This window comes from Stomoxys calcitrans, chromosome 2 (genome assembly GCF_963082655.1).
Source record: "Stomoxys calcitrans chromosome 2, idStoCalc2.1, whole genome shotgun sequence".
NCBI lineage: Eukaryota > Metazoa > Arthropoda > Insecta > Diptera > Muscidae > Stomoxys > Stomoxys calcitrans.
In genome coordinates, this window is record NC_081553.1 from 233,899,945 (window position 1) to 233,967,425 (window position 67,481).

The following is a 67,481-nucleotide window of genomic DNA, read 5'->3' on the forward strand; positions in this document are numbered from 1 at the left end:
TCGTCCGATTTTGAAAAATAGTGCAATAAAGTGCTCATTTCTTATTTGATTCTTTCGATATTTGGCAGGAGGGGTTTTCTTATGATCTTCGATATTTCTAGTGAATTTCATAGAAATCGGTTCAGATTTAGATATAGCTGTCATATATGTATATGGCCCAATTTTCACTCCAAGAGCCACTGTAAGCGCATTTATTAACCAATCTTGCCTAAATTTTGCACATCGATTACCACAATATCTGCAAAGTTTTCTCGAAATCGGTTTAGATCTAGATATAGCTCCCATATATATGTTCGTCAGATATTGGGTAATTGCAATAATATTGTCATTTGTCAATCGTAGTTATTACAGTTGAAGCATATTTGCTCAAAATTTGATACGGAATGTTTACAAACCCATCTGAAAACATTCGCCGAGGTCCATCAAAATTGGTTCAAAATTGGTTATAGCTCCCACATTGTGCTTATAGGATAGGTGTAGGGTATAATACAGTCGGCACAGCCCGACCTTTGCCCTTCCTTACTGGTTTTAAAGAATCTCAAATAATTTTCTATTCTGTAAGACCTTTTTATTTAAAATTGGTTCAGCCGCTCCGCGTTTCTTTTTCCAACAGGGCCATTTAGAGGCCCTAATAATAAACACACTTACGCTCTCTTGTTCGGCGGTTTCAACTCTCTTTCTTTCTTTCTCTCCCAATCTCTCTCTCTCTTACTCTCTCCCTCGTTGACTTTCTTCGGCTCGCTTTATTTTTATCGAACAACCTGTCGATTGTTTGTTTGTGTGTAGCATTTAGACAATTTCTAGGGCTGTTTGTAGCGACCGGCACAGTCTGACAGAATTGGTAGCATCTTCCACAACGCCGCAGAGAGTCACGGAAGTCATAAAATTTTCAACCCAAGTCCCTAATACCATAACTCAAAGGTCATGCCGTCGACCTGCAAATTTCGCTTGAACAACAAGAATGGGGTCTACTACAGTGGCCAATGGGTGAAGGGTGTCATAGTGCTGCAAACCACCAAGGAGAAGACCATAAGGAGTAGGTTTGTTTCCCAAGGAAAATACCGAAAAAAAAAAAACGTTTGTAAAAATAATTCTCTGATGAATCAATTATTTACTCTTTGACTAAGACATTTGCCTAAGGATTTTGGGGGAAGCCAAGGTACACTGGAGCGAAAAGAATAGCAGGGAAAAGTCCACTGGCATGCATGAGCAAATAGCCAATTATAAAGGAAACAAAACATATGTTGACCAACACGTTGTGGTCTACGAAGAGGAGGTCTTGCCTGCAGGCACCTATGTCTTTCCCTGCAGGTTTCGCCTGCCCAAGTCCTGCCCCACATCCTGCAGAGGCAAATATGGTCATGTGCGTTACTTATTGCAGTTAACAGTGGATAGGCCCTTCCGTTATGACAATGTATTCAACAGGCCACTGACCGTACTGAAACGGGTCGATCTAAATTTGAATCCAGAGTTCAAGGTATTCGTATGAGATCAAAAAAAAAGCCAACATAATTATCAAATGCTGACAAATGTCCTTTTCGCTTTTACCAGGTCCCTTTACAATGTGAGGAGATCTGCTCCGTGGGTTGCTGGCCTTGTGCCACTGGCGATATCATATTTACCCTGTGGATTCCCTTTGGAGCCTATGCCTCTGGCCAAATTTTACACTACTCTCTGAAAATACAAAACCACTCGATGACGGACATAACCGGCTATAAAGTGGAATTCATAGAATGCATGACATTTGTTGCCCAAAGACCGGAATACAACGAAATTGAAACACGAACAACGGTGGCCAGTCAAAATAGCGACGATGTTTGTCTACGTCTTTCGAATCGTCAATTCGAAGGAGAGATGGAATTACCCTCACTGCCAGCGGATACCGAAGACCAGGGCCTAATACGCGTGGAACATTATCTACAAATCGAGATGATACTGAGGGGATGTCATAGCAATAAGACCATAGCGGTGCCAATATTCATAGGAAATGTGCCCATAAGAGAGAGTTTGGACAGGGCTGCCGAAGCGGAGACTACACCTGTCCAGAATCCGCCGCCAGCATACCATCAATCAGACTCATCGGATGAGGAGAGTACGGCCGATAGACCACCTCCATATGGAGATCTAAGTGAGTGCGTGTGTGTGAGAGAGAGAGAGACAGGGGGAATTCCTTTAATTTTCGCTAATTTATGCTAATCATATGTTTAATTTTTGTCACACCCACAGAGCCCCCCTCATTCGAAGAAGCCATCAGCCGATCAACGTTTTTCTTGGACGTGGAAGCCAACGAATTTTCTCCCGATGACAATTTTCAACCACTGTATCCCATGTATCGCCATGTTAATGACAAAAACTAATATTTGAAAAGTTAAGCGCAAAATTAAACAGCCACTACCTCAGGAACGGGCAAAATAAATTTGAATATGACATTTTGGGGCCCAATCAAAAATGAAAAATCTTAAGCATTTGCGTCATCAAAAAAACACCGTTTTCGATAGAGCGTAAAAGCCATCATTAAATTTGTATAAAAAATTTAGTTTGTTTTTTCTACAATTAACAAATGGGGACTTTGAGTTTTCATTAATTTCGCAGGAAGCTACAACTACTGCAACGAGACTCCTATGAACCCCATCTGCTACACTCTGAAAATAAAATGATGCTTAAAAACTAAATACATTAATCAATTATAAAAGCAATGAACAAATGCTAAGATTGAGATCTTACAGACTCAATCTAAAGAAATTTGTGCAAAAGAAAATTCTCTCTTAAAACTCATTTACTCTTTTAATTTTATTAAGAATATGTTTTGATGTCATGTTAGCTTGAACTTTCTGATATCCTTAATGGTTTATTTTTGTAAAATTTTTGTTAATTTTTTTGTTTTTAAATTTAAGACAAATAAACTTTTAATTGTATTCCAATTATGTTTGTGTTTGAAAATGTTGCACCATAGCCCAAATGGCGAAAAATTGGAAATGAGTACACAAACTTTCATTTGTTGAGCTGATCAGTATGAAGTATGGTAGATATTTGTGGATCAGTACATAGGCTTTCAGGTTAATGGCGTTTTTGGTCTATATCTCTAATACAGGGTGTCAAAGATAAAAATGGCAACGTTTTTAATACAAAAAAAAAGTTTTTTTTACAAAAATTTTCAAAATTTTTAAAAAAAGATACTCTAATTCCATTAAAATCTTCGTAAACTTTTGCCATCAAAACTTATTAATTTCTTTGTTTTTTTCATAAAGCGCAGGTATCAAAAAAAGTTTTAAGTCCAAATTTCAAAATACTGATGTGGGACCCTATAAAGTAAGTTGATCTAGCCATGATCGATCGCTGGGGATTGCAAATGGTCCATATAGGGTTCAAATTTGGATATAGCTCCCAAATAAACTGATCACCCCTTATGACTTTTTGAGTCCTTAGAATCTTAAAATTTGTCTGATTTGGCCGAACTTAACGCCACCACCTCGGGTATATATGCAAACCATCTTTCGCCATAATTCGGGGAAAAAAACTTCATCGAAATATGATACGATTTGGGCCAAATTAGGCACGGATATTGATTGGTCCAATAAGTACAAGTCACATTGTTAAATTTTGTAGCGCAAAATATTGGTCTTTTTGGTAGCCATATACTGATCTGAACCATATACAACACGGTTGTCGAAAAGCCTAACATAAGACACTGTGTCAAATTCGAGCGAAATCGGATTATAAATGTGCCTTTTACGGGGCCAAGACTTTAAATCGGTCTATATGGCAGCTATATACAATTCGGAACCGATTTAGGCCAAATTGAAGAGGGCTGTCGAAGGACCTAAGACAACACACTGTCCCAAATTCCGGCGAAATCGGATATTAAGTGCTGACTTTAATGGGTCCACAACCTTAAATCGAGTGATCAGTCTATATGGCAGCTATATTCAAATCTGAACCGATCAGAGCCAAATTGAAGAAGGATGTCGAAGAGCATAACTCAACTCATTGTCCGAAATTTCGGGGAAATCGGACAATAAATAGGCCTTTTATGGGCGCAAAACTATATATCGAGAGATCGGTCTATATGGCAGCTATATCCAAATCTGGACCGATCTAAGCCAAAATTATGAAGGATGTCGAAGGGCCTAATACAGCTCATTGTCTCAAATTTCAACGAAATATGATAATAAATGTTGCTTTTATGTGGGTCTATATGACAGCTATATCCAAATCTGGACCGATCTAAGCCAAATTAATGATGAATGTCGAAGGGCCTAACACAACTCATTGTACCCAATTTCAGCAAAATATGATAATAAATGTTGCTTTTATGGGCCTAAGATCCTAAATTGGCAGATGGGTCTGTATGACAGCTATATCCAAATCTGGACCGAAGCGGGCCAAATTGATGAAGGATGTCGAAGGGCCTAACACAACTCACTGTCCCAAATTTCAGCAAAATCTGATAATGAATGTGGCTTTTATGGGCCTAAGACCCTAAATCGGTGTATCGGTCTATATGACAGCTATATCCAAATCTAGACCGATCTATGCCGAATTGTTGAAGGATATCGGAGGGTCTAACACAACTCACTGTCTTAAATTTCAGCAAAATCGTATAATAAATGTGGCTTTTATGGGCCTAAACCTCTCAATCGGTGGATCGGTCTATATGGCAGCTATATCCAAATCTAGACCGAACCGGGCCAAATTGATGATGTATGTCAAAGGGCCTAACACAACTCATTGTCCCCAATTTCAACGAAATTTGATAATAAATGTGGCCTTTATGGGCCTAAGATCCTAAATCATCATATGGGTCTATATGACAGCTATATCCAAATCCAGACCGTTCTAAGCCAAATTGAAGAAAAATGTTGAGGGGCCTAACTGAACTCACTGTCCTAAATGTCGGCGACTTCGGACAATAAATGTGCCCTTTATGAGACCAAAATCTTAAATCGATAGATCGGTCTTTATGGCAGCTATATCCCAATCTGTACCGATTTGTGCCATATTGTAGAAAGATATCGATTCGATACCAATTTTTCGTTTTTTGGATACTAAAAGAGAGCACACAAAATTGCGCTTAAATCACACCACTAATCTCCGAGATCTGGAGTTTGTGAAAATTTGGTAAGGGGGAAGGTCGCCCCCTTCAGATATCAAAAAACTGAGTATCATAATTTCACAACGGGACCATTCAGCAAAATATGGGAAAATTTCAAGAAAATCGGTTTAGCCATTTTTGGGTCTATACCGAACATACATACAAGCAAACAAATGCAAATTGATTTTTACATAAAAGGTGGTTTTTAAGAGCTATAGGAAACTTTCTCAATAAAAAAAAACACAAACAAATCCATGAGATCTGTATTTGAATCGATAGTACGGTCCATATAATTTAACGTTTGAAGATTATTTCATGCAAATGTTGACCGTGATTGCGCCTCCAATGGTCCATAGCATTAGTCAAATTTTGGCATACTCTCTCCAACATTTCGGGCGGTATCTCACGAATAAATGCTTCCATATTATTTTCCAATGCGTAAATTGAAGCGGGCTTGTCTGTACCTGAAATGAGCTTTAACAATTGACCGGTCCCGAACGTGAAATAAAATGTTCACCGATTTCCCCTCTCAATAAGTCCATTGTTATGCGTGATTTGTGGCACGTGGCACCGTCTTGTTGAAAAGCAAAAAAAAGTTGTATATATCATCATACGATAGTGTAGGGTACAACTCTCATAATCTTTGAACATGTACGGTCCAATGAGGCGACCAGCCCATAAAACGCATCAAACTGTGACTTTTTCTGGATTCATTGATAGCTCTTTAATGCTTCTGGCTGATCTTCGAGAATTCTGCTTATTTACTAACCCATTGAGCAAAAAATGAGAAAAATGAACGCGCGATGAACTTTCTTAACAGAGCACGCATTTTAATAATAAAATTCAATAATTTGCAAGCATTGTACTTTTGTAAGACGATTCCTTTTTAAATAATAGACCAAACTGAAAATGTTTGACAGTGAAACAAAACATGATATCCTACAGTAACATAAAATGGTCACCTTGCCAAAAAAAAAAATGTAATTAAATCGTGAAGATTTTCTTGTGATTATTTTTATACCCTACACCACCACTGTGGTACAGGGTATTATAGATTTGTGCATTTGTTTGCAACGCTGAGAAGGAGAAGAGCTAGACCCATCGATAAGTTTACGGATCGTCTTAGAATCACTTCCTGATTCGATTTAGCTATGTCCGCCTGTCTGTCTGTCCATGCATTCTTGTAATCAAGTTACAGGTCGCATTTGTTGTCCAATTTTTACAAAATTTTGCAAAAGTCTCTTTTTTGGTGCAAGGACAAACGCTATTGATTTTCAAAAAAAAAATCGGTCCAGATTTAGTTATAGCTTCCATATATTGGGTTGCCCAAAAAGTAATTGCGGATTTTTTAAAAGAGAGTAAATGCATTTTTAAAAAACTTAGAATAACCTTTAATCAAATATACTTTTTATACACTTTTTTTTTAAAGCAAGCTAAAAGTAACAGCTGATAACTGACAGAAGAAAGAATGCAATTACAGAGTCACAAGCTGTGAAAAAATTTGTCAACGCCAACTATATGAAAAATCCGCAATTACTTTTTGGGCAATCCAATATATCTCTCATCTAATATGCCTTTCAAACCGTTGTTGCAATCTAGGGATTTATGGTCCAGATTATACTTCATGATCCTCTGGAGGGCGCTGTTCTTATCAGATTTGAAATTGGCTTCTTTTATAGCTTTCAACAAACTTGCCAGGTATGGTCTGAATTGTTCTATTGCCTGATATAGCTCATCTATGACCCGATCTCCCGATTGTACATTTTGAGCCCTATAGGGCGCAGTTCTTATTTAGTTTAGCGAAATTTTGCACAACGACCTTTTCTACTACCTTCAACATACGTGGCAAGTATAGTCTGAATCGGTCTATAACCTAATATTACTTCCTTAAAAATTGATCCACCGATTTTACTTCCTAAAAAGGGCGAAATTCTTATGCCATTTGGCTGAAATTTTGCACAACATCCAAACCAAGTATGGTGTGGATCGGTCTATAACCTGATATATTGTAGCTCCAAAAGCGTAAAAATTCTTGTCCATTATCCTCCATATCCATTGTTTGCCCGGTGTATGATAGCCTATCAACAATGCGATCCATGGTGTTTGTTCGGCCAGATCGAACAAACACAAAAACGAGTAAAAGCGTGTTAAGCTTTTACTTATACTTTACCGGTTTCCATTACATGTCATTGTTCGATTTATTTTTACTTCTAATTGTGGATTTAAAAACGTGGGCTGCTAAATTGTTTATATAACCTGTTAACTAAATAGGTATTATCAATTTGTTTTTTAATTTTTCCTTTCAAAAAAAAAAATGGTTGGAAATTTTAAAACATTTCCACTTTGTGTATTAACAACGTCAATCGGTAACGCTATGCCTTTAAATGCTGGCGGTTAGGAAAATGAGAGAAATTCATTTCCCGCTCGCTCTCATTTTCAATGGAAATGAGAATTTATTTACACAATTTCCCATGTCTCAAAACAACAACTGCGGCTCTTTGATCTCTGATTTTCTCGTCTGCGAGGTAAACATGGGAATTCTCTAAAAAAAAACAAAAGTTCCTTAAGATGCTGGCTCTTGTTGGTGGTATTGCTGTTATGTTTTTGTCTGGCAGTTTCATCTCAATCGGATGTGAGCAAAGACGTTGTGGATGCAGCAGAGCGCGTGGTTGTAAGGCAAGACAAAAACAATTTATCCAGTCGGTGATAAAATGCAAACAAACATTTCTCAAAGGTGGCTAAAAATAGACAGCGACAGAACCATAAACATATGCTGATATGCCATCGACATGTGAATTTAAACTTGACCGCCAAAATGGTGTTTATTTTGCTGGACAATCGGTCAGTGGTTCAATTTTATTGACTACCAGCCATGAGAAACGGATACGAGGTAAGAGCCTTAAGTTAGGTAACAATTATTTCCTCCCAAAAAACAAAAAAAAAACAACAACACAAATTGTCTTCATAACAGACATACGCATTCGTTTTCTTGGCGAGGCCAAGGTTCACTGGACTGAATTTCGTCATGGCCAGAAACTATTTGGCAACCAGGTGTCGGCCAACAGTCTGTATCGGGCCCATGAGATCTATGTGGACCAAGTGGCGGTGGTGCGACGTGAAGGAATTATGCCCGCCGGTGCTTACAATTACAAATTTCAATTCCGTATTCCCAAATCTTGTCCCACCTCGTGTGCCGGCAACCATGGCCACATACGCTACATACTATGGCTGGTGATAGCTAGACCCTATAGGCCCAATAGCACATTTCGCAAACCTATTACTGTGCTAAGGAAGGTCAATTTGAATATAAGTCCCAGGTATAAGGTAAGGCATATCAGATATGTAATTCCTAACAATAGCTCAACAGCAACATTTTGACTCTTCACCCAGATGCCTGTGGAAGCAGAGGAAATGTCCTCAACTGGCTGTTTGCCTTGTTACAGTGGTAGAATTTTCTATAGCCTGAGAGTTCCATTTGGGGCCTATGCTTCTGGCCAGACACTCAAATACTCGTTGAAAATTCGAAATCTTTCGATGACTGAAATCTATGGCTACCAAGTGGAATTTGTCCAATGGATGACCTTCATAGCCAAACTTCCTCGTTATAATGAGCGCAAGATCCGCACCGTAGTAGCCAGCCACAAAAAACGAGACTCTTGTCTACGTCTCTCAAATCGTCAATTTGAGGGGAAACTCATATTACCCTCTCTGACAACGTGCCCATAATACAGAGTCTGCATATATGGCCCAGAGAGTCGTCAACACCAACAACGAATGATAATAGCAACAGAAGTTATACGCCTGCCATAACATCCACACCTGAGCCAGCTGCTGCAAACGAGACGGGCGCAGATGGGCCTCCTGCATATGAGGAAATATGTAAGTTGTAGCACAATACTTTTGCAGGTCTTTTGTTTAAGAAATCCCCATTTTTAGTGCCTCCCTCTTTTGAACAAGCCATGTCTGCGTCACCTCCCTTTATAGATCCAGACGATTGTGGAAATGTTCGTGATAGTTGGTTTCGTCCTCTATATCCCATGTTTCCCGATTGCAATGAAGGCGAAGAATTGTATGGCCTTAAAGAATCACGTGTTTGAGAAAGTCCCAACATTTTGTTACTAGTCACATAAATCTCTCATTAAAAACCATATTTGTACATGTAAAATCTGTCGGTGTGTTTCAATAGAGCACCGCTTTAACTTTAATACAATTTAATAGATTTGCAAGCGCCAGTAGACATTTTTCTGTAGAATTTCCTAAATCTAAATAACTCTCTTATGACTCCCGAAATAATTGGTGAATGTCACATAAATCTGTTCAGATTTAAGATTCGAAAATTATTTTGTTTAAATGTTTCTATCCTGACAGTATGGCAACTCTACATTACACGGACCTAAAATCAAGCTCTCCCGTTTACTCTCCCGTTTGCTCTCATGTACTAAAACATATATGATTGCCAAAAAATGAGCACTTTTTTATTTAAGTGGCTTTTTTCCAAAGATTTCACATATCCGACCATATGAAATATACTAGGAGGTCACCGCAGCGCAGAGGTTAACATGTGCAACTGTGATTCGCCTGGATTCGAATCCAGGTGATAAAATCAGAAGAAATTTTCTGAGGTGGTCATCTCCTCATAGTCCTCACTTTAAGTATTATTGCAAATTGCAAAATTTGCCCATGAACATTCCATTAAGGAACAGGGGGAAACTTCTCACATATCAATGAATGCAGTCCGATTCAAGTTTAAGCTCCATCATAAGGGCCCTCCTTTTTATAGCCGATTACGAACGGCGTGACGCAGTGCGACACATCTTTGGAGAGAGGTTTTTACATGGCATAGTATCTCAAAAATGTTGGCAACCACCGCTAAAATTTTTTCTGATCATCTCGCCAGGATTCGAACTAGAGGTGGAGAACTATCGAACTATCGATAGCGGTCAAGACACTATCGATAGTGACCATCGATACTATCGTTGATAGTTTGGTTTTCACATCACCAAGTTATATATAGGCGTTAATTTGTCGCTCCTGTTTAAAAAATATTTGTGAAAAAGTTGTTTAAAAGAGTTGTACAAAGACAAAAGGCTTGTATACAGAAATGGATCGATTTCTTCAAAAACGAATAATGTTTACTTTTACAGTAGTTATGAAGTATTTTGATTATGTGTTGCATTTAAAGTAAACGTGGGAGCTCCATCACACTCATTTGGTGGAGCGCTGAAAGGCAGGCATGCGATTGCAGCATCACAGGCTCGGAAAAATATTTGGCGACCGTAAAATCGCACAAGTATGGAAATACTTTAAAAGGTTAAATGACAAAAAAACAAGTAAAAGCGTGCTAAGTTTGACCGGGCCGAATCTTATATACCCTCCACCATGGATCGCATTTGTCGAGTTCTTTTCCCGGCATCTCTTCTTAGGCAAAACAAGTAAAAACGTGCTAAGTTCGGCCTGGCCGAATCCTATATACCCTAGACCATGGATCGCATTTGTTGAGTTTTTTTCCCGGCATCTCTTCTTAGGCAAAAAAATAAGGATAAAAGAAAAGATTTGCTCTGCCATTAGAGCGATATCAAGATATGGTCCGGTTTGGACCACAATTATATTATATGCTGAAGACCAGTGTAAAATGTCAGCCAATTCGAATAAGAATTGCGCCCTTTGGGGGCTCAAGAAGTGAAATAGAGAGATCGATTTATATGGGAGCTGTATTAAGCTATAGACCGATTCAGACCATAATAAATCGGAAAATAATTGCGACCTCTAGAGGCTCAAAAAGTCAAGACCCCATATCGGTTTATATGGCAGCTATATCAGGTTATAGACCGATTTGAACCATTCCCAGCACAGTTGTTGGAAGTCATAGCAAAACATGTCGTGCAAAATTTCTTACCAATCGGATAAGAATTGAGGCCTCTAGAGGCTCAAGAAGTCAAGACCCAAGATCGGTTTATATGACAGCTATATCAGGTTATGAACCGATGAACCGATTTGAACCATACCTGGCACAGTTGTTAGATATCATAACAAAACACGTCGTGCAAAATTTCATTCAAATTGGATAAGAATTGCGCCCTCTAGAGGCTCAAGAAGTCAAGACCCAAGATCGGTTTATATGACAGCTATATCAGTTTATTGACCGATTTGAACCTAATTTAGCACAATTGTTGGAAGTCATAGCAAAACACTTCGTGCAAAATTTCAAGCACGCTAACTTTCGAAGAAGTAATGCTAGCCGCTTGAAATTTTGCACAAATACATGTTATTAGTGTAAGCCGGTTGGGATTGTAAATGGGCCATATCGGTCCATGTTTTGATATAGCTGCCATATAAACCGAACTTGAATCTTGACTTCTTGAGCCACTAGAGGACGCAATTCTTATCCGATTTGGCTGAAATTTTGCACGAGATGTTTTGTTATGATTTTTCAACAACTGTGCCAAGTATGGGTGAAATCGGTTCATAACCTGATGCCTTCTTATTATTATTACTCCCTTGTTACTATTACTTGTTATTATTCTTACCCCATTTCACCCCATAAAACCGGGAGTTATATTAGACCTCTCGACAGTCATGTCAATTATGATACGGATCAGATTTTATTTGGATATAGATTACCTATATACTGATCTCCGCTGCAGACCTGCAGTCTTGGGCTTATAAAAAGTTCAGTAATTTCACGCAGTGAGTTGTATTAGGTAACTAGACATCAGTCCCGAGTATGGCCTAGATCGGGTCAAATTTGAGCAAACCATTCATTATAACTGATGTCTTGACTAGGCTTTTTGAGCTCGTAAGATGCATATATTTGATCCGATTTTGCTGAAATTTGGAACGGCTTGATGTATTTGACCCAGCATCCGCGACATACGCGCCAAAGTCCAGTTCCCTCTATATTCAGGTATTGGGTCTATTTTGGATTTATGTACTACCCGATTTCGCTGAAATGTTAAACAGTGATTTCAATTCAATAAAACATATACGCATTTTGTAGTCCAGGAATTCAATATTCTCAAGCGGAATGGCAAATTGAAAGTTTTTTCCCCATGCTATGGACAACACATATCTGATGAACACACACTGGTACATTTACGCTTATATGCTGTTCATAGTTTACTATATAAAACAGTTATTATTGACAAAAGAAAATCTTCAAGAAGAAAAATCGTTCGGCTGGACCGACACTTTTGTAACCTCCGGCATGGATGGTATTTTTCAAGTTCTTTGCCCAGTATCTCTTTATAGGCAAACAAAGGATAATGGATACGAATTGCTAAGCTATAGGAGCAAAAACAGGTTATAGACCGATTTGGATCATACTTGATTTAGATGTTGAAGACCATAACTAAAAACCATTGTGCAAAACTTTAGCCAAATCGGATAAGAATTAAGCTCTCTAGAGACTCAAGAAGTATAGTCGGCAGATCGGTTTATATAGGAGCTATATCCAAACCGATATGGCCCTTTTACAATCCCAACCGACCTACACTAATTGCTAGCTTTACTCCTTAGAAGGTTTGCTTGCTTTTGACAGACAAGCAGACGGACGGATGGACAGATAGACAGACGGACATGGATAGATTGAGTTAAAATATCATGACCATGAAGAATATATAAGCATAAAGGGGACTTACGACCATTAATTCGATGTGTTACAAATGGAATAACGAAGTTAGTATACCCTCATTCCATGGTGGCATCCTATAGATAAGATAAAGTTTATGTTAGATTTAACGATGAGGAAAAGCCTTTGGATGAAATACACGATTGATTTATAAGTTAGTGATTTATTGGGCCACAAAAGTCGTTTAATTAAATTTCAGAAAATAGCTGAGATTACTATTGTCCCTACTTGTGTGATTCCAATGATTCAATTAAATAGGATTTCTGATATATTTTTTGCGTATGTATTATTGAAGTATTGATGGTAACAAATAAATTCAGTTTTCTTTAGAAGAGTTTCATAAAAGTGAAATTCCACAGGCTGATTGTGCAACAAGGTTCTCTTACGTCAAAATGACGCTGAACGCCTGGGTTTTCCTCGTATGAAATATGAAACATTTTCATTGATTATTATCTGCTCCATAAATGCTGGCGGCACACATGGAAATCAAAATTCAATATTAAAATATGAGAAATTCTGTGGAAAAAAGAAACTTAAAATAAGTAAACACGTGCTAAATTTGGCCAGGCCGAATCCTGGGTACCCACCACCGTGGATTACTTTAAAAATTTATCTTTTTTAAGTCTGTTTGTGTTTGAACTTTTTTACAACAATCTAATCGAATTGATTGCGCCTGCTATTGTTTCTAGTAGACATATCGGGGAATCGGTATTTAAGTTCCCCATATATGACCGACTCTAATCGTATTTGGCACGGACGCTGTACTGCGTTGTCAAATGGTAAAATATTGGAAATAATTCTGAAACTTTCGAAAGGATAGAGACACGTATACGAAACTTTACACAATCAAATTTGAGGTGTTTTCTAATAAATATGTAAAATTTTTGTATCCTAGTTCGTCCAGAGGCTGATACATGAGGTTTGAAAAATGGTCACCTCCAGTATGTCAAATTTCTTTCCGATTGCCAAACAAACAATTATGGACCCATCGGCTTGATTTTTTTTAAAGATAGTGCTCGTAAAACCCTACAAAAAACATTCGGAAATGTCCAGAATGCCTCTAACGTGAGTTATTGGACATACAACGATTTTTATTCCCACCACCGAAGGATGGAGATATTTCACTTTGCCATTCCGTTTGCAACACATCGAAATATCCATTTCCGACCCATTTCCGCTATTCTTGATCAGCGTAAAAATCTAAGAAGATCTTGCCATGTCCGTCCGTCTGTATGTTGAAATCACGCCGAAATCATGTCGCCGAAATTTTCGACAGTGAGTTATGTTAGGCCCCTCGACATCTTCTTGGAATATGGCACAGATAGGTCACGATTTGGATATAGCTGCTATATAGACCGATCTATCGATTTAAGGTTTTGGGCCCATAAAAGGCCCATTTATTGTCCGATGTCGCCGAAATTTGAGACAGTTAGTTGAGTTAGGCCCTTCAACATTCTTCTTCAATTTGGCTCAGATCGGTCCAGATTTGTATATAGCTGCCATATAGACCGATCTCCCGATTTAAGGTCTTGGCCCAGTAAGGCGCATTTATTGTCCGATGTCGCCGAAATTTGGTACAGTGAGTTGTGTTAAGTTTTTCGACATCCGTGTCGTATATGGTTCAGATCGGTCTTTATTTGGTTATAGCTATTAAACAGACCAATATTTTGTTCTACACAATCGAACAATGACTTGTACTTATTAGACCTCTCAATATCGGTGTCGAATTTGGTCCGAATCTGACCATATTTCGATAAAATTGCTGTGGGGGCATAAATTATGCATTTTCACCGGATTATGACGAAAGGCCGAACTTAACGCCGCTTTGCTAGTTTTTTTGAAAATTGTTGTCAAGATATAGTCGGTATTTCTGAAATTATGGGACTATTTGGTAACGGATTGAAAAATTTTATACATCGTTAAAAAGATCACAAAATTCTACGAGTATGACCCTAGTGGGTCTAGGGTCCACTATGGTCCCCAAATTGCGCATGCACCTCAACATTGGCAATGTATAGTTTGGTGTACAAATCTTTATCCGTTCAAAAGATCCAGAATTATTTTCAAGATTTCTCGTTTTGGCAACACTGTGCGCTGAAAGTCTTATCAGAAGTCTTGAGTCTTGAAAATTGAGGCCTTTATGAGCTCAAGAAATCAAATCCGGGGATCGGTGTAATGGGGACTATATCAGTATAAAGACTGATTGAGATCAGAAGTCTTTCAGGCAAATTTCAACCATCCTATATGAAAATTGAGGGTTCTAGAGGCTCAAGAAGTCAAACCCAGGAATCGATTTGTATGGGGGTAATACCAGTTTATTGATCGATTCGAATTATACTCAGAAATGATGATGGAAGTCAGAACGGAAGTGCTAGTGCCAAGTTTCAGCCAAATCGGATAAATATTGAGGCTTCTCGGGGCTCAAGATATCAAATCTGGGTATCGGTTTGTGTGGGGTCCATATCAGTTTATTGACCGATTCGGATCGTACTTGGAACTGATATTGGAAATCGGAGACCAAGCCTTTGTGCTAAATCGAATGAAATTTTAGGGTCTCAAGAAATCAAATCGGTTTATGTGGGGGCTATATCAAAATCTGAACCGATATGGCCAATTTACAATCCCTAATGACCTACATCGTTAAGAAGTGTCAGTACAAAAATTCAAGCTGGTATCTTTATTTGTTCGAACAGTATAATGTGTGAAGATTATTACATGCAAATTTTGACCCTGACTACGCCTCAAATGATCCATCTAGTTAGTCCAATTTTGGCATACTCTTTTGGATGGTATCTCCCGAATAAGTGCTTCAATGTTGTCTTCCAAAGCGTCAATTGAAGCGGGCTTGTCTGTATAGACATGAGCTTTAACATAGCCCCAACAAAAATAGTCTAAAGCCTTCAATAAGTCCATTGTTACGCGTGATGTGTGGCATGTGGCAACGTCTTGTTGAAACCACATGTCACGCCAGTCAAGCTTTTTCATTTTGGGCCAAAAAAAGTTTAATGTCATCTCACGGGAGCGCGCACCATTCACAGTTACGTTACGATTGGCATCATCTTTGAAGAAGTACGGTCCAATGATGCCACCAACCCTTAAACCACACCAAACTTTGACTTTTTCTACATGCATTGGTAGTTCTTTAAAACTTCTGACTGATCTTCACTCCAAAATCCTCAATTCTGCTTATTAACGTACCCATTGAGCCAAAAATGACCTTCGTCGATGAATGGAAGAAGCGCGCGATGAACATTCTTAACAGTGCTCGCATTTTGATAATAAAACTCAATAATTTGCGATTCATGGTTAAATTATAGACGAAACTGAAGATGTTTGAAGGTGAAACAAAACACGAAACGTGCGTGGGCTGGTTAAGTCAGTGCTGCTTAAAAGATAATAGCTAAAAAATCATCCTTTATCTAAAAACAAATGTTATCTTCAATATTAACTCCAATATATAGTTTTGCAAATAATATTGCCAATATTTTTTATTCAATGTCATAGGGACATGATTAGAAACATATTTTTATGGTCAATCATAAAAAGACTTTGTCTTAATTTATTAAATCTTGATCTAAAATAAATTTTGTGACACTCAATTTCTTGAGATAGAGGCCAACAGATCAGTTAAGCGATATCGTTGATAAGAATTCTAACTGCAGGTCAGTTTTGTTTACTGACTCACCTCAATATAGGGTTTATGGAACACTTCATAAATTAATTTAAATTTATAACCAAAACAAGTATGACTCATAACATCCCATTTGCCTATAACCGGACCAGACCGGACCGGATCTTGAAATAAGATTATTTATTGGCTCAATTTTTGTAAGCTTTAAAATAAATGCTCCTTAAAGCTTGTACTTTCGCATATCGTTCCGTTTAAGCACATTTAATGCAAATCCATTTTTTGTTGACATTTGAACAGATATAGAGTTTATCTGAATTATTGAAAGGGGTTCATAATCAAATCGAGTGATTATTAAAATAAACAAAGAATGTGAAATGGAGTTATCAACAAATGTGTAGCAGCCTCAAGATTAGATAAACGAAATATTTGGCTTTTAGCGCTACGTAATGGTGAACAAGTAAAACCATGCTAAGATCGGCCGGGCCGAACCTTGGGAACCCACCACCATGGATTCTGCTAAAAATTTAGACAAAATACATTTGGTTGAAGGGCGTTATTTTATTCAACATACCAAACTTCTGTCAAAACAGCAAAAATTAAAGCTTCTAGGAACCGAACAAGGATGATCTGGAGATCGGTTTATATGGGAGCTATATCAGGTTATAGACCGATTTGGACCGTACTTAGCACAGTTGTTGGAAGTCTTAACAGAACATCGCAAATCAGACAAAAATTGCGGCTTGGAAGGGCTCACGAAGTCTAATCGGGATATCGGTTTATATGGGCGCTATATTAGGTTCTTGACCGATTAAGACCGTACTGGGCACAATTGTCGGAGAAAAATTATAGCTTGGAAGGGCTCAAAAAAATCAAATATGGAGATCGGTTTATATCGGAGCAATATCAGTTTCTTCACCAATTAAGACCGTACTGGACAAAGTTGTGTGGAAGTCATTACAGAACACTAAATGCAAATTTCAGCCAAATCAGACAAAAATTGCAGCTTTTAATAGCTCAAGAAGTCTAAAGAGGAGATCGATTTAATGGAAGCTATATCAGTTTCTTCACCGATTAAGACCGTACTGGCCACAGTTTTCGGAAGTCATAACTGAAAACTACATGCAAAATTTCAGCCAAATTGGAAAAAATTGCCGCTTGTAAGGGCTCAAGAAATCTATTCGGGAGGTCGGTTTATATGTGAGTTATATCTAACTCTGAACCGTTATGGCCCATTAGCAATCCCCCAATGACCTACATCAATATTAAGTATCTGTGCAATATTTCAAGCGGCTAGCTTTAAGCGTTCGACCGCTATCAAGATTTCGACAGACGGACGGACAGGCTAGATCGACTAAGAACGTCGTGACGATCTCTTGATATACATATACTTTACTAGCCGCACCGGGCCCGCTCCACTGCGCCTTCTTTAACTCTCTAAGATCTTTTTAGAGTGGAGATACTTCGCCCTGAATGAGGATATCGAATTCGAGCCATTGCGAGATACAATGCCATGCAAATTGCAAATTTTCCCCATGAACATTCCACTTAGGAACAGGGGCCAACTTCTCACATATCAATGAGTGCAGTCCGATTCAAGTTAAAGCTCAATGAAAAGGGGCCTCCTTTTTATAGCCTAGTCCGAACGGCGTATCGCAGTGCGACACTTCTTTGGAGAGAAGTATTACATGGCATAGTACCTCACAAATGTTGCCAGCATTAGGAGGGGAAAACCACCGCTGAACAATTTTTTCTGATGGTCTCGCCAGGATTCGAACCCAGGCGTTCAGCGTCATAGGAGGACATGCTAACCTCTGCGCTACAATAGCCTTCACAATGCCATGCATGGTCATTTAAAAAATGTTCGGCACAGAGGTGTCGCACTGCGGGACGCCGTTCGGACTCGGCTACAAAAAAATGTCCCTTAACATTGAGTTTAAACTTGAATCGTAAAGCACTCATTGATGTGTAAGAATTTTCCCCTTCTCGGCTCCTGGTGGTAATGTTCTTCCTTAGGGTAATGTTGTCATTAGGGGAGGAATGGCACATCAGACATTTCCACTCAAATATGGATATCAAATTCGTGCTGCATTCCAAATCCCTTTAATTTGACCCCACATTGTTATGGCTGGTAAATATGAACCGTTTGGAGGGTGTTTTTGGGGCTGGGCCGACCATCGGCACTTTGCACTGAAAAAAGATATCAAATTTGTTTTTTATTCCCAACGGAAATGAAATTTAGTTTTAGGGGTGCTTTAGGGCGTACCCCAAAACAATTGGCTCCAAAATTGGATTTCAAATTCGTTTTCTACTCTCAAATAACTTCCATTTGAGTCCCATATTGTCATCAATGGTACAAATAACCCATTTGATGTATCTATAGGAGGAAAAGCCCCACCTAGACTTGAATCAAATTTTAATGCCATATTCGTAATCTAATCCCTAAAACCTTTCATTTGAGTCCCATATAGCCATGGTCGGCTAATATGCCCATTTGGGGGTATTTGGGGGCGGGCGACCTCCCATTACTTGGACCCAATGTAGTATGCCATATTTGTAATCTACTGCCTAATACTTTTCATTTGAGTCCCATATTGGCATGAACTTCGAATATTTCTGTTTAGAGAAGTTTTGTGGTTGGGGGGGGGGGGCCCGCTGGGTACTTGGACCCAAATTTTAATACCATATTCGTTTTCTGGTCTCCAATACCTTTCATTTGATACTCTTATTTTGCCCATCGGACCACTTTCGAATATGGGTGGCTTTTTTGGGTTAAGGAAGAGGGTCCGCCTCCACCAGATATCCCAAAAATTATATAGCCTATGTTTCCTTCCGGAAAAACGTACACAATCTATAAAAATTAAAAAAAAATCGGTTCAGCCAATTATTCATAATGGGTCTAATGGCATTGTTGGGGGGCGTGACCCCCTATACTTTGATCTGATTTTGTATGCCAGATTCGAAATCTACTCCCGAAAACTTTTCATTTGAGCCCCATATTGAAATGAACGTCCTATTTGTCTGCTTGGGAGAGTTTTGGGGTTGGGGCGGCCCGATGGGTACTTAGACTCAAATTTTAATACCATATTCGTATTCTACTCTCCAATACCTTTCATTTGATACCTATATTGTTCCGATCGGTCCACTTTTTGGGTTGTGTTTTTGGCATAAGAGGTAGGGTCCGTCCCGCGTCCGATACCGAAAAATGATATAGCCTATGTTTCCTTCTAGACAAACCTACACAATATGCGAAAATTTCGAGAAAATCGATACTTTTCATTTGAGCCCCATTTTGAAATGAACGTCCAATATGTCCGTTTGGGGGTGTTTTGGGGTTAGGGAGGCCCAATGGGTACTTAGACTTAAATTTTAATACCATATTCGTATTCTACTCTTCAATACTTTTCATTTGATACCTATATTGTCTCGATCGGTCCACTTTTTGGGTTGTGTTTTTGGCATAAGGGGGTGGGTCCGTCCCCCTTCCGATACCGAAAAATTATATAGCCTATGTTTCCTTCCAGACCAACCTACACAATATGCGTAAACTTCGAGAAAATCGGTTCTGCCGTTTTTCAGTCTATACGGAACAATCAAACCGAGTCCCATATATCCGTGATTGGCTAATGTGCCCGTTTTGTGCGTTTTTGTGGGGGTGGGGTGACCCCCTATACTTCGACAAGAATTTGTATACCAGGTTCGTTGTCTACTCCCGCATACTTTTCATTTGATACCCATATTGTCTTTATCGGTCCACTTTTGATTTTCGGTGGTATTTTTGCGGTATCGGAGGAGGGTTCGCCCCCTTCTGTTATCAACAAATTATACAGCCTATTCCTACTTTCAGACCATATTCGTAATCTACTCCCGAATACCTTTCATTTGAGTCCCATATTCTCAAGATCGTCAAATATACCTATTTTAAGGGGTTTTGGGGCTGGGGCGGGCCCCCAGGTACTTGGACCCAACTTTTAATATGAAATTCGTACTCTACTCCTGAATACCTTTCATTTGAATCCCATATTGTCCCGATCGGTTCACTTTTATTTAGGGGTAGTACTTTTGTAAAGGGGAGGGTCCGCCCCCCTCCCGATATCAAAAAATTATATAGCCTATGTTTCGTTTCAGACCAACCTACACAATCTGTGAAAAGTTCTAGGTAATCGTTTCAGCCGTTTTTGACTCAAACAAACAAACATAAATTGAATTTTATATATAAAGAATGGGGTCTTAGAGGAATATTCCGAGGTGTTACAAACGGAATGACTAGATTAGTATATCCCCCATCCTATGGTGGTGGGTACAAAAATATCCACTAAAATTGCAGTTTCATTAAAATTTTAGTCTATTGTGAGTGTTTTAGGCACTATGGCGTTAATGTCATTTAACCGAATACCAGAAGGCGATAGCAGTTCCAATGATCCCAATTGTGTCAATTTAATGATTCGTCAGGATCCCAATACAGACAAATGGTATTCGGGGGGCTTTCTAAGGGGGATAGTTGAATTAAGTGCGCTAGAAAGAGTTCTGGTACAAGGTAAAGAAAATATTTTTCTTCGATAATTCAAAGTCATTCTCATTTGTAATATGCCTCTTCGGTTTAGATCTAAGTGTGAATTTAATAGGCATTGCTGAGATCGCTTGGCATGATAATCAAATAAAGAGTGAGAGAAAGGATCTTCGAAAACTGTATTACAATTCAGCACCCCATCGAGATCAACGCCATATATACTTTCGTCAAAAGGTGTTGTTGGCCAATAAGGAAGGTATTTTAAATGCCTGAAATCAACTTGAAGTCAACAACTCATCCACTTTTGTTATTGCAGTCGATCCCACAAATCAGTTGCTGGAAATCCCCTTTGAAATTTTTATAGATGAAGATTGCATCTCAACTTGCAGCTTTGAATTTGGATTTGTTGTATACAAGCTGAGTGCAACATGTAGAACCTACAAGGGCACCAAGGTTCTAAAGCAAAACGTGCAAATAATGCAATTGGCAGATTGTCCCATGGAGGTGAGTAGCAAATGTGTGACGTAAAACAATTCAAATGCTGTATTCTCATTTCTCTTTTCTTCAGCGGCCCTTTCTAGAAATTAGAGCTAAACGAAACATTCAGCTGCAAACTTCTTTGCAAAAGAAATTCTTTCAACCAGGCGAAACTGTAAACATTCAAACTCAAATCCTATTGAATTCCCATAAGACAAGGCCTCATAAAATTATCATACAATTACTGCAGTACATCACCTATATGCATTACTGCATCAGATATCGAAAAAATGGAGAACCCTATGACTCCTATGAATATCTCAACCAGCAAATGATACTCATCAATGACGACTTGGCATCGACAGCCAAGCTTTTGGAGCAGGATACTAGTATTCAGCACAGCATTCTACTACCCAATGATCTTGTCCCCACCACTCATTTAACAAGTTCCATTATAATCAGCATACATTATGACATAAAGGTAATACTTTTGGATGACAAAGATGAGGAGCTACATTCCCAGCACATACCCTTTGATGTTTTTCTACAGCGACACAGGGAACAGCATATCACATTAAGAGAACAAGACTCGTACAAGAAGGAATGTTGCAAGTTTTACAACCAAAAGCGTTTTAACTTTAAAGATGGATTTAGTAGATTATTTAAATAAAACAATTTTATGATGGCTAGGAATGTTGAAACTTCTGAATAATATTGAGTAGACAAACATTCTTATCCCTCTATTATATAACAAGTAAAAAGGCGTTAAGTTCGACCGGGCCGAACTATTGATACCCACCACTTCAGGTATATATGTAAACCACATTTCATAAAAATCCTGTGAAAATTGCATACCTTATGTCCCATAGCGGTTATATCGAAATATGTTCCGATTTGGACCAAATACTAATAAGTACGAGTCATTGTTCAATTGTGTAAAACAAAATATTGGTCTTTTACGTAGCTATATCTAAAAATAAACCGATCTGAACCATATACGACACAGGTGTCGAAGAGCCTAACATAAGTCACTGTGTCAAATTTAAGTGACATCGGCTTATAAAACCGCCCATTATGGGGCCAAGACTTTAAATCGAGATATCGGTCTACATGGCAGATATATCCAAATTTGGACCGATTTGGTCCATAATGCAGAAGAATGTCAAGGGGTTGAACTTAACTCACTGTCCCAAATTTCGGCGACATCGGACAATCAATGCGCCTTTTATAAGCCTAAGATCCTAAATCGAAAGATCGGTCTATATGGCAGCTATATCCAAATCTGAACTGATCAGTGCCAAATTGACGAAGGATATCGAAGGACTTGACACAACTCACTGTCCCAAATTTCAGCAAAATCGGATAATAAGTGTGGCTTTTATTGGCCTAAGACCCTAAATCGGCGGATCGGTCTATATGGGGGCTATATCAAGATATAGTCAGATATAGCCCATTTTCGAACTTAACCTGCTTATGGACAAAAATAGAAACTCTGCAAAGTTTCAGCTCAATATCTCTATTTTAAAAGACTGTAGCGTGATTTCAACAGACAGACGGACGGACATGGCTAGATTGTCTGAGATTTTTACGCCGCTCAAGAATATATATACTTTACAGGGTCGGAAATGGATATTTCGATGTGTTGCAAATGGAATGACAAAATGAATATATCCCCATCCTTCGGTGGTGGGTATAAAAAAATAAAAGTCCAAAATTCCCGAAACAAGACGAAGATTTTTGAGCACCATCGGGGCCTACCGAAAAGTGCACGACTAAGGGCCTTGAAATGTCGCACACGATCTCGCTAACATATCAGCTCTAACCATTCCAAATTCCAAAGAAATATCTCTACCCGTTCTCACACGGTTGTGAAAGCAGATGAGGCAGTGCCTGGAGTATTTGACAGAAAGATTCTTCATAAAATATATGGACCAGTTTGTGTTAACGGAGAATATAGGCGACGTATGACCCACGAGCTGTATGAGCTGTATGACGACGATAGCATAGTTACACGCATCAAAATACAACGGCTGCGTTGGCTAGGTCATGTTCTCAGAATGGATGAAGAAGCTCCAGCTAAGAAAACTTTGGAGGCAAACACGAGCGCAGAATGAGCGCAGAAGATCGAGGCGATTGGAACGCTATTCTACGTTCGGCTAGTGGAACAAATATTCTGTCATTGCCAATTAAAGTAAAGTAAGTTCTCACACGGCATATTTTGTACTAGTTTTTATACCCTCCGCCATAGAATGGGTGGAGGGTATGCATCTGAGACCCCATGAAGTATATATATTTTTGATCTTCATGTCATTTTAAGTCGACCTAGCCAGGTTCGTCCGTCTGTCTGTCTGTCTGAAAGCACGCTAACTTTCGAAGGAGTAAGGCTAGCCGCTTGAAATTTTGTACAAATACTTTTTATTAGTGTAGGTTGTTTGGGATTGTAAATGGGCCAAGTCGGTTCATGTTTTTATATAGCTGCCATGTAAACTGAACTTGGGTATTGACTTCTTGAGCCTCTAGAAGGTGCAATTCTCGTCCGATTTGACTGAAATTTTCCACGTGGTGTTTTGGTATCACTTCCTACAACTGCGCTAAGTATGATTCAAATCGGTTCATAATCTGGTATAGCTGTCATATAAACCGATTTTTGATGTTGACTTCTTGAGCTAAAAGAGCGCGCAATTCTCGTCCGAATTGGCTGAAAATTTGCAAAAGGAGTTTTGTTATAACTTCCAATAACTGTGTTAAGTATGGCGCAAATCGGTCCATAACCTGATATAGCTGCCATATAAACCGATCTTGGATGTTGACTTCTTGAGTCGCTGGAGGGCGCAATTCTCATCCAAGTTGGCTGAAAATTTGCAAAAGATGTTTTGTTATGACATCCAATAACTGTGTTAAGTATGGCGCAAATCGGCCCATAACCTGATATAGCTGCCATATAAACCGATCTTGGGTCTTGATTTTTGAGTCGCTGGAGAGCGCAATTCTCATCCGATTTGGCTGAAAATTTGAACAATGTGTTTTGTTATGTCTTCCATTTACTGTGCTAAGTATGGTGTAAATCGGTTTATAACCTAATATAGCTGCCATATAAACCGGTCTGGTATCTTGACATCTTAAGCCTTTAGAGGGCGCAATTCTCATCCGGTTCTGCAGAAGTATTGTACAACGGCTTCTCTCATGACCTTCAACATATGTGTCCAATACGATCTGAATCGATCTATAGCTTGATACAGCTCCCATATAAACCGATCTTCCGATTTTGGTTCTTGAGCCCCTACAAGGCGCAATTCTTATCCGAATGTACTGAAATATTACACAATGACTTCCACAATGTTCAGAAATCAATTCATTTATGGTCCGAATCGGACTATAGCTTGATATAGCTTCAATAGCATAACAGTTATTATTCATTATTCTTTGTTTGCCTCAAAAGTGATACCGCGCAAAGAACTTGACAAACGCGATCCATTGTGGAGGGTATATAAGATTCGGCCCGGCCGAACTTAACACTCTCTTACTTGTTTATTCTAGAAAACAGATAATAGAACCATTTGATTGTTACAATTGAACGGATACCATTTTTTTTTTAATTTTTCTCTTATAAATATTATCAATAATTTAAAATAATCTCATAACTTAATACACAAAAAATAACAAGAAATGAAAATTCCTAAAGGCAGTCTAGAATTTTTCATCTGTTGTTCTGGTTATAATTTGTGAGCCACTCGTTTCTGCTTGGCTGGTGGAGGCAGACATATCTTGCAGGTTTCCTTGTAGTTCCTCTGGAAGATCATAGTAAAGATATTTGGGCTTAAAATCCGCAGCATCTCCTTCAAGTTGACTTTTGGATTTTTTGTATAATTTAACATTTGGCATATAGTCTGCTTCTCTAAAAGATGATGCTGAAATTGGTAAATGGAAAAGAGAGTAAATTAATGGAACTATAGACAAACATAAATAAAACAATATAAGAAACAAGTAAAAGCGTGGAGACCTGTGTAAAATTTCAGCCAATTCGTATAAGAATTGCGCCCATTGGGGCACACGAAGTAAAATAGAGAGAACGATTTATATGGGATCTGTATCGGGCTATAGACCGATTCAGACCATAATAAACACGTTTGTTGATGGTCATGAGAGAATCCGTCGTACAAAATTTCAGGCATATCGGATAATAATTGCGACCTCTAGGGGTCAAGAAGTCAAGATCCCAGATCGGTTTATATGGCAGCTATATCAGGTTATGAACCGATTTGAACCTTATTTGACACAGTTGTTGAAAGTAAAAATAAAATACGTCATGCAAAATTTCAGCCAAATCGGATAGGAATTGCGCCCTCTAGAAGCTCAAGAAGTCAAATCCCCAGATCTGTTTATATGACAGCTATATCAGGTTATGGACCGATTTCAACCATACTTGGTACATTTGTTGGATATCATAACCAAATACTTTGTGCAAAAATTCATTTAAATTGGATAAGAACTGTGCCCTCTAGAGGCTCAAGAAGTCAAGACCCAAGATCGGTTTATATGGCAGCTATATCAGGTTATGGACCGATTTAAACCATACTTGGCACACTTGTTGGGTATCATAACAAAACACGTCGTGCGAAATTTCATTACGATCGGGTAAGAATTGCGCACTCTAGAGGCTCAAGAGGTCAAGACCCAAGATCGGTTTATATGGCAGCTATATCAGGTTATGAACCGATTTGAACTATACTTGGCACAGTTGTTGGACATCATAGCAAAACACGTCGTGCAAAATTTCATTCCAATCGGATAAGAATTGCGCACTCTAGAGGCTCAAGAAGTCAAGACCCAAGATCGGTTTATATGGCAGCTATATCAAAACATGGACCGATATGGCCCATTTACAATACCAACCGACCTACACTAATAAGAAGTATTTGTGCAAAATTTCAAGCGGCTAGCTTTACTCCTTCGGAAGTTAGCGTGCTTTCGACAGACAGACGGACGGACGGACGGACGGACGGACGGACAGACGGACGGACATGGCTAGATCGACATAAAATGTCGCGACGATCAAGAATATATATACTTTATGGGGTCTCAGACGAATATTTCGAGTAATTACAAACAGAATGACGAAATTAGTATACCCCCCATCTTATGGTGGAGGGTATAAAAAACATGCCAAGATCGGCCGGGCCGAATGTTGGGAAACCGCCATTAGGGATGCATTATGCATTATGGAAAATGTATACAATTGAACTTAATTGAAGGGCATACATGTACCATATGTACCAACACTTTGCCAAACCAGGCTAAAAATTAAGTCTAGGGGCCCTAGGAGGCTTAACGGGAGATCGGTTCCTATGGGGGCTATATCAGGTTATAGGCGGCCTAGATTTACCATTGCGGTTGGAACTCATGGATGGATGTTGGAAACCAAAGCGGATAACAATTTCGGCTTCCAGGAGCTCAAGAAGTAAAATCGGGAGATCGATTTATATGGAAGGTACACCCATTTAAATCGGCCAATAATTGATGTTTCTAGAGGCTCAATATGTCAAATCAGGAGATCTGCTTGCATGGAAGCTATATCAGATTACAAACTGATTTAGAACATACTTTGCCCGATTTCACTGTCCCAAATTTCAGCAAAAACGGTCAATAAATGTGGCTTTTATGGGCCTAAGACCCTAAATCGGCAGATCGGTCTATATGGGGGCTATATCCAAATATGGACCGATCGGGCCCATATTGCAGAAGTATATCCAGGAGTTTAACTTAACTCACTGTCTCAAATTTCGACGACATCGGACAATAAACGCACCTTTTATGGGCCCAAAGCAATAAATCGAGAGATCGGAAAATATGGCAGCTATATCCAAATCTGATCCGATCAGAGCCAAATTCAAGAAAGATTTCGAAGGGCCTAAGACAAGTCACTGTCCCCAATTTCAGCAAAATTGGATAATAAATGAGGCTTTTATGGGCCTACGACCCTAAATCGGAGGATCGGTCTATATGGCAGCTATATCCCAATCTGGACCGATCTGAACCAAATTGATGAAGGTTGTCGAAGGGCCTAAAACAACTCACTGTCCCAAATTTCAGCAAAAGCGGATAATAAATGTGGCTTTTATGGGCCTAAGACCCTAAATCGGAGGATCGGTCTATATGGCAGCTATATCCAAACCTGGATCGATCTGAGCCAAATTGACGAAGGTTGTCGAAGGGCCTAACACCACTTACAGTCCTAAATTTCAGCAAAATCGGATAATAAATGTGGCTTTTATGGACCTAAGACCCTAAATCGGAGGATCGGTCTATATGGGGGCTATATCAAGATATATAGACAAAAAAAGAATCTGTGCAAAGTTTCAGCTCAATATCCCTATTTTTGAAGACTGTATCGTGATTTCAACAGACAGACGGACAGACAGACGGACACGTCTAGATCGCCTTAGAAATTGAGACTTCTAGGGGCTTAAGTTGTCAAAATTGGGGATCGGATTATATAGGGGCTATATATGCAAATCTGTACCGATTTGGCCCATTTGCAATACCCAACAACCTTAATCAATAAAAAGTATCTATGCAAAATTCTTCAAAGCTTCTTTCGGCCGCTATATTAATTTCGACAAACGGTCGGACGGACGGACAGACTGTCAAGAATATATCAACTTTGTGGGGTCGCCGAACAATATTTCAAGCTGTTACAATCGGCAACGGGGGAAAGTAAACCCCCCGTCCTATGTTGGTGAGTATACCAATTAACTAAAAATTATGTCTAATTTCTACTACTAGCTGATACATTTATTAGCTAATCAAATCAGCAATCAATGAAACTGTTTGCAACCACTTGAGTTGATAGCTCGTTTCTCTGACATCAAAATGTATGATTCATTCATTCATTCATTCAATAAACTGCCACTGATTAGATTAACTATCATTTTTTTGGCCTAAGATTTGTTTAGCCCACATGCTACTTACCCAAAGACGAGGTAGACGCACTCAACTGCGCTGCCTGCTGCAATGCAGTCACATTGTCACGACGCATTTCCCACGTCGACGGCAGATTCAGCTCATCCATGGATCTGGCCACAGTAATTGTGGCAGCATGATTTGTCGCTGTATTCAGTACTGGCAGTTTTTCATCACTGCTCAAAGAAACCGTTCCCACCACAATGGGAACAACGGTTTGAACGAACCTTTTGGCATTGCGGGCACACACTGTAACTTCTACTTCGTAGCGCACACTTAGGCATTTGCACTCAGTTGCATCCAAAGAGGGTGAAGTTTTTGGTACAAACAATTGCTGCAAGTGTTGTGTGACATTGGAGTTCTGACCAAAGAGACCGTGAACATTGCACGCGATAGCCGTTGTCTCCGAGGTCTCCATAGGCTTACGCTCCTTGATGGCTCCCTTGTAGGTGACAATGCGATTCAGTTTCGTTGTGATATCCTTGAGCTTCACATTGCCATGATTGGAGACTTTGACATGGACACTTATGCATTCACCTACCACATATCCACTTTGGGGCAAGCTCACATATAACTGGAGGGGTCGCCTCCAAAATTTCAAACAAGGTTTGGCTTCGTATTTTTCATTTTCCGTTGCAGTTTGAATGTCAGCTGCAAGGCGGCGCAGATCTTTTGATTGCTCCACCATTAAAGGAGTTGAGGTCAGGCAGTCGATGCGATCTATGTAGTTGGCATTAACCTGCAGCTCGTAGCGAATAAAGCCCAGGGCTCCATCAAAGGAAGATGGGGCATTTGAGGGCAGTTGAACCATGAAACTGTAAATGTGAGTCCCCGGCGATAAAGCACTGGGGTTGGCTTGCTCCGAGCCAATGATATAGCTTTGAGTGGAAATATAATCCTCGCGACTGACATAGAACTCTTTGGGTTTTGGTTTCTTGCTTTCCTTCTTTGCCGTTTGCGGCTTCTCCCATTGGCAGGAGGCATAGCCCGAACATTTTATAGATAAGGCTTTGTGAAAGAAAAGAAAAACATTGATAACAAAATTCAAACAAATGTGAATCATTCCCCTTAATCAATTCTACCTTTGATTAGAAGCGTACTGCTACCGTGAACATTCAAAGTGACCGTACCCTTAATCACCTCGCCGGGACGGTAGCTCTCTTGGGCTGATTCAAACCGCAGGAAACACGAGAGCAAACTCATTTTCTTTCTTTTCTAGGGTGCGCGCGATTAGTGTTCGATGGCTGAGGTCTCAACGCCAACTGTATTTCGATAGTTTCCACAATGGGGTATTCATTATTTCGTTGGTGGCCAACTTGAAAAAAAGTAAATTCCCTACAAAAAGGCGCTTATCTTATCACTTGCACTTTCTATTGATGTTCGACAACAAATGTTTGCCATGAATTTACCAAATCGCTGATTGATCATATATCTATGGGTTATCGCTATTATGGAAATAAATGAGTCAAAATGTGAATATGAAATTGAACCCAGATATTATGCGTATTGGATCGCTTAATTGCTATAAAGAGATACGGTTAGCCATAACCTCAAACGGATGGGAGTTATTGGAGTGATAACCCTTGTCAAGGTCTTTAACAATTGCAACTAATTTACTATTGCAAGCATAAACAAAAACAAGCAAATGCGTACTAATGTCAGATAACGACAACCCTTCGATTGCCTACCTCAAAGTGAAAATAAGCACAAAGAAGTGTAAACAAAATTCAACCAAATTTTATGCAAAATCGGATAAAAGTTGCTTACGAGCTTAAGAGCTAAAATTGGGAGGTCGGATTATGTGGCAACTATATCCAAAGATGATCTTATCTGGACCATATTCGGCAAGAATGTGTCCTTAGTTTCAGAGTAATCTGGTAAATGCGACTTTTAAGAGCACGTTGCCTTAAAACGAGATATCGATCAATACGGAAGCTATATAGTAATACGATGGAATTAAGACTGTATTGAGGAATTTTAAAAAAACTCACAGTTCTACATTTCATGGATAATAAATGTTTCTTTTCTCGTTCAAATCGTATAAAAACTGGAAATTTATGGTTTCAAATATGGAAGCTATATCAGGTTGGATCATACTTGGCACAGTTGTTAGAAGTCATAACAAGTAAAAGCGTGCTAAGTTGGGCCGGGCCGAATCTTATATACCCTCCACCATGGATCGCATTTGTCGTGTTCTTATCCCGGTGTCCCTTTTTGGTCAAACAAAGGAAAGAATAAAGGATACGATTTGCTATGCTATTGGAGCTATATCAAGTTATGGTCCGATTCGGGCCATAATGGAATGAAAGTTGGGGACCGCAGTAGAAGCCATTGTGTAAAATTTCAGCCAAATCGAATAAGAATTTCGCCCTTTAGGGGTTTGAAAATAAAATAGGGAGATCGTTTTACAGGGAAGCTGTATTAGGTTATAGACCGATTCAGGCCATATTTGACACGTATGTTGAACGCATGACCGTGGATAAGCCGTTGTACAAAATTTCACCCAAATCAGATAATAATTGCTCCCTACAGAGGCTCAAGAAGTCAAAATACCAGATCGGTTTATATGGCAGCTATATCAGGTTACGGACCGATTTGAACCGTACTTTGCACAATTGTTGAAAGTCATAACGAAACAAGTCGTGCAAAATTTTAGCGAAATCGGATAGTATTTGCGCCCTCTAGAGGCTAAAGAAGTCAAGATCCCAGATCAGTTCATATGGTATCTATATCAGGTTATGAACCGATTTAAATCATACTTGGCACAGTTTTTGGAAACCATAGCAAAACATCTCATGCGAAATTTCAGCCAAATTGGATAAGAATTGCGTCCTCTAGTGGCTCAAGAAGTCAAGATTCGAGATTGGTTTATATGGCAGCTATATCAGATTATGAACCGATCTCAACCATATTTAGCACAGTTATTTAAAATCATGGCATAATATCTCATGCAAAATTCCAGCCAAATCGGATAAAAATTGCGCCCTCTAGAATCTCAAGAAGTCAAGATTCAAGATCGGTTTATATGGCAGCTATATCAGGTTATGAACCGATAGGAACCATACCTGGCACAATTGTTGGAAATCGTAAAAAAACACCTCATGTTAAATTTCAGCCAAATCGGATAAAAATTGCGACCTCTAGAGGCTCAAAAAGTCAAGACCCCAGATCGGTTTATGTGACAGCTATATCAGGTTACTAACCGATCTCAACCATACTTAGCCCAGTTGTTAAAGATCATAAAAAAAACACCTCATGCACAATCGCCAAATCGGATAAAAATTGCGTCCTGTAGTGGCTCAAGAAATCAAGACCCAAGATCGGTTTATATGGCAGCTATATCAAAACATGCACCGGTTTCAACCATTTACAATCCCAACCGACCTACACTAATAGAAAGAATCTGTGCAAAATTTTAAGCGGCTAGCTTTAATCCTTCGAAAGTTAGCGTGCTTTCGACAGACAGACGGACGGACGGACATGGCTATATCGACTTAAAATGACATGACTATCAAGAATATATATACTTTATGGGGTCTCAGAGGGATATTTCGAGGTGTTACAAACATAATGACGATATTAGTATATCCCCATCCTATGATGGAGGGTATGAAAATGACTTAACGCCTAACTTTGGATACCCACATCCATGGATATACATATGTATGAATATTTACACTCTCCACCATTGGATGGGGGTACACTACTTTCGTCATTCCGTTTGTAACACATCGAATTATTGATCTAAGACCCACCAAAGTATACATATATTATTGATCATCTTGACATTCTGAGTCGATTTAACCATGTCCGCCCGTCCGTCTGTCGGTGGAAAGGACGCTAACTTCGAAGGATTAAAGCTAGGTGCTTGAAATTTTACATAAATTCCTCTTGTAAGTGTAGGTGGGTTGGGATTGTAAATAGGCCTAATGGGTCCATGTTTTAGTAAAGCTGCCATATAAACCGATATCGGATCTCGACTTCTTGAACTTCTAGAGGGCGCAATTCTTATCCATTTTGGCTTAAACTTTGCAGCTATTGTCATACTCTACACCACTACTGTGGTACAGGGTATTATAACTTAGTGAATTAGTTTGTAACTCCCAAAAGGATGAGAGACAGACCCATTGATAAGTATACCGATCGACTCAAAATCACCTTCTAATTCGATTTAGCTATGTCCGTCTGTCTGTCTGTCCATGTTAATTTGTGTACAAACTACAAATCGCTATTTTCATCCGATCGTCTTCAAATTTTGTATGGGCACGTTTTTCGGCCTAGAGACGAAGCCTATTGAAATTGGAAAAAATCGGTTCAGATTTGGATATAGCTCCCATATATATGTTCGTCGGATTTGCATTAATAATGCAATAAAAAGGTCATTTGTTAACCGATTCTCTCGAAATTTGGTAGGAAGGATTTACTTATTACTCTCGACATTACCGGTGATTTTCAAAGAAATCGGCTCAGATTTATATATAGCTCTCATATATATATATATAGCCCGATTTTTACTCCTAGAGGCATTCCAAGCGCATTTATTGACCAATCTTCCCAAAATTTTGTACCACACCCTCCTCGACGACTTCCACAATATACATAGAGTGTGATCAAATTCGATTCAGATCTGGATATAGCTCCCATATAAAGGGTGATTTTTTTGAGGTTAGGATTTTCATGCATTAGTATTTGACAGATCACGTGGGATTTCAGACATGGTGTCAAAGAGAAAGATGCTCAGTATGCTTTGACATTTCATCATGAATAGACTTACTAACGAGCAACGCTTGCAAATCATTGAATTTTATTACCAAAATCAGTGTTCGTTCGAAATGTGTTCATTCACCGTAACGTTGCGTCCAACAGCATCTTTGAAAAAATACGGTCCAATGATTCCACCAGCGTACAAACCACACCAAACAGTGCATTTTTCGGGATGCATGGGCAGTTCTTGAACGGCTTCTGGTTGCTCTTCACTCCAAATGCGGCAATTTTGCTTATTTACGTAGCCATTCAACCAGAAATGAGCCTCATCGCTGAACAAAATTTGTCAAAATTTGAACACATTTCGAACCGAACACTGATTTTGGTAATAAAATTCAATGATTTGCAAGCGTTGCTCGTTAGTAAGTCTATTCATGATGAAATGTCAAAGCATACTGAGCATCTTTCTCTTTGACACCATGTCTGAAATCCCACGTGATCTGTCAAATACTAATGCATGAAAATCCTAACCTCAAAAAAATCACCCTTTATATGTTCGTCCGATTCTTTGAAAAAATGCAATAAAGTGGTCATTTGTTAACCGATTCTCTCGAAATTTGGCAGGAAGGATTTTTTGGATTTTTTTACGACTCTCGAAATTACTAGTGAATTTCATGGAAATCGGTTCAGATTTAGATATAGCTCTCATATATATATATATATCGCCCGATTTTCACTCCTAGAGCCACAGCAAGCATATTTATAGACCAATTTATACCGCAATATACATAGAGTTTGGTCAAAATCGGTTCAGATTTAGATATAGCTCTCATATATATGTTCGTCCGATTTGCAGAAATAATGCCATCAAATGGTCAATGGTCATTGTTAACCGATTCTCTCGAAATTTGGCAGGAAGGATTTTTTTATGACTCTAGACATTACTGGTGAATTTTATAGAAATTGGTTGAGATTTAGATATAGCTCTTATATATATTAACATTTTAGTCTAAGTACCCATCGGGCCACGCCATCCCCAAAACTCCCCTAAACAGACATATTGGACGTTCGTTTCATTATGGGGCTCAAATGAAATGTATTCGGGACTAGATTTCGAATCTGGCATACAATGTCAGATCGAAGTATAGGGGGTCACGCCACTCCTCAAAAAATGGCATTAGACCCAATATGGCCATATGATATCTGGCAGAGCCGATTTTCTTAAAATTTTCATAGAGTGTGTACGTTTTTTCTGGAAGCAAACATACGCTATATCATTTTTAGATATCGGGTGAAGGAAGACCCTCCTCCTTAACCCCAAAAATGCCACCCATATTCGAAAGTGGTCCGATGGCGACAATAAGGGTATCAAATGCAAAGTATTGGAGATCAGAAAACGAAAATGGTATTAAAATTTGGGTCCAAGTACCCGGCAGGCCTCCTCAACCCTGAAACTCTTATAAACAGATATATTCGAAGTTCATGACAATATGGGACTCAAATGAAAAGTATTAGGCAGAAGATTACAAATATGGCATAAAAAAAGGTTCAATTAATGGGAAGTCGCCCATCCCAAAAAATCCCGAAATGGGAAAATTAGCCGAATATTGGGAGTAGATAACGAATATGACATTAAAATTTTCGTTCAAGTCTAGGTGGCGCTTTCCACTTAAAGATACGTCAAATGGGTTCTTTGACCCATTATGACAATATGGGACTCAAATGAAAGGTATTTGGGAGTAGAAAACGAATTTGTTATCCCATTTTGGAGCCAAGTGTTTCGGGGTAAGCCCTAAAGCACCCCCTAAACTGAACTTCATTTCCTTTGGGAATAAAGATTGATATATTTTTTTCAGTAAAAAGTGCCGGTGGCCCCAGCCCCAAAACACCCTCCAAACGGTTCATATTTACCGACGATGGGTATATGGGGCTCAAATTAAAGGGATTTGGAAGTACAGCAACATTTCGGCTCAGACATTGAGTCGAAATGTTTGAGGAGCCATCCCTCTCACAAAAAGCACTTCTCATTACCCTAATTTTTAAAAATACCAGGAACCGAACTTCTCACACATCAATGAGTGTTTTCCGATTCAAGTTTAAACTCAATGACACCTGCAGTGCGACACCTTTTTGGGGGAAATTTTTGAATGACCATGCATGGCATTGTACTTCGCAAATGTCGCCAAGATTAAGAGGGGATAAACACCGCTTTTCCCGATGTTCTCGCCAGGATTCGAATGTGTTCAGCGTCATAGGCTACAATGGCACGAATTCTATATCCACATTCAGGGCGAAGTGTCATCAACCTAAAAAGATATTAGAGTGTTGAAGAAGAAGACGCAGCGAAGCGGGCGCGGTTTGGCTAGTAGAATATAAATTTTTGGTAGTATAATATATATTACAGAGTCATTGCCAGATTTATTTCGATATCTCTATAGGTTTAATATTTCCAATGTTTTTTTTTCTCTCATCCCACAGTGTGTCGGTTATCTTTAACCTTAATTGGTGAAAATGGTGCTCAAAAGCTAATTTACAAATAATTAATATACTTAAAAGCTGCTGTTAAAAGCACTACCGCAGCAATGAAAGATGCTTTTCCCATCACCACACAGCTGTTGCTCACAAGTTAAAGTTAGTTGACAAACGCAGTTGGTTGTATTTTAATTGTTTATTTGTTTTTATTATTGTTTACCGTTAATTGTTCTTACAACTTTAGTTTAATACGAATTGCTGTAATTACATGGTGTCACAATACAATTATTGTCACTTTAAATTGGCTTTTAATATTAAAACCTTATACGAAGCTTATAGTTAAGGCTGATTTACTATACAATAATAAGAATTACAATACTGTTACTGTTAAGGAGGTATCTCATTGGTTTGTTTGTTAATTTTCCAAAAGGCAAACATGGCTTGGCTGGGTAAACTCATTAAATATTCTCATCAAGTAACTAGAATTAAGCAAATCTAAAAAAACACAAACATTTTGAAGAAACACAAAAGAACTTGAATAAGTTATTGTTTAAAATTTTTTGTTGTTTTGAATTCAAACCATAAATCTTAAATTGGTGTTGTCTCATAATTTTCGTTTTGTTTTTATGTCCCAGTCAATTGTATAGATGTAGAAGATACACATGTAGATAGGTATAATAATTTAATTGCTAATCTATCAAACTTATTTGGAAGCTAATTTTGAGAATAAATTATGAATCTAAACTACAGAAATATGAAATTTGAGTATAAACAATTAGATGAGTTATACGTTTTATAGTAGTCAGTAGTCAAAATGAGTACAATAGGAAGGTTAAATATTCATATTTTATAGGCTCGGAATGCAATTTCCCACTTCACTTAGGTATCACCAATTATTCGCAATGTATTAAAGTGAAACCTTATTTTGACATAAAACGACTGTTATATGAGTGATATCTAAATTTTTTATAAAAAAATATTCCTTTCTCATTACTCTATACTATGAACTAAACTAATGGTAAAGATCTATGTTCCCATATTGAGGCACAACGCTAGAGAAGTCTAATTCTCCTCAGCACATCCAACATCATCATCTTCATTACATTGTTCAATAACCACATCATTTATTACCTCTGTAGATGCAACATCTCCATCCAAACTCTCACTGTTGCTATGTTGTGTTTCATGTTCTTCACCTTGTGATAAACACTCTTCCACATTGGTCAGCATATCCAAAGTATCCAATGATCGACCTGTGTGATCGGTTAGCAGGGAACCTGAGGAATTATAAAAATGTTCTCCTTCCAGCAGGGAATCATTGGTGTAACAAGGAGATTGAGTGTGAGAGTTGAAAGTATTATAGCCAGGAAATTGAGGCAGTTGTATGTTGATTTTTTGCTGTTCAATTCGTTTCAGCTCCGATACTTCCATGGCAGCTTGGCTTCCCAAAGTGGTAGCAAAACTAAATGAGGGAGGCACTGAAAAGAACCGCAAAAATTAATAAAATAGCTAATGGATTGAAAACACATGTAACAAGTAAAAAGGCGTTAAATTCAGCCGGGTCGAACTTTGGATACCCACCACCTCAGGTATATATGTAAATCCCATTTCGCTACAATCTGGTAAAAATTGGATAACTTATGCGCGAACTTTGAGTGGTCTAATAAATTGTTGAATTTTGAATTTAAAATTTTGCCGAATTTTGTATTTCAAATTTCAGCGAAATCGAATAAAAAACAAGTAAAAACGCGTTAAGTTCCACCGGGCCGAAATTTGGATACCCACCACCTTGGGTATATATGTAAACCACCTTTCATCAAAATCTTATGTCAAATTTCACTTAAATCAGATTATAAATGCGGCTTTTTTGGGGCCAAGACGTTAAATCGGGATATCGGTCTATATGGTAGCTATATGTAAATCTCGATCGATCTAGACCAAATTGTAGAAATATGTGGAGGGGCATAACTTAACTCTCTGTGTCAAATTTCGGCAACATCGGATAATAAATGCGCCTTTTATGGGTCCAAAATATTAAATCGAGAAATCGGCCTATATGGCAGCTATATAGAAATCTGGACCGATCTGAGCCAAATTGAAGAAGGATGTCGAAGGGCCTAACAGAATTCACTGTCTCAAATTTCGGCGACATCGGACAATAAATGCTCTTTTTTTCCAAAACCTAAAACCGAGAGATCGGTCTATATGGCAGCTATATCCAAACCGATCTGACCTATATGGCAGCTATATCCAAACCGATCTGACCGATCTGAGCCATATTTCGGTTTATTGTTGGGAGACGTAAAACAACTCAATGTTTAAAATTTCTGCGAAATCGGTTAAAAAATAAAGCTTTTATGGCCTTCAGACCCCTTATCTGGAGATCGGTCTATATGGCGGCGATATCTAAATATAGTCCGATTTGAACCATATTTGGGTCAGATCTCGGGAGGCTTAAAACAACTCACTGCTTCAAATTTCAGCGAAGCCAGGTAATAAATAAAGCTTTTATGAGCTTCATACCCTTTATCGAGAGATCGGTCTATATAGCAATTATATCCAAATATGACCGATCTAATCCAAATTTAGGTCAGATGTCGGGAGGCTTAATATAACTCACTGTTGCAAATCAAACAGCGAAATCGGGTAATATATAAAGCTTTTATGGTCTTCAGACCCTTTATCGGGAGATCGGTCTATGTGGCTATACCTATATATAGCTATATCTAAATATAGTCCGATCTGAACTGTCGTCGGGAAGCCTTAATCTACTCACTGTTTCAAATTTCACAAAATCGGATGAAAAATAAAGTTTTTATGGCCATTAGAACCTTTATCGGAAAATCGATCTATATAGCAGCTATATCCAAATATGGTCCGATTTGGCCCGTTCAGGAACTTAACATGCGTGTATCAAAAAGACGTATCTGTGCTAAATTTCAGCTCAATATCTCAATTTTTGAAGGCTCTAGAGTGACGGACGGACGGACAGACACACGGACTTCGCTAAATCGTCATTTCATCCCACAAATGTAATTATCTAGCCTTACGTTGCACTTAAATTCTATCCAGAACATCCGACTTGCACTGACTTGGACTAAATGAAAACACAGCAAATATTATGGATAACATATCACAATCCACGAATATTTCTCAACTACATTTATACTCACAACAACTGTCATAGGAAGGCGGCTCATCTTCTGGAACATCTTTTGAACTCGCACCCATATCCTCATCATCATCTTCATGCACCTGCGACTCCAACAACTCCTCCAACTCTCTACGCAGTCTTAAAGTAGGTTGCGATGTCACTAAATTTCCTCCACCTGGATTGGTTCTTTCACCTCTCGTGCGATTACTGCCCGTGCAAATATTGCAATTACGATTAAAGTTACGCTGTAACCTGCGCTGTTCCTCTTGGTATTGACGCAATGGCTCCGTGCCAATCACCAAGGGAACCGAAATGTCTGTGTCATAGTGAAAGGCTCCCGTCTTCAGCTTCACCTGCAGCATGTAGTGAATGAAGACAATGTAGTTGAGATTCAGCGTTGACCTGGGCGTATCGATGGGCACAAGCAAAGTGCCCTCGTACAAGCGTTTCGTCAGACGCAAAGTACTCTCCTCAATGGCACTTTTGATGAGTGTTTTTGTATGGAAATTACGTTTCATGGGTTTGCGCGCCAAAAAGACGTAGTGTTGTTTGAGGGAGGCCTCCACTCCTACAATGTCATAGTGTGGCGACTGATTGTCTAGCTCTAGGAAGTACTTGATGTGTTGGCCGGGAACAAAGCCAGCATAGGGTAGCATAAGGGAGAAACACAAGGGTCCCGAGGTGCAAGGCCACTGACATAGGTACTTGATGTTCTCGGCCTTAACGGGGAGCTGTAAAGAAACAGAAGAGACCAGACCCTTACTGCATTCACATACTTTCTTGGCATGTGCTTTTCTCACTCACCCCATATTCAGGATGAAAGTTCAAATCCAAACTTTGCACCACACATATTGGCTTGCGAAAAACCTCATCGAAAGTCCTTTGTTTGTCAATGACCAAGGAAATGTTGTAGGCTATATAGCCATAGGGTCCTTTGCAGGAGGACGGACAGTCTGGTGGTATGCGCAATGTTAGCACGTAGACATGCAAACCAGCCGAGAATTCCGAATTGTCAAAAACATTTGCACGTGAATACAAATACTGTTGATGGCCATAATAAGTGGCAGACTCTCGGCCACTAATCGACCATTGAACTTTTGCCTCACCCTCCAGTAGAACATAAACGGCTGAATTAATAACACAAACAAACACACACACACACAAACACACAAATTAAAAATTATGATGTAATGTAGAGTAGAGTAGTGGGCTTTTGGCCAACATACCATTGACTCGTTTCACTTTTTCCGTTTTCAAAAGTATTCGACCGCTGATGTACTCTCCCGAAGAGTAAATGGGATTAAGGCGATCCAATTCAAATTCGCAGGTTGTTGGCATCTCTATTGAAAATGTTTTGCTTGCTTTATGTTTTAATTAAATTAGAGTAGTCCAAAACTGTTAACTTAAAATAAAACGAATTTCAAGATTTCGTTCACTCGTTTAGCGAACAAACACAACCTTCTCCTTACAGCATCCTTTGGCAAATGTGTAGTGCCAATAGAGCCATCACAGTAAAATACCAGCAGCACATCATCTACCCCAACTAGAAGTCTTGCCAGTAGCTACGTGGGGTTGTATTGTCTGTGGCAGTGTCGAAATCTTTCAACTTACAGCTTTCCCTGTGGGCATTACATTGAAAAGGGTATTTACGATTTATCCAAGCATTTGTCACACTCACAGTTCAAGGTGTAAGAAAATTACAAAAAAAACGAAAACATTGACAATTGACAATTATGCTAAAAATGCAGAGAAATCAAGAGACTTTCGATTTTAAAAACATTTTCCCACAAAACTCTCATCAAAGTAGACTTCTGAAGAGTACTATTCAACTCAATGATAAGGCGTCTGCCCGATGCACTCGCAATCAAAATGACCAAAATTTCCCAGGAACATTCCATTGAGGAACAGGGGATACTTCTCTCATATCAATGAGTGCAATCACATTTAAGATTAGCTCAATGATTAGGGCCCTCCTCTCTTATGTTGAGTCCGAACGACGTGACGCATAGCGGTACCACCTAACAAATGTGCAAATTCAAATTTGTCCATGACGATTCCATTACGGAACAGGGGCAATCTTCTCTCATATCAATGACTGCAGTCCGATTTAAAGTTAAGGTCAATGATAAGGGGCCTCCTTTTTATAGCCGAGTCCGAACGGCGTGCCTCAGTGCGACACCTCTTATGAGGAAAAGTTTTTACATGGCTTAGTACCTCATAAATGTCGCCAACATTAGGAGGGGATAACCACCGCTGAAATTTTTTCTAATGGTCTCGCCAGGATTCGAACCCAAGAGTTCCGCGTCATAGGCGGACAAGCCTAGGCCTCCTCACAATATGCAAATGCATTGCCCATGAACATTCCAATAGGGAACAGGGGCAAACTTCCCACGTATCAATGAGTGCTGTCCGATTCAAGTATAAGCTCAATGATAAGGGCCTCTTTTTATAGCCGACTCCGAACGGCATGTTGCAGTGCGACATCTCTTTGTGGAAAAGTTTTTACATGGTAGCCATACAAAATGGTACAGTACCACCCAAATGTCACCAACATTAGCAGGTGATAACCAACGCCGAAAATTTTCATGATATTCTCACCAGGATTCGAACCCAGGCGTTCGGCGCCATAGGTGAAAAAGGAATCCGAAAAGATAAAGAGGTGGACATACAAATTGATCGATCTAACACTAAGGAGGCTATACACTTCTATACCGACTAACATAATTTTTGAGCCGAAAAGACTGAATAACAAAATACATCCACTTTTAAATCCCCATTAAATTTGATCATTTGCCTTCACTATTCTCCGCTTACGTACTTCATTACCTCGCACATCCTTAGAAAAATTTTGTTTCTAATATACATTATTTTCAATGTAGTGAATGCCCTAAGTCGCATAGTCACAACTTAAATGAGCTACTTCCAAATTCATAGTTCAATTCTATAGTTTTTTCGTGTTCGCATGTTTTGGGCAAATCAATAGAATGGCGCCACAAGTATGTGTCGTCGCATATCCGTTTTTTTCTTCATGAATCTTTTGAGATGGTGGTGCAAAATCTCAAACATTTTGAATTTTATAGCACGAGACATCATAAACGAGTTTCTTTAGAGTTCTACGACGACAACCATCATCATGAGCCTCTCTGTTAACTTTGGCCAAGGGTAGCATTAACTCTTATTGCCAACTTGTAGGAGGGGATAATAGATTTGACATCCTAGTCATGTTTGGTTTCCTATTTGCGTTGGAATTATTTGTGAGTGAATATATGTGTTTGTTGTGTGAAATGTTTGATGATGAACAAGAAGTAAATTTTTGTTTATTTTTCTAATCTCAGGCTGAAAGATGTAGATTGGGATGTGTTCTCTTATGAATATTAAAGAAAATGCTTTTGAATTCATATAATTTGCAAAGAAGTTTAATGGTAATTTGAGAATTTTTCATGATAATGAGGAAATTTGTATTGAATGCCCCATATTTGGCGAAGAAGTATTGTAATGTCGTTTGTGTCATTCAATTTTCAAAAACGATTTCTATGCGATAGTTTTTTATTTTTTCATTTTTGTAATATAAATAGTTCGCAAAATTAATGGAAACAAGTAAAAAGCCATTAAGTTCGGCCGGGCCGAACTTTGGACAGCCACCACCATGGGAATATATGTAAAGCACCTTTCGGCACAATCTGATGAAAATTGGATAACTTATGCACCCAAATTCCACATGGATATTGAGTGGGCTAATAACAATAAGTCACTGTTGAAATTTGTATTTAAAATTTCATCAAAATCGGGTAATAAAAAAGCCTTTACGAGCTTCAGACCCCTAATCGGCACATGGGTCTATATGACAGATATATATAAATACTGTCCGATCTTTACCATATTTGGGTCAAATAGCGGGTGCCCTAAAACTACTTACTGTTTCAAATTTCAGCAAAATCGGTTATAAAATAATATTTTTATGGGCTTCAGACCCCTTAACGGGATATAGGTCTGTATGGCAGCTATATCTAAATATAGTCCGATCCTAACCATATTTGGGACGGATGTGGGAAGAACTAAGACTATCCACTGTTTCAAATTTCAGCGAAATCGGGTAATAAATATAATTTTTATGGGCTTCAGACCCTTTATCGGGAGATCGGTTTATATGGCAGCTATATCTAACTATTAACCGATCGAATCTATATAAAATAAACCACTGTTGAAAATTTCAACGAAATCGGGTAATAAATAAAGCTCTTATGGGCTTTAGACCCTTTATCGGCTGATCGGAATATATGGCAGCTATATATAAATATAGTCCGATCTGAACCATATTTGGGTCAGTTGTCGGGAGGCCTAAAACTACTCACTGTTTCAAATTTTAGCAAAATCGGATGAAAACTAAAGTTTTTAGGCGCATTAGATCCTTTATCGGAAAATCGGTCTATATAGCAGCTATATCCAAATATTGTTCGATTTTGTCCGTTCAAGAACTTAATTAGCGTGCATCAAAAAGACGTATATGTGCCAAATTTCAGCTCAATATCTCAATAAGTTCGGCCGGGCCGGATCTTATATACCCTCCACCATGGATCGCATTTGTCGAGTTCTTTGCGCGGTATCTCTTTTTAGGCATACAAAGAGCATTAAATAAGAACTGTTATGTTAGTGTTATTGTTCGAATCGGACAATAACTTATATTGTCCGATTCGGACCATAAATGAATGCTGAAGTCATTGTATAATACTTCAGTTCATTCGGATAAGAATTGCGTCTTGTAGGTGCTTAAGAAGCAAAATCGGGAGATAGGGTTTATATGAGAGCTGTATCAAGTTATTGATCGATTCAGACCATATTAGACACGTATATTGAAGGTCATGAGAGAAGTCGTTGTACAAAATTTCTGCCAAATCGGATGAGAATTGCGCGCTCTATTGGCTCAAGAAGTCAAGATCCAAGATCGATTTATATGACAACTATACCAGATTATTAAGCGATTTGAACCATACTTAACACAGCTGTTGAAAGTGATACCAAAACACCCCATGCAAAATTTCAGCCAAATCGGAGGAGGGTTGAGCGCTCTATTGGCTCAAGAAGACAAGACCCAAGATCGGTTTATATGGCAGCTATATCAGGTTATGGACCGATTTGAACCATACTTGGCACATTTATTGGATATCATAACAAAACACGTCGTGTAAAATTTCATTCCAATCGGATATGAATTGCGCACTCTAGAGGCTCAAAAGGTCAAGACCCAAGATCGGTTTATATGGCAGCTATATCAGGTTATGAACCGATTTGAATCATACTTAACACAGTTATTGGAAGTGATACCGAAGCACCATCTGCAAAATTTCAGCCAAATCGAAGGAGGATTGCGCGCTCTATTGGCTCAAGAAGACAAGATCCAAGATCGGTATATATGACAGCTATACCAGATTATAAACCGATTTGAATCATTCTTAACACAGTTGTTGTTACCGAAACACTACGTGCAAAATTTCAGACAAATCGGACGTGAATTGCACCTTCTAGAGGCTCAAGAAGTCAAGACCCATGATCGGTTTATATGGTAGCTATATCAAAACATCGACCGATTGTAACCATACTTAGCACAGTTGTTGGAAGTGATACCGAAACACCATGTGCAATATTTCAGACAAATCGGACGTGAATTGCTCCCTCTAGAGGCTCAAGAAGTCAAGACCTTAGATCGGTTTATATGGCAGCTATATCAAAACATCGACCGATTTTATTCATACTCAGCACAGTTGTTGGAAGTGATACCGAAACACCATGTGCGAAATATCAGTCAAATCAGATAAGAATTAAGCCCTCTAGGGGCTCAAGAAGTCAAAACCCAAAATCGATTTATATGGCATATATATCAAAACATCGACCGATTGGGACCATTTACAATCTCAATCGACCTACACTAATAAAAAGTATTTGTGCAAAATTTCAAGCGGTAGGCTTTACTCCTTCGAAAGTTAGCGTGCTTTCGGCAGACAGACAGACGGACGGACGGGCGAACGGACGATTAAGATTATATATCCTATATGGGGTCTCAGATGCATATTTCGTGGTATTACAAACAGAATGACGAATTTAGTATACCCCCATCCTATGGTGGAGGGTATAAAAATGTTGGTATGACATAGCATACACCGACATTCTCGCAACTTCACCAATAGTGATTCCATGATTCTTTACATCAATTTTTTCTTCCCTTTCCCAATGCCATCTGCTAATGATGTGATGGATTCTTTAAGATGAATTTTTCAAATGTCTTGTTTCTCCTTTGCCCCAATTTATAAAAAAATTGCCAGGATTCTTTAATTTAGACGAAGCTTGTGTCCTTTTCAAAGGAATATAATTATAGTGAAGTTAACATTTCCGGTTTTAAATGATACAATAACTTCACTGGTATTTTATATGTCCCTACAAATGGTTTTACAAAATTAAAGTCGACTTTATTTCATTCATGAAAAGGCAACTAACCGTTGATAAAAAAAGGCTGTATGAGTACAATGCGATACCTTGAAAACAGTTGTAGAAGATGATAATGAAGAGACATACGTATCAATCTACGACCACTATTGTTCACTGTTATTTAAATAAAACTGTTTTTTAAATTAAAATTATCTTTATTAAATTTAATGTGGGTACTGTGGTTTTATAAACTCTGTGTGGTTTACACAAAATAAAAAATTTCTGAACTAGAAACAGTTAAGAAATACCTAACCCCACAATGATGGCAAATACTGTTGAAAACAATAAATTTACATTCAATTGCTAATGATTTGTATTTGCTCAACAAAGCAGTTGCTTCTCTCATCACTGAACATAAATAATTTTCATTTTAGCTTTGGTTCAATTGGAAAGCAGATTACGTTTGTCATTAATTACAAATAAGCAACAGCTGTAACATTTACTTTCTTCAATCCTAATGTACTTACTAATACTACTAATATTGTCATACCATTTTTAACAACTCGCAATATTGATCTGAAACCCCTTAAAGAATATACGTATATAAATTCTTTATCGTTTTGGCATTCTGAATTGAACAATGTCCGTCCGTTTGCCCGTACATCAAAATCACCATATCGTTAGAACGAATAAAGATATTCTCTTGAAATTTTGAACTGATACTTTTTTTGGTGTAGGTTGTTGGGGAATGCAAATGGGCCATATCGGTTCAGATTTGGATTGTCCTCATATAAACCGAACCCTCAGAAGCCCCAGTATTCATCCGATTATAATGAAACTTGGCACAAAGATTTCTGTTCAAACTTGCAACATATGCGGCAAGCATGTTCCGAATCGGTCTAAAAACTGATATAGCCCCCATATAAGCCAACCACCGGGCTTGGCTTCTTGACCCCTGAAGTCTTCAGTTCTCATCCGATTTGGCTGAAATTTGGTAAATGAATTACACTTATGTCCTGTAACATTCACACAAAATCATTACCAGATAGGTTCATATATATATATACTAGCTGAACCCGGCCCGCTCCGCTGCCCCTTCATTTACACCACGCGAAAAATAAGTTCTTTATACCCACCACCGAAGGATGGGGATATATTAATTTTGTCCTTCCATTTGCAACACATCGAAATATCTATTTACGACCCTATCTTCTTATATATAAAACTAGCTGACCCGGGCCCGCTCCGCTGCGCCTTCTTTTACTTTATATGGAACAAAAGTTTCCTTGCAATATTTATTTTCGACAATTAAAGATCTTTTAGTGAAATACCATGCAAACTTGACTAACAGTTTAACAATATAAGAGCCTTTATCTGAATCCCATCTTTATTGGTCTACGAATTTAAGTTTTAGTGTAATTTGTACTCCATGCTTAAAATACTTTATTTCAGCCCTATATTCTCATGATGTTTGATTTAGGGGTATTTTCGGAGGTGAGGTGGTCCCCCAGATATTTGTTCCTGAAAAAATATCAACTCTCCCTCAAATACCATTTTTTTTAAATCCCATATTGCAATTGGCTTAAGAGGAGTTTACAGGATGAGGCGTCCCCCAAAAACATGGCCCCAAGATTGGTTATCAAATTCGTTTTCTAATCTCAAATACCTTTCATTTGTGCCACATATTGGCATGGTCGAAAAATTTTTACACTTTGGGGGGTGTTTTGGGGAAGGGGTGATGCCTAAAATACATGGTCCTACATTTGGATATCAAATTCGTATTCTACTTCCAAATACCTTTAATTGAGCCCCATACTGCGATGGTCAGTAAAAAACTGCTGATTGTGGGGTATTTTGGGAAAGGGGTTATCCCGAAAGTGGGTATCAATTCTTGCTCAACCCCCAATACCTTTCATTTAAGCTCCACATTGTCATGGTCGGTAAATATGCCCGATTTAGGGTTGTTTTGGGGAGTAGGGTGGTCCCCCAAACACTAAGCTCTTAAATTTATCAGCAACGTGCTCTATTCTCATATATCTATATATCATTTATTTGAACCCCATATTGCCATTGCCCTCAATATTGAATATCAAATTCGTTTTCTAATCTCATTTAAACTCCTTATTGCAAAAGTCAGCAAATATGTCCGATTTAGGGTATTGGCCCTAAAAACTATGAATATTTAGTTCCACTCTCTTAAAGACCCAAATTGTCTTGGTGAGCAAATACGTCCTATTAGGGGGTTTTTATAGTGGTGGCCCCATAAACACTTTTCCCGAATATTGATATCAGATTCGTGCCTTACTTCCAAAGACCTTTCGTTTGAGCCCCATATTGCTATGGTCGTAAATTTGTCCCCATTGGGGGATGTTTTTGGGGAGAGGCGGCCCCCCAAACATATTTGGATATCAGTTTCGAATTCTACGCTCAAATACCTTTTATTTAAGCCCCATATTCTCATGGTCAGTAAATAAGTCTTGTTTGGGGTGATTAGGGGAAGGGGTGGACCCCCAAAAACGTGGTCCCACATTTGGATATCAGATTCGTATTCTACTCGTAAATAGCTTCAATTTGAGTCCCATATTGCTATGGTCGGTAAATAGGTCCGATTTAGGGGTGTTTTGGGGCTTGGGGTGGTCCCCCTAGCACAATCCGACAATTGGATAACAGATACGTTTTCTTATCCTAAATACCTTTTATTTGAGTCAAATATATGTTGAGTCAATCATATTGTCGTGATTGGTGTAAATATATCTTGGGTAGGTGTTAGGGTGGGGCAGCCCCCCTAGGTACCCCACCCGAAATTTGGATACCAAATTTTTATTTTTAGGGTACTATATTAAAGCACACAAAATTTCGCTTAAATCGCACCACTCATCTCCGAGATCTGGCGTTTCTGAAAATTAGGATAAGGGGTAGGGGTCCACCCCCTTCAGATATCAAAAAATGTAGTACCCTATTTTCACCACGGGGTCAATATGTACCATCTGTGAAAAATTTTCAAGAAAATCGGTTCAGCCGTTTCTGAGTCTATAAGGAACACACAATCATACAAACAAGCAAACAAACAAACAAACAAATCTACAAACAAACACAAATTGATTTTTATACAATATATAAGAAGTTTTTAGCAGAATCCATGGCGGTGAGTTCCCAAGATTAGGCCCGCTCGAACTTATCGCGCTTTTACTTGTTTTAGGTTAAGATGGATAGTTTAAAACAAGAATTTTTCAAAAAATAATAATTGGACAGTCATCTACGAAGTAAAATAACAATCAATCAGCCATCAAAGATTGAAATAGCTGGTCATGTCAGTTAGTATATAGAAAATTTAATGCAAGATAGCCTTTTTATTTTAAAATTGTTGTTCTTTGTCTCGTTTTATTGCTAAAATCCTACGAATAAGAACAAATCTTATATTTTGGGCCAACTATTTTGTCAGTGTGGACTTCACTTAAAAAAAAAAACAAGTTTACTATTTTAAAAACATAATTATTAGACACGCAAAGTTGGACCCATGAGTTGTTGCGTGCGTCACGAAAATAATGTGTTTTCATACCCACCACCATAGAATGGGGGAATACTAGTCTAGTCATTCTGTTTATAACACTTCGACATTGTGTGCCGAACTAGCCATGTCCGTCCGTGCGTCCATCTGTCGAAATCGCGATAGCGGTCGAACGCGTAAAGCTAGCAGTTTGAAATTTTGCACAGATACTAAATATTGATATAGGTCATTGGGGGTTGCAAATGGGCCATATCGGTTGAGATTAAGATATAGCTCCCCTATAAACCGATCTCCCTATTTAACTTCTTTAGCCCCTGGAAACCGCAGTTTTTGTCCGATTTGGTTGAAATTTTACATGGTTGAAATTTATATGACACTTAACAACTGTGTCAAGTACGCTTCAGTTCGGTCTATAACCAGATATAGCCCCCATAATTTGGCAGAATCCTTGATGGTGGGTTCCCATGATTCGGCCCGGCCTAACTTAGCACGCTTTTACTTGTTTACATTTTGAGTGCAAAAACCATTTTTATACCCTCCACCATTTTAAGTCGATCTTGCTATGTCCGTCCGTCTATCCGTCCGTCCATCTGTCTGTCGAAAGCTAACGGCCTGAAATTTGCACAAATACTTCTTATTAGTGTAGGTCGGTTAGGATTGTAAATGGGTCATATCGACCCTGACTTCTTGAATTCGTGGAGGGCGCTATTCTTAGCCCATTTGGCAGAAATTTTGCATGAGATGTTATGTTATGATTTCCAACAACTGCTTTTAGTATGGTTGAAATCGGTTCACAGCCTGATATAGCTGTCATATAAACCGATCTGGGATCTTGACTTCTTGAGCCTCCAGAGGGCGCATTCCTATCCGCTTAAGCTGAAATTTTGCATGATGTGTTTCATTATGACTACCAACAACTGTGCTCAGTATGATTCAAATCGGTTTATAACTTGATACAGCTGCCATATATACCGATTTGGGAACTTGACTTCTTGAGCCTCTAGAGGGCACACTTCAGCTGAAATTTTGCATGACGTTGTTTGTGATGACTTTCAAAAACATTGACATATATGGTTGTAATCGGCCCATAACCTGATATAACTGCCATATAAGCCGATCTGGTTTCTTGACTTCTTGAGCCTCTATAGGGCGCAATTATTATCCGATTCGGCTGAAATACAACTGCTTGTCCCATGACCTCTAACACACGTGTCAAATATAGTCTAAATTGGTCTATGGCCTGATACAGCTCATATATAAACTGATTTCCCTTTTTATACCCTACACCACTACTGTGGTACAGGGTATTATAACTTAGTTAATTTGTTTGTAACACCCAAAAGGATGAGGGATAGGTTCATTGATAAGTATACCGATCGACTCAGAATCACTTTCTAATTCGATTTAGCTATGTCCGTCTGTCTGTCTGTCCATGTTAATTTGTGTACAAGGTATAGGTCGCAGTTTTCATTCGATCGTCTTTAAATTTGGTACAGGCATGTTTTTCGTCCTAGAGACGAAGCCTATTGAAATTGGAAAAAATTCGCACATTTCGAACCGAACACTGATTTTGGTAATAAAATTCAATGATTTGCAAGCGTTGCTCGTTAGTAAGTCTATTCATGATGAAATGTCAAAGCATACTGAGCATCTTTTCCTTTGACACCATGTCTGAAATCCCACGTGATCTGTCAAATACTAATGCATGAAAATCCTAACCTCAAAAAAATCACCCTTTAGCTCCCATATATATGTTTGTCCGATTTTCAGTAATAATGCAATAAAATGGTCATTTGTTAACCGATTGTCTCGAAATTTGGCAGGAGGGATTTTCTTTTGACTCTAAATATTTCTGGTGAATTTCATTGAAATCGGTTCAGATTTAGATATATCTCTCATATTATATATATATATATATATATATATATATATATATATATATATATATATATATATATATATATATATATCGCCCGATTTTAACTTCTAGAGTCACATGAAGCGCATTTATTGACGACCTTGCCAAAATTTTGCAAAACGGCTTCCTCTACGACTGCGACAATAGGAGTTGGAGCAGGGGTTTGTTCGAAATCAGTTCAGATTTAAATATTGCTCTCATATATATGTGCGTCCGATTTTGAGATATATTGCAAAACAGTGCTTATTTGTTAACCGATTCTGTCGAAATTTTGCAGGAAGGATTTTCTTATGACTCTCAATATTACTGGTGAATTTCATAGATTTAGCCAGATTTAGATATAGCTGTCATATATGTATATGGCCAGATTTTCACCCCAAGAGCCACTGCAAGCACATTGTTTGAACAATCTTGCCAAAATTTTGCACAACGCTTTCCTCGACAATTGCCACATTATCTGAGAAATTTTCTCGGAATCGGTTCAGATTTAGATATAGCTCCCATATATACATTCGTCAGATTTTGGGTAATTTGCCATAATGTTGATATTTGTCAACCATAGTTTTTACAGTTTGAACATATTTGCTCGCCGAGGTCCATCAAAATTGATTCAGAATTGGATATAGGTCCCACATTGTATATATAGGTTAGGTATAGGGTACAGTCGACACCGCCCGACTTTTACCTTTCCTTACTGGTTTACTTCTTGAGCCACTAAAGGGCGCAATTCTTATTCGAACAGGCTGAAATTTTACACAATCACTTCTATTATGGTCTCCAACATTCAATTCAATTATGGTCCAAATCGGACCAAAACCTGATATAGCTCTAATGGCATAGCAATTATTTTCTTTTGTCCTTTATCAGCAACATTTAAGCCAAATCAGAAACGATTTGTTTCTTTCAATGGATGCTATGAAAACGTGGTCCAAGAAGTGGTGATTTTTCTTAAAATGGCTATATGTTCAACTAGCAGTCGCGTCGCCTGAAAGGCTTAAACTACTCTAGTCGAAAGGTCAACTATTATTGGGACTAGCATTTTTATTTCAAAGCATTGTGCGAACCAAAGCTACGACAAATTTATAAACCTGACCATATACAATATTTTTTTTTATTTTTAGAATATAGTATATTACTGTCAAAAAAAATAATGACGCATTAGTATTCATAATACAAGCTCTTATTAAAGTTTAACGTCCTCATAGCAAACTCAAAAAAAAAAACCAGCCACAAACTGCTTAAGTAGTTAAGACGTTCTCCCAAACAAGGAGTTTCGTTTGTCTCTGTGCAATAACATACAACCACTGATGAATTTTCTCCCACTGTGCTCAACAGACTCTTGCTTTTCACAGCCAGCAACTCAAAACAGATTTTTATGCCTGCCAACCACTAATGGCAGTAAAACAAAACAAACCATTTAATCAATCCTCTCGATTTGGCGAATAAACAGCGCTTTTCTGTTGCAGTCTTAATGGGCGATGAGGGGTCTCTGCAGCCTGCGAGCAATAAAACGTGACACAAACAAAAGAAAGTCAAACGGAGAGATAGAAAATGGACTCGGATTTGTTTTCAGTGACAGTAAGATTTGAAGCGTCTGAACGTAAACAAGTGTGCATAGCTCCTGAAATTAGCTAAGCGTTATACAAACGGGTATTTGCGTGAAGTAAATTACCACAAAATATGGAAATTGGTTTGTAATGAGCCAAATTGTCGTTCAAAAAAAAATCATAATTTTTGCCATACAAAATGTCAATTGCATGTAAATTTGAATTGGCGCGAGATTCCAACATCTACTACAGCGGCGAATACATTGAGGGCACTATCACCCTCAGCCCTTTCAAGCAACGACAAGTTGAAGGTGCGTGTGTGTGTGTGCGTGTTTTTTTACTGGGACAGACAACACCCCCATTTAATTATCACTTCTCGAGACTAATGCAAATTTGATGTTGCAATGTTCTCGCTGAGGAGAGTACGCCAGATTAGATAAAAACGTTATAACTACCTAATCGAAAATATTGCAAACAAGTTCTTTTTTTGGGCATATTGCTGCCACTCAGTCTCACATCTACTATGTATCGCATGTCTTTGTTGTAGGCATTTTGCTGCAATTCTATGGTCGTACCAAGGTGGCCTGGCTGGATTTGGACAAATCGGCTGTTGTTGCTGCCACTTGCGAAGCCAACGGGGGCCAGGTTATGCTCAATGACTTTAGCAGCCAGGAGCTGTGGCAGAAAACACCATTCAGTGACCAACAGAAACATGTTTGCGAACAACAGCAATTGACCGGCCAACATCTACTGCAGCCCCATCGCAGCTACAAATACAAGTTTCGCTTCCTAATACCAGCTCAAACGCCAGCCACAAGTCGATGTCCGCTGGGTGACTGTGAATATGAGCTGCAGGTGATTGTCCAGCATCCCAAGAAAGTCAACAAAGCATTCCATCAAAGAATTGTGGTTAAGAACAAACTGGATTTGTCCCAAAATATCACTGCACAAGAGGTTAGTACTGGTAGAGAGTTCAGCGTCGATCATGAAAACATCGTCTTTGTTTATCAAAAATACGTTTAATAACAAGGGATTTTGACACGCGTTGAAACAGAAAGCACTGGGCTACAATAAGTAACTCTTGGCTTACACATTGAAATCTGAAAAATTTTTATACCATGCACCATAGGATGGAGGTATACTAATTTCGTCATTCTGTTTGTAACTCCTCGAAATATGCGTCTGAGACCCCATAAAGTATATATATTCCTGATCGTCATGTCATTCTAAGTCGATCTAGGCATGTCCGCCCGTCTGTCTGCCTCCTTTCGAAGGAGTTAAGCTAGCTGCTTGAAATTTTTCAGAAATACTTTTTATTAGTGTAGGTCGGTTGGGATTGTAAATGGGCCAAATCGGTCCATGTTTTGATATAGCTGCCATATAAACCGATCTTGGGTCTTGACTTCTTGAGCCTCTAGAGGGCGCAATTCTTGTCCGATTTGATTGAAATTTTGCACGTGGTGTTTTGGTATCACTTCCAACAACTGCGGAAAGTATGGTTTAAATCGGTACATAATATGAGATAGCTGCCATATAAACCGATCTGGGATCTTGACTTCTTGAGCCTCTAGAGGGCGCAATTCTCATCCGATTTGGAAGAAGTTTTGTACAACGGCTTCTCTCATGACCATCAACATACATGTTTAATATGGTCTGAAACGATCAATAGCTAGATACAGCTCCCCTATAAATCTATCTCCCGATTTTGCTTTTTGAGCCCCTAAAAGGCGCAATTCTTATCCGAATGATCTGAAATATTGCACAATGACTTCTACAATGCTCAGCATTCATTTATGGTCCGAATCGGACTATAACTTGATATAGCTCTAATAGCACAACAGTTCTCATTCAATATTCTTTGTTTGCTTAAAAATAGCTACTGCGCATAGAACTCGACAAAGATATAAGATAGTTTGTAGTTGGTGCGAACAAAGTCTCAAAGTGGATTTGGATGAAATCATGCAGATATGTTAAGATCAGTAACAAAACAATCCATGCCAAATTTTATGCAGATCGGTTGAAAATTGTAGTAACTACGGCCATTCAATTGGTAGTCGGGCGATACATATATATGGGAGCTATTTCTAAATCTGAACTGATTTTTATCAAAATCAATAGCGATAGGCAAAAGTCGGTCGAAGCCGACTATATAATACCCTTGTAAGATTTTCTTACAATTATTCGAAAATTGTGGCTTTCTACAGCCTCAAAAGTCCTTTTCGGATGAAATATATATGGGTTCTTATCTAAATTCTGACCAATTTTGATGAAATTTTGTGCTTGTATTGGGATGTAAAATAAAACGTCTCACGTAAAATTTTGTAAAGATCAGACCAAATTGTGGTTTCTACGGGTCTAAAGGCCATATTGGCATAGAGATATATATGGGAGTTATTCATAAATCTAGACCGTTTTGACAAAATTTTGCACACATGTGAAGACGTCAAGTAAAACACCTCGTGCTAAATTTTGTGAAGATCGGACCAAAACTGTGGCTTCTACAGGCTTAAAAGGACATGTCGGATGAAAAATATATATGGGGATTATATCTTATTCTGAACCGATTTTGCTCGAAATCAATAGCGTTCGTCCTTGGGCCAAAGAAGTGACATGTGAAAATTTTCATGACAATCGGGCAGCAAATGAGACCTGTACCTTGATTACAATAATACATGAACATACAAACAGACAGACTTAGGTAAATCGAATCAGAAAGTGATTCTAAGCCAATCGGTATACTTATCAATGGGTCTAGTTATTCTTTTTCTTAGCGTTGCAAACAAATGCACAATGTTGTAATGCCCCCCACTGTGGTGTAGGGTTTAATGAAGATTTGGCAGACCGAAAAAGTTTTCAAAATGCCATGGTGACCAATTTTAAGGGCACCCCTGACCACCTAGGAATTTAGAATTTTGCAATAATATCGATAACTCCTATGTTCTTACCACAAAAAATGTCAAAGAGATATCTCTACCCGTACTCAAATGGCAGGTTTTTATACCCCCCACGATAGGATACTAATCTAGTCATTCCGTTTATAATACCTCGAAGTATTGATCTAGGACCCCATAAAATATATATATTCTTGATCCTTTCGACATTCTGATTCGAACTTGTCATGTCCGTCCGTCCGTCTGTCGAAATCACGATAGAGGTCGAACGCGTAAAGCTAGCCACTTGAATTTTGCACAAATACATTACTTTGTATTGATGTAGGGCATTGGGGATTGCAAATGGGTCATATCGGTTCAGATTTGGATCCGATCGGTTCCCATAAAAACCGATCTCCCGATTTGACTTCTTGGGACATGGAAGCCACAAATTTTGTCCAATTTGGCTTAAATTATGCACATAATGTTCTGTTGTGACTTCCAATAACTATGCCAAGTACGGTCCAAATCGGTCTATAACGTGATATAGCTCCCATATAAACCAATATCCCGATTTGACTTCTTGAGCCCATGGAAGCCACAATTTTTGTCCGATTTGGCTGTAATTGTGCACATAGTGTTCTGTTGAGACTTCCAACAACTGTGCCAAGTACGGTCCAAATCGGTCTATAACCTGTTATAGCTCCCATGTAAACCGATCTCCCGATTTGACTTCTTGAGCCCATGGAAGCCTCAAAGTTCATCCGATTTGGCTAAAATTTTATGCATGGTGTTTTGTTATGACTTCCAACAACTATGTAAAGAACGGTTCAAATCGGTCAAGGACATGATATAGCTCCCATATAAATCGATCTCCCAATTTGACTTCTTGAGCCCTTACCAACCGCGATTTTTATCCGATTTGGCTGAAATTTTGCACATAGTGTTCTGCTATGACTCTCAACAACTGCGTCAAATACGGTCCAATTCGGTCTATAACTATACAAAGCTCACATATTTTAACAAAATCCATGGTGGTGGGTTCCCAAGATTCATCCCGGCCGAACTTAGCGCGCTTTTTCGGTTCAGATTAACATATTGCTCCCATATATATGTTCGTCCGATTTGCAGTAATATTGCAATAAAATGATCTTTTGTGAACCGATTTCCTCGAAATTCGGCAGGAGGAAGTTTCTCTTGACTCCCAATATTACTGGTGAATTTCATGGAAATCGGTTCAGATTTAGATATAGCTGCCATAAATACAGGGTGGCTGATGAATATTGCTACAATGATGAATATTGCTACATTTTTTTTTCGGTGTATGGAATACATTTTTCTTTTATTCATGTTAAATTAAATTATTAAATTAATTATTAAATTATTATTAATTAAATTAATTAATTAATTAATTAAATTAATTATTAAATTATTATTATTAAATAGAAAAAAAGTTATTACATTTTTTTTTGGTAGCGGCTTTCATCAGCCACCCTGTATATATCGCCCGATTTTAACTTCTAGAGTCACAGCAAGCGCATTTATTGATCCATCTTGCCAAAATTTTGCAAAACGCTTTCCTCGACGACTGCCACAGTATCTGAGGAGTTTGCTCGAAATCAATTCAGATTTAGATATAGCTCTCATATATATGTTTGTCCGATTTTGAGAAATATTCCAAAAAAAGTAATCATTTGTTATCCGGTTCTGTCGAAATTTTGCTGGAAAGATTTTCTTATGACTCTCACTATTACTGGTGAATTTCATAGAAATCGGCTTAGATTTAGATATAGCTGTCATATATGTATATCGCCAGATTTTCACCCCAAGTGCCACTGCAAGCGCATTGTTTGAACAATCTTGCCAAAATTTTGCACAACGCTTTCCTCGACGACTACCACATTATCTGAGAAGTTTGCACGGAATCGGTTCAGATGTAGATATAGCTCCCATATATACGTTCGTCAGATTTTGGGTAATTTGCCATAATGTTGTCATTTGTCAACCGTAGTTTTTACAGTTTGAACATATTTGCTCGCCGAGGTTCATCAAAATTGATTCAGAATTGGATATAGCTCCCACATTGTACTTATAGGGTAGATGTAGATGTAGATTCCTAATTATTAATTTTTGAACTTTTATTTCTGAAACACTTCCGCTATGCTTCAATCGACAATTCCCGCACATGGGCCATTAAACAACTTGTGTTTTAACCGCCTCACTATGGGATGAAAATATATCAAATCATTATGATTAAGTTGCAACGAAGCAAATATTTCTTCATAGAATTTGGATGTATGTAGGCCACTTAAAATTGCTCATTTGTTAATGTTTAACAATGAAAAATATCAACAAAAATTTTAATATATTTTTATACCCTACTCCACTATTGTGGTATAAGGTATTAAAACTTTGCATTTGTTAGTAAAACTTAAAAGGAAGAGAGATAGGCTCATTGAAAAGTATACGCCTGTCTATATGTCTGTCCCCATTAATTTATATACGAAGACAGATCTCAATTTTTATCCGATTATTTTTAATTTTGGCACAGATATTTGTATACCCACCACCATTCGATGTGGGTATACTAATCTCGCCACTCGGTATATAACACCTCGAAATATGCGTCTAAAACCCCATACAGTATATATTATCTTGATCTTTATGACATTCTAAGTCGATCTAGCCATGTCCGTCCGTTTGTCTGTCTGTCGAAAGCTCGCTACCTTTCGAAGGAGTAAAGCTAGGCTCCAAAATTTTACTCTTCACATTACTGATGAGTTTCGTAGAAATTGACTCCGATTAAGATATAATACCCATATACATTTATCTACCAATATTCTCTTTGAGGGCCTTTGCGAGGGCTTTAATCAATCGATCTTCCTCTATGACTCCCAAAATATATGTGTGCGGATCTTGGTCGAGATTATTATGTTAAAATTTAAGCCAGAATATGCCATGTATATTCAAAATGGAGTAGGGTATCAACATGTATGCTATGCTGGATATTAGCCAGTCCTTACTTGTTTTTGGTCAATATTCCATGCCAATATTTCAAAATGAATTTTTGCGAAACCCACATTAAAGGTCCATCCAACGTCGGTGGTTGTGCCGCCAAACATAGCCAAATCCACATTTATGATTATACGGGCCATTCAGGACAATACTGCTCTAAAATAAGGTAAACGGCTCTAGCTGGCATTTTAAGGACCTTTCCCAGTACTTTAATGCAATCAATATACGAAAGTATTTTTATATCCACCACCATAGGATAGGGGGTATATTCATTTAGTCATTCCGTTTGCAATACCGAAATATCAATTTCCTACCATACAAAGTATATATATTTCGGATCATCGTAAAAATCTAAGACGATTTAAAATTGTCCGTGCGTCTGTCCGTCCGTCTGTTGTAATCACCCTACAGCCTTCAAAAATTGAGATATTGAGCCAAAATTTGGCACAAAAAACATTTTTTGGATGCATACTGGTTTTTGAACGGCCCAATCATATTTGGATATAGCTGCTATATAGAACGATTTTCCGATAAAGGGCCTAATGCCCAAAAATTCTTTAGTTTACATCCGATTTCGCTGAGTAGTTTAAGGATTCCCGACATCTGACCCAAAAAGGGTTCAGATCGGACTATATTTAAATATAGCTGCCAAATAGACCGATCTCCCGATAAAGGGTCTGAAACCCATAAAAGCTTTATTTATTACCAGATTTCCCTGAAATTTTCTTAACATAGCACCCACATATGGCTCAGATCGGACTATATTTAGATATAGCTGCTATATAGACCGATCTGACGTTAAGGGTCTGAAGCCCATAAAAGCTTCATTTATTACCCAATTTCGCTGAAATTTGAAACAATGAATTGTTTTACGACTCCCGACATCTGACCCGAATATGGATCTGATCGGACTATATTTAGATATAGCTGCCTATTTGGCCAATCTGCCGATAAGGGGTCTGAAGCCCATCAAATCTTTATTTATTACCCGATTTCGCTGAAATTTGAAACAGTGAGTTGTTGTACGCCTCTCAACATTCGACCCAAATGTGGTTTAGATCTGACAACATTTAGATATAGCTGCCATATAGACCGATCTGCCTATAAAGGGTCTTAGGCCCATAAAAGCTTTATTTTTTAATCGATTTCATTGAAATTTGAAACAATGAATGGTTTTATGCCACCCAACATCGGACCTAAATATGGTTCAGATCGGACTGTATTAAGATATAGCTGCCCGATAGACCGATCTCCCGATAAAGGGTCTTAAGCCCATAAAATCTTTATTTATTAGCCTATTTCGCTGAAGTTTGAAACAGTGAGTTTTTTTAAGCATCCCGATATCCGTTCCAAATATGGGTCAGATCAGACAGTACAGATATAGCTGTAATATAGAACGATTGATTATTATATCCTTGTTTAATTTGGTCCAGATTTGGTTATAGTTGCCATATAGAAAGATCTCTCCATTTATGGTTCAGATCGTGTCGTTTATGGTTCAGATCGGTTTAGCGGTGACCAAAATTCAGCTCAGCCGAACTTATTTTGTTCAATATTCTTTAAACAAATTATATTCAATTCATTGCATGAATGCTTTAATAAAGCTTAACTATTTTTTGACTTTATTCTTTCCATTCCACAGCCATGCAGTGTATCAAGTCAAAATGACTACGGCCAAATTTCGTTGTGTACACCCTGTATTGGCTTCACACCCGGCCAAAAGGTGCCTTATCATCTAAAATGGCACATATTACAGTCGAATCATAAAATCATAGTACAATTAAATTGTTTTATAACCTGTTATAGCAAATCTCCCCGAAACAGTCACAGAAACATCAAACAAACCATAAACCAGAGAAAGCATTTACCCGGTGAGACAATGGCCCACTTGAGCTTACCGTTGGACTGTCATATCTCAAGGGATTACGGTGTAGATGAGATAATGAAATTTGAATATATGCTAGAATCCCATGTTATCGATAGCAACAAAAAGGTGTTGCTAACAGCCACACTGCCCCTGATTATTGGCACAACACCATGCCGGTATAGCCAAGATGAGGAGAATGCTGAAGTGTTATGCTACGATAATTATGGTTGCTATAATTGTGATGAATGTTTAAACTTTTGTTAAATGTCTTTCTATTTTATTTTTGCAGGTTCTTTTAATGACGAAACGATTACAAAGCGTTTTAATTTGGAAATGGACACAACTGTGGGCCAACCTGTCTTGGACTCAGTGTGGTTGTTGCCCATAAGGAGACAGACCCATTTGAGAAGATCCTTAAAATATTGCTATAAAAAACTTGTTAAGATAATTTGAAATAGTTTAATAATAATGAATAATAATTTAAATAACCATTATTATTTTTTTATACCCATCACCATAGGTATCGGGTGGGCATACTAATCATTGTAACACCTCGATATATTGACCTACAGCCCCATTAAGTATATATATTCTTGATCATATTGATATTCTAAGTCGATCTAGTCCGTCTGTCGAAATCACGATAGCCGTCCAAGGAACAAAGCAAATGTCCATGTCGATTCAGATTTGGATATGCGGATAAAATGGTCCTTCGAATTGACTTCTTGAAATAATGCTAACTGCATGCTTAGTTACGACTTTCAAAATTCAAGGTAAGTATTGTCCAAATTGACCTATTGCTCCGATTTAAACCGATCTCCCTATTATCATTCTGCGGCCCCTATCACTTGGTTCATTTGTGTAATTTTTAGAAGAATAAATGGGCTGAGGCCACCGTAGCGCAGAGGTTACCATGTCCGCCTATGACGCTGAACGCCTAGGATTGAATCCTGGCGAGGCCATCAGATAAAAATTTTCAGCGGTGGTTTTCCCCTCCTAATGCTGCTAACATTTGTGAGGTACTATGCCATGTAAAACTTCTTTCCATAGCGGTGTCGCACAGCGGCACGCTGTTCGGACTCGGCCAACAAAAGAAAGCCCCTTATCATTGAGCTTAAAATTAAATCGGACTGCACTCATTGATATGCCCCTACTCCTTAGTGGAATGTTCATGGGCAAAATTTTGTTTCTTTTCTTAAAATGGGCTGATAGGTCTTTATCGCAACTATATCCCAATACGGTCCGATATGAATAATAATCGTTTCAGTTTGCGGAGAGCCTATTTAAATTCATTGTTTAAAATTTCAGTGAAATCGGATAGTCCCAGCGGTGTTTTATGAAGGCACCTGCCGTGTTGGCTCAATCCTGCAGGGCTTTTAGGGGCTGAGTACTATCTAAATCTCCCTCCGATCTATGGGTCACGGCACCTGGTTGCAATGCAACTCCACATCGAGCTTGCGCTCTACCCGCGATTTGGGTCCAAACCACAGCCATCATGTTACTCCCCACTGTGGATTCACCACAGTCGGACTGGGATCGAAATCCCAGGGGCCCCCGACTGCCGTAGTACAAGTTTAAGGACTCCAGTCAGACCTCGTAGCCGAAACTACTACCAGTTGAACCCCAAACAGTTCCGGACTGGCCACCTGATAAAAACAAGACAAAAAAATAATTCAATCACTTAACCTAAGACCTATCAATAATCCTAACCTAAACTAAGCCTAACTATGAGTAACCCTAACCTACACTAAGCCTACTAGACATCAAAATACCAATTCCAATCAGTAAAAAATGAACCAAAAGCGAGCAATCCATAGGACAGAACACAAAAACATTAGACATAACAACAATTAACACAGTGACCCTCACGGGACACTCAAGTCCATAAGGACGCAGGAGAGACAACCCACGAACAACACACAAGGCAGGATAACATTTGACACAGCCACACTTACGCAGGGCCTTACAACAAACAACAGAATCTGGAGCAGCAACAATGCGTCGACTACGGCCTACAAAAACAACTGTGCCAAGCGGAAAAACGCCCACCACCTCCCGTAAAAGGACTGCCACCACTAAGTCACAGTACGTCTCCTATCACAAACCCCCCTTGCAAAGGTAGCCAGTTAGCGGTCATATTCTCTCTCTAGGCGCTCGTACAAAATATCGATGGTCTGCTCGTCCTTGTCATCCGCCGGGACATGGGTAAAAATAAGGCTGATGTTGAAAAATTTGGCTATTATGCGGATAGCATCTCATCCACCGGAGTAAAGCTTGAGACAAAGTTTTTCAGTCTCCGACTAACCACAAATCCACAGCCAAATTCATGCCTCGCATTATGGCAGCTATAGTATAGTTCGTCACCGTTAGGTGTTGTTGTATCGCCATTTCCAGTCCATCCCAAGGCGGTAATATCAGACTTGTACCTCTCTATTCGCTAGCGCTTATACTGCACCTTCTCTATAGAGAGTGCTGACATTGCAGGTGCAGATCCTCAAATCATGGTCCTTTTTCCGTTTTCGTGGGTCGTCTACTTTAGGGGGTCCGCTTTTATACCCACCACCGAAGAATGGGGTATATGCATTTTGTCATTCCGCTTACAACACATCGAAATATCCATTTCTGACCCTATAAGGTATATATATTCTTGATCAACGTTAAAATCTAAGACGATCTAGACATGTCCGTCCGTCTGTCTGTTGAAACCACGCTATAGTCTTCAAAAATAGAGATATTGAGCTAAAACTTTGCACAGATTTTGTTCATAAGCAGGTTAAGTTCGAAGATGGGCTATATCGAACTATATCTTGACATTGTCCCCATATAGACCGATCCGCCGATTTAGTATCCAAGGCCCATTAAAGCCACATTTAATTTCTGATTTTGCTTAAATTTGGGACAGTGAGTTGTGTTAGGTCCCTCGACATTCCTCTTTAATTTGGCTCAAATCGGTCCAGATTTAGATATAGCTGCCATATAGACCGATCCGCCGATTTTGGGTCTTTGGACCATAAAAACCACATTTATTACCCGATTTTGCTGAAATTTGGGACCGTCAGTTGTGCTATGTCAGTCGATATCTTTCTTCAATTTGGTACACATCGGTCCAGATTTGGGTATAGCTGCCATATAGACCGATCCGCCCATTTAGGGTCTTAGTCCCATTCAAGCCACATTTGTTATCCGATTTTGCTGAAATTTGGGATAGTGAGTTGTGTTAGGTCCTTCGTTATCTCTCTTCAATTTTGCTCTGATCGGTCCAGATTTGGATATAGCTGCCATATAGACCGATCTCTCGATTTAAGGTTTTGGGCCCATAAAAGACGAATTTAATGTCCGATGTCGCCGAAATTTGGGACAGTGTGTTAGGGCCTTCGACATCCTTCTTCAACTTGGTCTAGATTGGTCCAGATTTGAATATAGCTGCCATAAAGACCGATCTCTCGATTTAAGGTTTTGGGGCCATGGTAGGCACATTTATTGTCTGATTTCGCCTAAATTTGGGACAGTGAGTTGTCTTGGGCTCATCGACTTTTTTCTGCAACTAAGCCCAATTTGGTCCAGATTTGGATATAGCTACCATATAGACCGATATCTCGATTTAAAGTCTTGACCCCATAAAAGGCGCATTTATAATCCGATTTCACTGAAATTTGACACAGTGACTTATGTTAGGGTTTTCGACATCCTTGTCTTATATGGTTCAGATCGGTTTATTTTTAGATATATCCAATTAAAAGATCAACATTTGGTCCAAATCGGAACATATTTCGATATAGCTGCTATGTGGCATAAGGTATGCATTTTTCACCGGATTTTGACGAAAGGTGGTTCACAAATATACACTGGGTGGTGGGTATCCAAAGTTCGGCCAGACCGAACTTAACGCCTTTTTTTCTTGTTACTATTCCTTTGTTTTATAGTGATTCTCATAGTATTCATAATGTTTCTCATAGTTTTCCCGGGAGGGGTTACTGGCCAGGCGCACCAACCGCATGGATTTTGTGGGATCCGCATGGATTGTGATGTATCCCCCGTTGTCGCGAGCCGCTTTCTCCAAGATCGGACGCTCGCCTCCAGCTGCCCCTAATCTAGGAACAGACGCTGATGTTGGCCATTGGTTATATGAAGGCGACAATAGATCGCCTTGTCATCTCGAGTAATATTGGCACTTAGTATTTGACTAAGAGCCAGTGCCACCTGACTCCTCACTGAGAATCTCCTCTCAGAAATCACTGACTGCCCGCGGCCGCATATGCAGCTACTCCGCATAAAAACTGAGCTTTCCACCATCCGCAACCTGTGGACGCTCTCGGTAGCTTTCAGCTAAGCTTCCCGTGATAACGATGGACATCACACAAGTCGGAGCTCAAAGTTCCAGCCTATGTGGCGTTCATAGTTATCGCGTGTCGGCCGGGACTTAAATGGCTAGAAGTGGCAAATGTGTTCTTTCATTTGATCTACCATCGAATGTTCTGTCTTTTCTGTTTGCTTGAACTGCCAGGTGATTTTTACCATTTCTATTAAAATGAAAACACAGACATTTTGACTTTACTTTGTCATATTATGCAACTTTATTAAAAATATCTGTTTGGTTTGGTTTATTTATCGTTATTGTTGTTGTTGATTTTGCTGTTTTATAGTTTTGTTGCGGTTTTGATTTACACTTTCAGAGAATTTTAGTTTGGAAAACTTATGGTCTATAAACAAACATCGGATATTCGTTATAAGGAAATAATATAAAAAAAAAGAATATTGGTGATCGATTTCAATTTATTTTTTTTTTATACTCATTTTTTTTTTTTTGTATATATTGTAAGAACTTTTCGCTAGTCGTTTCTTCATTTTGTTTTTAAATTATTTTTCTTTTGGTTTCATTGCAAGTATGAAAAATTTTTGCTTAGCTAAGAGTAAAATTGTGCAAATATGCTTAAGAGCTAAAGGCTAAAAAGGAGACATAATTTATGATTTTAATCATATCGGTTTTTTTTTTGTTGTTTTTAATCGTTTGTTGTTCTGTTCGGTTTTTTGTTAACGTTCATATACATTTAGGTTTTCTTTTCTTTTTTTCTTAAATTGTGCAATTGTTATTAACATTTAATAAAAAGGAAGAATTATTTAAATTTTGCTAGACTTTGTTTTTGTTTTGGTTTTTTTTTTTGTTTTTATAAATTCAATAAAAATCTTAAATATGTATGAAGGTACAATTTGTTGTCGACTAGTAATGTAAGAGGGTCTAATCATAATTCCAAGGATACGAGGGAGGGTAAAAAACGTAAAATAAATGGCACTTTATTGAATATATACGCACATATCATATTTAATATGAAACATAAATTTTAAGACATTAGGAGGGATCGCAATGAAGCAAAGGTTATTTTCATTTTAATGTTATTCAAATTATGTTTTCTGTTTTAGGATTTGCAAAAAAAATCTGATGAACTCAGGGTATAGATTTGTTCAAAATTGGGGGGAAAAAAGCAGGGCCTGGCGCCATACATCTGTCGAAGTCATATTGGCGGTTAAAGTTCATCTTAAGGCAATTGTAATTCGCAGTAGTGGCAGTAAGATGCGACTCATATGATATACCACAATACCCGGCAATGCACAATGGGATGGTATCGCACAAAAAACCTAAAAAAAATCTGCGTTTGAGAGCGGCTGGAGTTAACGCTTTTTAAATTTTGAATAGTTAGAGCTGAGGCTTAAACGGGTTGATGTGCAAAATTTCAAATTAGGTAATGCGAGGGCCTTTTACCTCTTAATTTTTGTAAAAACGAAAATTCAAATTCAAAAATTTCTAAGAAACAAGTAAAAACCTGCTTAGTTCGTCCGGGGCGAATCTTTTATACCCACCAACATGGATTGCATTTGCATGTACTCTCTTTTTAGGCAATCCTTAGCTTGTATTGTAGGATACAATTGCTCGCTATTGGAGCTATATCAGGCTATGTATCGATTAAGACCATATTTGCCACGTTTGTTGAAGCTCATAGTAGAAGAGCAAAATTTCAGCCAAATCAGACGACAAATGCGTCCTCTTGGAGCTCAAGAAATACAATCAGGAGATCGGTTTGTATGGCAGCTATATCAGGTTTTAGACTGATTGAGGCCATGCTTGGCGCGTATGTTGGAGGTCATAGCAGAGGTCATCGTGCAATATTTCACTCAAAACGGATAACAGTTAAGCCTTCTACAGGCTCAAAAACGATAATAGAGAGATCGGTTTATATGGCAGCTATATCAGGATTTGAACCGAGTCGAATCGTACTTGGCACATCTGTTGAGTGTTGCTGCAAACGACATAGTAAAAATAAGAAGCAAAATCGTGAGATCGGTTTATATGAGAGCTGTATCAAGCTATAGATCGATTCAGACCATATTGCACGCGTATGTTGAAGGCCATGGGAATAGCGGTTGTACAAAATTTGTGTCAAATCGGATGAGAATGGCGCTCTCTAGAGGCACAAGAAGTCAAGATACCAGATCAGTTTATATGGCAGCTATATCAGGTTATGTACCTATTTGCGCCATATTCATCACAGTTTTTGGAAGTCATATTAAAACACCTCATGCAAAATTTTAGCCAAAATGGTACGAGAATTGCGCCCTCTAGCGGCTCAATAAGATGAAATCCAAGATCGGTTTATATGGTACCTATACCAGGTTATAGAACGATTTGGACCATACTTTGCACAAATGTTGAAAGTGATATCAAAATACTACGTGCAAAATTTCAGTCAAATCGGACGAGAATTGCGCCCTCCAGAGGCTCAAGAAGTCAAGACCCAAGATCGGTTTATATGGCAGCTACATCAAAGCATGGACCGATTTTGCCCATTTACAATCCCAACTGACCTACACTAATAAGAAGTAAATGTGCAATATTTCAAGCGGCTAGCTAAGTTGCACAAAGTGCTCTCGAACGATCCCATCACACCTAACTCCCTGAGGAGGGAGAATGGGACTTACACTGAGAGTGGGCAGGAGACGGTGGAACTTTTGATGGAGCCTCATTTCCCAGGTGGCCAGGAAGAGGTCGACGATCAGGATATCGCAATACCTACACATGTGGCCTTAAGGGACATCGTTGACGAGGCGACGATAGCGTGGGCGGCCCGCACTTTCCGGCCATTTAGGTCGGCCGGACCTGACGTAATTATCCCGGAGTCCCTTCGAGTAACCCTACCATGGCTTGACCGGATCTTCCAAGCGAGCCTGGCATGATCCTACCGAGGGCATGTAAGGAAGTGAAGTTGGTATTTATCCCCAAGGCGGGAAGAATAGGCCCATTAGTCTGTCATCGTTTTTGCTGAAAACACTGGAAAGACTGATTGACCAGAAGGTTAAAGGGGGACTGACGCCGGGAAGCTTTAGTGGGGCACAACACGCATACCTCAAAGGCAGGTCGGTGGAGACGGCCCTTCACGAGGTGGTGCAGGAAGTCGAGACGTCTCTCCGACGGAAGGAGAACACTTTGGTAGCCTTCTCACCTTTGCAGCTTTCTTTAGGGGGTCTTCAATAATATGGAGATAGGGGCGATAGTCGCCGCACTGGACCGCACGGGGTATGTAGGACCTGGCATGGTCCAACATACCGAGGGCATAGAGGGAAGTCAAGGTGGTCTTTATCCCCAAGGCGGGAAGAATAAACTACAGTACGACGAAGGATTATAGGCCCATTAGTCTGGCATCGTTTTTGCTGAAAACACT

At 38.7% G+C, this 67,481-nt stretch overlaps 6 protein-coding genes across 8 annotated transcripts in view; 4 read left to right on the forward strand and 2 right to left on the reverse strand.

Annotated features, from left to right (window-relative positions):
• LOC106095605 (arrestin domain-containing protein 17) overlaps window positions 1-2,789 on the forward strand; it is a 6,421-nt gene extending 3,632 nt beyond the window's left edge. Inside the window, exons 2-5 of one of the 3 annotated variants that reach the window (XM_013262844.2) lie at window positions 787-1,036; window positions 1,128-1,477; window positions 1,552-2,128; window positions 2,227-2,789. In XM_013262844.2, the coding sequence (XP_013118298.2) occupies window positions 925-1,036; window positions 1,128-1,477; window positions 1,552-2,128; window positions 2,227-2,357 (1,170 nt within the window). In that variant the 5' untranslated portion in view covers window positions 787-924 and the 3' untranslated portion in view covers window positions 2,358-2,789. Of the gene's footprint in view, window positions 1-786; window positions 1,041-1,127; window positions 1,478-1,551; window positions 2,129-2,226 lie in introns of those variants that run through there. The other 2 variants (XM_013262846.2, XM_013262847.2) reach the window with 2 other exon arrangements.
• Window positions 2,790-7,725: 4,936 nt separating this feature from the next.
• LOC106095610 (arrestin domain-containing protein 17) lies at window positions 7,726-9,189 on the forward strand. Its single transcript, XM_059361802.1, has 5 exons — window positions 7,726-7,982; window positions 8,064-8,416; window positions 8,483-8,808; window positions 8,844-8,971; window positions 9,029-9,189. The coding sequence occupies exons 1-5, from the start codon at window positions 7,871-7,873 to the stop codon at window positions 9,187-9,189; spliced, it is 1,080 nt and encodes a 359-aa protein (XP_059217785.1). The 5' UTR covers window positions 7,726-7,870.
• Window positions 9,190-20,715: 11,526 nt separating this feature from the next.
• LOC106095594 (uncharacterized) lies at window positions 20,716-22,004 on the forward strand. The gene is made up of 4 exons (XM_059361803.1): window positions 20,716-20,871; window positions 20,918-21,113; window positions 21,174-21,361; window positions 21,426-22,004. The coding sequence occupies exons 1-4, from the start codon at window positions 20,716-20,718 to the stop codon at window positions 22,002-22,004; spliced, it is 1,119 nt and encodes a 372-aa protein (XP_059217786.1).
• Window positions 22,005-24,944: 2,940 nt separating this feature from the next.
• On the reverse strand, window positions 24,945-29,578 carry LOC106095607 (arrestin domain-containing protein 1). The gene is made up of 3 exons (XM_059363192.1): window positions 29,377-29,578; window positions 28,304-29,302; window positions 24,945-25,242 (listed from the first exon to the last, which is right to left on the reverse strand). Exons 1-3 carry the CDS (start codon window positions 29,495-29,497, stop codon window positions 25,022-25,024), a joined length of 1,341 nt encoding a protein of 446 aa, XP_059219175.1. The 5' UTR covers window positions 29,498-29,578; the 3' UTR covers window positions 24,945-25,021.
• Window positions 29,579-36,303: 6,725 nt separating this feature from the next.
• On the reverse strand, window positions 36,304-40,019 carry LOC106095593 (arrestin domain-containing protein 3). The gene is made up of 4 exons (XM_013262830.2): window positions 39,851-40,019; window positions 39,429-39,751; window positions 38,644-39,355; window positions 36,304-36,948 (listed from the first exon to the last, which is right to left on the reverse strand). The coding sequence occupies exons 1-4, from the start codon at window positions 39,960-39,962 to the stop codon at window positions 36,533-36,535; spliced, it is 1,563 nt and encodes a 520-aa protein (XP_013118284.2). The 5' UTR covers window positions 39,963-40,019; the 3' UTR covers window positions 36,304-36,532.
• A 12,056-nt stretch (window positions 40,020-52,075) lies between these two features.
• On the forward strand, window positions 52,076-60,257 carry LOC106095609 (uncharacterized). The gene is made up of 4 exons (XM_013262851.2): window positions 52,076-52,328; window positions 52,565-52,971; window positions 59,545-59,995; window positions 60,059-60,257. Exons 1-4 carry the CDS (start codon window positions 52,217-52,219, stop codon window positions 60,220-60,222), a joined length of 1,134 nt encoding a protein of 377 aa, XP_013118305.2. The 5' UTR covers window positions 52,076-52,216; the 3' UTR covers window positions 60,223-60,257.
• The last annotated feature ends 7,224 nt before the right edge of the window (window positions 60,258-67,481 follow it).

Coding starts and splice junctions, on each gene's coding strand:
- LOC106095594 (XM_059361803.1), top strand. CDS start 20,716: ATGGCGTTAATGTCATTTAACCGAATACCAGAAGGCGATAGCAGTTCC. Junction 20,872..20,917: donor AATTAAGTGCGCTAGAAAGA/GTTCTGGTACAA, acceptor GATAATTCAAAG/TCATTCTCATTTGTAATATG. Junction 21,114..21,173: donor GTTGTTGGCCAATAAGGAAG/GTATTTTAAATG, acceptor TTGTTATTGCAG/TCGATCCCACAAATCAGTTG.
- LOC106095593 (XM_013262830.2), bottom strand. CDS start 39,962: ATGCCAACAACCTGCGAATTTGAATTGGATCGCCTTAATCCCATTTAC. Junction 39,752..39,850: donor AAAAGTGAAACGAGTCAATG/GTATGTTGGCCA, acceptor TTATTAATTCAG/CCGTTTATGTTCTACTGGAG. Junction 36,949..38,643: donor GCCTTCCTATGACAGTTGTT/GTGAGTATAAAT, acceptor GGTTCTTTTCAG/TGCCTCCCTCATTTAGTTTT.
- LOC106095607 (XM_059363192.1), bottom strand. CDS start 29,497: ATGAGTTTGCTCTCGTGTTTCCTGCGGTTTGAATCAGCCCAAGAGAGC. Junction 29,303..29,376: donor CAGTACGCTTCTAATCAAAG/GTAGAATTGATT, acceptor TCTTTCACAAAG/CCTTATCTATAAAATGTTCG. Junction 25,243..28,303: donor TGCGTCTACCTCGTCTTTGG/GTAAGTAGCATG, acceptor TACCAATTTCAG/CATCATCTTTTAGAGAAGCA.
- LOC106095609 (XM_013262851.2), top strand. CDS start 52,217: ATGTCAATTGCATGTAAATTTGAATTGGCGCGAGATTCCAACATCTAC. Junction 52,329..52,564: donor CAAGCAACGACAAGTTGAAG/GTGCGTGTGTGT, acceptor TCTTTGTTGTAG/GCATTTTGCTGCAATTCTAT. Junction 59,996..60,058: donor GTTATGCTACGATAATTATG/GTTGCTATAATT, acceptor TTATTTTTGCAG/GTTCTTTTAATGACGAAACG.
- LOC106095610 (XM_059361802.1), top strand. CDS start 7,871: ATGCCATCGACATGTGAATTTAAACTTGACCGCCAAAATGGTGTTTAT. Junction 8,809..8,843: donor ATATTACCCTCTCTGACAAC/GTGCCCATAATA, acceptor TATATGGCCCAG/AGAGTCGTCAACACCAACAA. Junction 8,972..9,028: donor TCCTGCATATGAGGAAATAT/GTAAGTTGTAGC, acceptor CCCCATTTTTAG/TGCCTCCCTCTTTTGAACAA.